A 61313-nucleotide genomic window follows, 5' to 3' on the forward strand; every position below is an offset into this window, starting at 1 on the left:
AAAGTGGTGAAGGAGGTGGATGGCAGGCTTGCCTTCTTCTGTCAGGGGAGTGATATAAAACTGTCATTAGGCCACCTTTGGGGTATTGTGTGCCGTTTTGATCACCACATAAGGAGGGTGTGGAGGCTTTGGAGAGATTGAAAACAGGTTTACCAGGATGTTGTCGGATTGGGAGAGGTTGGAACATCTTGGGTTGTTGTCACTAGAAAGTCAGTGGCTGCGGGGTGAACCAAGAGGCACAGAGTGAATAATCTGACTCTTTTTCCAAGGTGGAAACGACAAATTCTAGAGGCCGTAGGTTTAAGGGGAGAGGGGGGACGTTTAAAGGAAATGAAAACCAAAACAACTGCAGATGCTGTAAACCAAAAACAAAATAAACATTTTGTGAAAAGTTCAGCAGGTCTACCAGCATCTGTGAAGAGAAATCAGCGATAACGTTTCTGAGGAAGTGTGACCAGACCCGAAACATCAACTGATTTTTCTTCACAGATGCTGCATGACCTGCTGAGCATTTCCAACAATGTCTGTGCAGGTTTAAAGGAAGTTATGTCGGGCAAGTTTCTTCTCCAGGAGGTGGTCAGTGACTAGAATGTACTTGCCTGAGAGTTGGTAAAAGCAGAAACAATCACAATTTTTAAGAGGCATTTGGGCAGACACATAAGCAGGCATGGGTTGGCAGGGATATGGACCATTTACAGGCAGATGGAATTAGTTTGGAATGGTATCATGATCCGTACAGACATAGTGGGCCGATTATCCCAGTGCTGTCCTGTTCTGTTTTCCGGGGCGTGTAGAATGTGTCGAGCAAGAGATAATATTTTGAGTGGAATATGTCTCTTCATTAGAACACATAGTAAGTTGATGCATTTTGAGAGAAGCAGTGTAGAAAGGGAATATATATTTGATTGGAACAGACACAGGGAGCAGGACAGCAGGATGGGGGACAAAGTGTACAAATCATTAAAGGAGAGAGAACATAAAGTGTTTGAGTAAACGTATAGGATACTGGGCTTCATTAATAGAGGGAAAGATAACAAACTCATGGAATAGTTGCTGACCATTGACAAAGCTCTAGTTAGGTCACAGTCAATCATTGCATCCAATTCTGGTCACCAGATTCCTGGTCAGAATGGGGAATTTAAAATACCACAGAGGGGCCAGTTCCATACTTTGCTTTCTTTCAGTATGCATTGGCGACTCAAGGGTTAAACATTCTCCTGCCAAAAGCCTTACTGCTGCATTGTAACAGTACGAGGCCTGTACTCTTACAATACAGACAGAACACCTCAGTAGGGGGAGGCAGACTGTACCTTCAAAATAGAACGCATTGCAGCCACACATGGGGATTGCCCCGTAACCCCAGACAGAGGAATTTGCCCTATCCAGACAAGACTGAGAGCCCTGGGCACAACCCTGTTAAACTGCCTCCCGCTCCCATTGTCTTACCACCCCTCCATATTAGCATAGGTAAGTGAATCCCCCATTTACTGAAGGAAGAACCCTTCTGCCTTAATCTCTTCCCATCAACACATAATCATGAACAATACGATAATCAGTTTCTGTAATCCATTCACACTTTATCACAGGACATCGCCATTCATCAAGCATTGTAAGGTCATAATTACCTACTTTAAACTATGTAATGACAATCGCCCATTTGACTGATATGTCTTTGTCTAATTCCTATTAAATATACTGTCTCTGAGGGTAAGGCAGAGATTCATGAAGAACAGTCTCTGCAAGGAGACACTCGGCTACTTTAGAGACATTTTGAAACTCCCGCCAGCTGTCCAATAATAAAACTACTGCTGTTGTGCAGAAAACTTGTCTCATCTGGATTTGTGGAACAAATTAGACATCAATATTGAATGATATGAGTGATCTTCAGAGTGTGGAGTACAGACTTACTGGTGTGGTTCACTGAAGAAGAAAATGCACTCAGTGAATTGATTTGAAGAAATTTGTATTTTCTTTGAATTAAACAAGTTGAATATATTTTTGATAGAGCTATATAAGATTATAACACACCTAGATATAGCAGACAAAAAATATCTGTATTCAATAGGTGATGGCACAAGAATTAAGATCAGATGTAAAGTTTTGATACAGCGGGAGATGAGCAAGTGCTTCTGCTGACTGTATTGGCTGGAAATATGCAGAACATGCTGCCTATTATGGTAGTGCAAGCAGAGAAGATGAATGATTGATAAAACAATTAGATCAGATCCGAGGGAAATAAAATTGCAGAGTTTGGGGGACGTATGGGGAATGAGAATATTGAATTCTGCTACAGAGCACCAGCTTGGATTTGATGGGCCTCTCTCTGTGCTATAATGCATTTTATGTGGACTTGCTTAACTTGCTCTGGTCACCGATTAAATTGTCATTGAGGTAAATCTGCTCAGTGTTCCTACTCAGTCTAACACAGGCTGTCCTTCCTCAGCAGGAGATAAAGTTTTACTGCCTTATACTGGGTTCTGGGAGGGGGGGGAAGGGAGGGGGGGTGGGTGGGGTGCGTAATGGTGTGTATAACAGTCTGCCAGCACTTATCTGAAATCAAAACACTAGTGCAGCCACACTAGGGACAGACTCTGGAAATGTGGGGAATGCCAGAAGGGAATTCCTTACCCATTCCCACCTGGAAACGGGCCAAACCAGTCAGACAGGGGAGAAGCTGTTCACCTGCTGTGTGTGTGTGTGTGTGTGTGTTGTGTGTGTGTGTGTGTGGGGGGGATGAGGGTAAGGGATTCACTCAGGCAGCCATCCTGCTGAGACACCAATGAATTTACTCATAAACACAACTTGAAGGACTTTTTTTTCTCTTTTCACACCAAGTAATGAACAATGGTATTGGCAGTCCTTCAAGTTATTTTGCGTATAGAGAACTTAGCTTTGGGAATGTTCACAGCATTGTGGAACATGTACACATTCACACTGGGTAGAGACTTTTATTTTCCTTTATTCATTCACAGGATGAGGGTATCGCTGGCCCGGCAGCATTTCCTGCCCATCCCTAATTGCCCAGAGGGCAGGTATGAATCAACCTCATTGCTGTTTATATTGATATTAATCAACACGAATGTCAGACTAAATTAATTATCATCAAACTCAAATCCATTTGGTATTCATATATTTACAATCAGTGTTCAATTCACCAAATGTAGCTGAAGAAAATAATCTTCAAGTAATTCTAACAGAGAAGATACCTGAATACTTGTTCAGCAAATTAAAGCCTGTTGTGTTTAGATAGTAATAATTTTAAAAAAGTAACTTGAGAATAACGAAAGAAGTTGATTGTTGGGTAACTGATAATCTTGTTTTAATCTGAAGTTAATTTAGGATTAGTTAACAAATGGTAGGGAATCCCAGCCCCATGGAGTGCACATCCAGTTCCATGTGGGAAAACCAGAACACTTCTTGTATCAGCGACAACCACAAGAACACGGAGGTGACACTGGAAATGTCAGGAACACAAGTTAATCCATGATTAAGGTACTGCACTCACTCCGAGTCCCCACGTTGATGTGTTCTCACCAGAGAGGGTACAGAGGAGATTGATCAGAATGTTTCCATGATTGGAGAATGTCTGCTCTGAGGAAAGGTTGGATAAGTCGGGGAAGTTTTCAGAGGAGGATGAGCTGAGATTTAATTGAAGTGATAAGATGCTGAGGAATCCAGATCGAGTGAATAGGAAGGAGCTATTCATTAACAGAGAGGTCAGAAACTGGAGGTTTTAGATTGAAACTAATTCTCAGAAAGAAGGGGAGTGGATGGTGGGGGGCACGAACTCACTGATGGGCTTGTAAAGGCAGTAGCCAGCATCACATTAGAATAAAAGGACATGAATGTAACTGAAACGCTGGAACATGCAGGGCTATGGACTAAAGTCTGCAGAATGGGATCATTGCGATTTATTTGACACTTCTCCAGAATATTAAACTCAAGTAAATTTGTCAGTAAATTACAGCACAGATTGAGGCCACTTTGTCCATCCTGTATGTGTTGGCTGTAATAGAACGATCCAGGTTTTACAGCGTTCTGTACTCACCAATGACAGCAACAATTTCAGACTGTGTACTCTGCCCTCTATGTGATTATGATCTGTTTTTTCAATGTATTTCTTTGGCAGCTGCTCACCTTGCTTCCTTGTTTCTTTCCCAGCCCTAACTCCATTCCCCGTGGCCTTGAGGGATTACATTTCTGCTGCTTAATCTCTCCGGTCTTCCCCCAAGTGACAGACTGTCCTTTTGTCCTTGTCTCACCCCCACCTTGCTCACAACCTGTTACATTTCTGATGGTTCCCAGACCTCTGTAACTTTCACTGCGCCCCCTGGGTCAATGGCATGAGTTTTGAATCCTCTTCCTCATGAGATAATCAGAAATCTTTCCGGTTGCAGTTGCCCCCAGATTTTATTTTGGAAAAAAAAGAGCATTTGTGTCAGAGTCAAGTGTTTGTGAGCCTTCATCCACAATCCTGAGCACTTAGACATAATATGTGACCCTCCCACAGATGTGCAGATTTGCTGGATTGGCCATGCTAACACGGCCTGTAGTGTGTAGGTTAGGTGGGTTGGGCTAACCATGGAAAATGTGGGGTTATGGAGGTAGGGTCATTGCAGACTCGATGGACCGAATAGTTTCTTTGTGCGCCTCAGGGATTCTGTGATTCTAACTAGTTGTGATTATCGACACGTTTTCCTCATGCCAGGTTCATTCAGCTCAGGTACACACACTGCCTTTGTGTTTCTGTTGGTTCTCACTCAATCCTTTCCTTCTGTTTTACAGCAATTTCACACTGTATGTGAGGATGAGAATGAATTTGTCAATACAAATACTCCAACCGAAACCCGCACAGGTCAGGACCTGTTTCTGCTGCTGATGTCGCTCACAGGGAACAGGAAAATAAAGGTTCAGTCATACATCGTACAAGGACACAGAGGTTACAATCACCAGGAACGGGTACACAGCTTAAACCTCTTTTCTCAAGAAATAAAGGACGCTGGAGAGACTGCCTGGTACAAGTAGGAAGCTTTGTGTCTGTATTTTCAGAGATTTGAGGTTGAAATCATTGGATTTGATTCATGTTTCATTGCCCCAGGTCATCAAAGGTGCGATCTAAATGTGCAGCTTTCTTTCTGTCTTTTTGTCTGAGTTAACAATCTGAACCATCTCCTGGGCAGTTAGAATGGATGACAAATGCTGCCCCAGCAAGTGATGCCGTGATCCCATGAACAAACAAAACAATCCAATCGCTGTGGTTAGTTGTGAACTCGCTGGTGTTATTGGAATGTTTATGGGGTAAAGGGAGAAGAATGGCATTCAGTGAGGTGTTCCTTTGGAGAGCTGATCAGCCAATCAGCCTCCTTTTGTACAGTAACAATTCTGTGAATAATTAATTCTGAGCCCTCTAAGGAAATATCAGGGCAGGGTTTGTAAAGAGGTCAGATTGAATGAGTGTCTCGGTGAACACAAGTGAGACACAGGTACAGAGAGGCTTTGGGATGGATTAAATTAAATTTTATACATTTGCACCGTCATCAACATTACAGCAGTGAAAAATGGGAGTGATCGAGAGATTGGAATTAGAGCAGCAAATAAATCTTCAACATTTATGTAGCTAAAGGGGATGCTGGGTAAAGATACTGTAGTTAGTGCTTATTGTATTCCAGGCACACCCGCCTAGGAGCACATCCTTCTTGTATCTATCCTGTCGAGCTCTTGACGATTTTGTTCATTTGAAGTGTTTCATGTTTAGATACTTCAGAGAAGACAGCTTCAAGCTCCTCAATCTCTCCTACCAGGACAATGCTGCTGTTAGAATTCAATTCACTGGGGCATGTAACTGGCTGCTTCATGGACTGGAACTGGCAATTGAGACTGAAAGGTAACTGAGTGGTGAGCACTGCTGCCACACAGCGTCAGGGACCCAGGTTTTATTTCAGCCATATGCGACTGTGTGGAGTTTACACGTTCTCACCATGTCTGCGTGGGTTTCCTAGGGTGCTCGAGCATCCTCCCACAGTCCAAAGATGTATAGGTTAGGTGTATTGCCTATGCTAAATTGCCGACAGTGTCCATGTATGTGCCGGTTAGGCTATTAGCCATGGGAAATGCAGGGTTACAGGGACAGGGTGGGTCTGAATGGGATGCTCATCATAGGCTGGTGTGGACTCGATGGATGAATACCCTGTTTCTGCACGTTAGGGAATCTATTCTATTCTCATGAAGAAGAATGTACTTGTCTCAATGTGCTGTGAACCTGTGGAATTCCCTATTCAAAATATGGTGGATGCCAGGACAATGAGCAGATTTAATGAAGAGATACAGATGTTGAATTTGCAATGAGATGAAGGGTGAGAGAGAGCAGGCGGGAAAACCCAGCTGAGACCGAGGTGAGCTCAATCATCACCGTATTAAATGGTGGGGCTGGTTCGAAGGGCTGCATTGCCTCTCCTGTGCCCAGTGCTCATCTTCTTACGGTAATAACTGGAAAGCTGCATCCAAAACTCACCACATTCACCAAAGGAGATTTTGGAAAAAGCAGGCTAGTCAGGTGGATTAGCATTCCAAACTTAGATAGTGAGGAAGCGTGTAGGAGATATGATTTTGCAATTTTAAACTGAGGGGAGACAGTGATTTATGGTTTTAGACTGTGAGGACATTCACACCGTCCAGAATACTCTGTTGTGAACATCCATCCTATACTTTAATAGGACAATGTAACACAAAACACCCAGGAAACTTCGCCTCACCTCGTAATCTGATAAAAGACTTCTGATAAATCTGGTTGAACTTAGAACACAGCTGGAAAGCTGGAAGATTAAATCCAATCCCAAGATCCAGTGCTTAAACAAAGGAGACTACAATAGGATGAGGCAGGAGTTGGCTAATGTAGACTGGAAGCAAAGACTTTACCGTGGGAAAGTTGACGGACAACGGGGGAATTTTTCGAAGTGCTCAGCAAAAGTATATATCAGTGAAAAGGAAGGACTGTAGGAAAAAGGAGTAATCTGCCATGAGTGGCTCAGGAAATAAGGAAGTCTATCAAATTGTAATAGAAGGCATACAAATTGGCAAAGACTACGGAGAAACTAGGAGATTAGAGAAACTTTAAAGATCAACAGAAAGCTAGATGGGATTGGGGGAGAAAAGTGATGAGTAACTGTCCCCAGGGCCGGAATAGCAGTTTACACTGCTAGAGGGGAACCTGTTGTGTGGGGAACATATGGTCTCTGTAATTGTTGAAGCACTTAACTGTTACCATAGAGATAATCCTGATCAAGTTACAAATCACAGCACACTCCAAAAGCTTGTACTTCCAAATAAACCTGTTGGACTATAACCTAGTGTTGTGTGATTTAGAAGTTTGTCCACCCCACCCCAACACCGGCTCCTCCATATCAGAATCCTGATAGACAGCCCCACTGAAACTGAAGTGCCTGTCAGATACTTGAGGGAGCCGCAGGGGTGTATGTTTTAACCACAAAGTGCGAAACTGAACTAGACTTTCTAACTGACCGTTGCCATGGAGATAATACTGAGAGAGACTCTCTATTCAAAGTCCCAAACCACAAAAGGTATAAAGAATGGGAGCTTTACATCGGACAGGCGGGGAGTTACCTGATGCTGCTTGGAGGTGTTCTGCATGTACACTATCCAGGTAACTGCCATATCTCATCAATAAAGACTCAAAGAAGACCTCTCAGAGTTCTGTACCAAGTTATTCTTATCCAGCAGGGTTTAGGAATGAGTACACCGCAGTCAGTCTTCACAGTGGAGGATACGAAGAACATGCCAGTAATTGATAAGGAGACTGAGGAAGGTGAGGACCATGAAACAACGATTATCACCAAAGCATTAGAGCTGGGCAAGCTAATGGAGCTAAAGCTAGATAAGTCTCTTTGCCCTGATGGAATACATCCCAGGGTGCTACCAGAGATAGCCGGAGAAATAGTAAATATACTTGGAGTCAGGGTCCTGCAGCAGAGACAGGCCCTTTGGTGCAACTGGCCCATGCCGACCAGAATGTCCATCCACACTAACCCCATTTCCCTGCACTTGGCCCACCTGCTTCTGAACCTTTCCTATCCATGTATTTGTCCAAATGTCTTTTACCTGTTGTTAATGTACCCGCCTCAACCACTTCCACTGGCAGCTCATTCCATATACATACCACCCTCTGGGTAAAACAGTTGCCCCTCAACTTCTCTTTTATTCTTTCCCCTCTAACCTTCAACTGATGCCCTCCAGTCCTTGATTCCCTGGGAAAAAGACTGAATGCATTCACCTTATCCATGCCCCTCATGGTCTTACACACTTCTAGAACAGTACCCACTCAGTTTCCTCTGCTCTAAACAAAACAATCCTCGCTTGTCCAACCTCTCCCTATAACTCAGACCCCTGAGCCCTGACAACATCCTTTAAAATTGTTCTGCACTTTTTACAGTTTAATAACTGAAACCTACACTGCATTCATCATATTTCCAGTGTTTCCCCACGGCGCTGGAACCAACGTGACAACGCCAATGGATTACAGTCCATGATCGAGAATGAACTCCTTTACAACAATCCCATTTTCATAGTATTTCCCATGGTGCAGGTATCCTTGTGTCTTTCTGGTTGCATGGTTAATTAAAGACTTGTCCTTCTACAAAGCAAAGCTGTGGCTTAATTTTTCCTGGGAAACATGCCATGATTTTTCAGACTTCTAAAAACAAATGAACTCTTTCTCCACAGTCACCACCCTAACATGGACTTGGCTGTGTCTCAGTAGTTTTTCCAGTCACACTGAGATTTGGAATATTCGCCCACGGACAGAATACACACCTTTCCTTCCACAGGAAAAGGCCAATGAATATTCAGATTGGCACGGATCAAGTAACTATCAGATCTGAACATGAAGTTCAATTTGAATTTCTCATCCACAAATCCACCCTTTCAGTACCCTACAACTGAGAAAACAACTCACCATATTAATACAGGATGGATCTTTATAAGATAATTATAGTATTAAATTGTAGTTTCATGTTTCCCAAAGTTTTAACTCTCAATCTAACAATTTCTTTCTTCTGTGAACTGAATTCCAAAACAACCTCCTCACTCCTTTCCTCCACACCTGGTTCTCACACTCTCTCTCCTCTCTTTGAATTCAGTTTCCTAGCTCTTGTCTGCGGACTAAGAACCAAACCAATGAGTCTGATTCTGAGTCCACCGGGGGGGGGGGGGGGGGGGGGGTGAGGGGAGTTGTTGGTGAATCCTCTGATGACAACCACCCTGCATACACTGCTTCCTGCACACTCTGGCCAAAACCCGTCTTACTAAAATGAACCAAATTAGAACTCAAATTGCAGGTCCATCCTTGTCACTTTCCACAAAAACCCTGAATCTTCACAAAAAAAGAGTTCTGATAACTTTCTGCAAAATGCTGCACCACTGATAGTCTGATCACATGGCAGGGTACCAGGAAAGGGGCCATTCCCCTGGGTCCTGCTCCCAGAGGGAGGAAGATGCCAATGACAGATTAATCCCTCACACCCACAGCCTCCTTCCCAGGCACTGACCCGTACTGTGCATATTCCCACAATTGGCCAGCACTGTGCCCATACACTGGTCTCCCCTCCTACAGCACGTGCTCCCGATCATACAGGAGTCCGGGTGATTGAGAGCAGCTGCTGCCCAATATATCAGAATCCCTACAGTATGGAAACTGGCCCTTCGGCCAAACAAGTCCATACCGACCCTCCAAACAGTAACTTGCACAGGCCCATTCCCCTACCCTATATTTACCCCTGACTAATGTAACTAATATTATGGGCAATTTAAAATGGCCAATTCACCTGTCCTGCACATCTTTGGGATTGTGGGCAGAAACCGGAGCACCCGGAGGAAACCCGCTTAGACACGGGGAGAATGCACAAATTACAGGTTTGGCTGGAATCAAAACCGGGTACCTGGTGCTGTGAGGCAGCAGTGCTAATCATTGAGCCGTCTCTATGGACGGGAAGGGGCGGAGCTGGAGAACTGGGGTAATGGGATTGTAAACAATGAATGAATGTGGAGGACACGGGGGGATGGACAGGTCAGTGAGGGACAGGAGCAGTGCAGCAGCAGGAGGGGATCCTGGACAAACTGAGCAATGGGAGAGTCTGACAGGAGAGAAACTACAGGAAGGTTCTGTTTGGAGGCTGAGGCAGGGACAGCTGGGAGACAGTATGGCCTGGTGGCTTGGGCAGGTTTTCTAATCAGCCTCTTCAAAGATGCTGTTCCTCAACTCTGAGCCCGATCCTCCTGGTCCAGAGGTAAGGACACTGCCACCATTTCCTGGTGGGCAAGGGATACGGGGACCACCTTTCAAAAAGGAACTCAATTGTGTTGGTGACATTAACAAGACTCAATACACAGTCACTGACAAAATGCTGGCATACTTGAACTTCATCCCGAATATTAACACCTATAACTGGGCAACGCAGACCCCAATGTACAGAGTTAAATCCTGGATATTAATAACAGCTTTGTGCATGGGAAATCATGTCTCATGAATCTGACTCAGTTTTTTTGAAAAAGTAACACAGAGGATTGCTGAGGTCAGAGCATGGACATGATCTACATGGACTTCAGTAAGGCGTTCGACACGGTTCCTCACTGGAGACTGGTCAGCAAGGTTAGATCGTATGGAGTACAGAACTGGCCCAAAAGTAGAACGCAGAGGGTGCTTTTCAGGCTGGAGGCCTGTGACCAGTGGAGTGTCACAAGGATCGGTGCTGGATCCACTACTTTTCGCCATTTATATCCATGATTTGGATGAGAACATAAGTATTGTAAGTAAGTTTGCGGATGACACCAAAATGGGAGGTGTGGTAGACAGGGAAAAAGATTACCTCAGAGTGCAAGGGGATCTAGATCAGATGGGTGATGGGCTGAGGAGTTCAGTTTAGAAAAATGTGAGGTGCTGCATTTTGGAAAAGCAAACTTTAGCAGTCCTTTACAGTTAATAGTAAGTTCCTGGGGAGTGCTGCTAAACAAAGAGCCCTTGGGAGTGCAGGTTCATAGTTCCTTGACAGTAGAGTAGCAAGTAAATTGAATAGTGAAGGCGGCGGTTGGCCGGCTTGTCTTTATTGGTCAGAGCATTGAGTATAGGGGTTGGGAGGTCATATTGCGGCTGTACTGGACATTGATTCGGCAACTTTTGCAATATTCCATCGAATTCTGTTCTCCTTCCTATCATGTTTAAGAACATCCATCTGAAAGAGGTCAGAAAAGAAGTATAGCATGTTGCCAGGGTTGGATAGGCTGTTTTCTCTGGAGCTTCAGAGGCTAGACAGTGATCTAAAAGAGATTTTAAAAATCAGGCCGGGCATGGATAGGGTAAATAGACAAGATATTTTCCCTCCAGTGGGGGAGTACAGAACTAGGGGTTTGGGAGGGAGGGTAGGCAGACAGGGAGCGGGTGGATTGACAGGGGTGGGACAGCAATGGGTAGGGAAAGAGAGGGGGGATAGAGAGGGGTGGCACAGAAACAGGTGGGGACAGAAAGTAGGATTAGAGAGGAGGGGAACAGAGGGGGCGACTGATGGTGGGGGGGGAAGAGACCCGGTGGGCGACTGACAGGAGGGGGCAACCGACGGGGGGGGGGTGCGACCGACAGGGTGGGGGGCGCGACCGACAGGAGAGGGGCAACCCACTGCAGGGGGCAAACGACAGAGAGGAGGGACAGACCGAGGGGGCGACAGATGGGGGATCAGACCGACAGAGGGGAGGACGACCCATGAGGGGGTGGGGCGACGACAAAGAGGGGGGGAACAGACAGAGCGGGGGGGAGGGGAGACGGGGAGGAAGATGGAGAGTTATTTTATAGATCTACAACTCAACCCTGTTTGTGTTTTGTCCTCCTCACCTTAATTCCCTCTGAAGGGCTCAGAACAACTGCATAGTTCCTGGAAAGTTTCAGGGAGATCAGGTGCTGAACATGGAATTTGGGACACTAACATTGAATGGAATGTGCTGGTCAATAAATGGACTCTGGTTCGACTCCACTGTCTGTGTGGTGTTTGCACATTCTCCCTGTGTGTCTGCGTGGGCTTCCTCTGGGTGCTCTTAATTTCCTCCCACAAATCCAAAGCCATGCAGGTTAGGTGGATTAGCTTTGGGTAATGGTAGGTTACAGAGTTAGGGTGGAATGCTGTTCCGATGGTTGGTATGGTCTCATGGGGCGAAAGGCCTGCTTCCACACTGCAGGGATTCTGTCACTGAGTATAGGGGTTAGGAGGTCACGTTGTGGCTGAGTAGGGCATTGGTCAGGCCAGTGTTAGAATACTGCATTCAATTGTAGTCTCCCTGATTTCAGAAAGATGTTACCAGTATATGACTCAACCTCTTAATGGCAAGTTCTTGGGAAGTATTGACAAACAAACAGACCGTGCAGTGTAGGTTAATAGTTCCTTGAAAGTGTAGTTGAAGGTAGACAGGTCGGTGAAGGTGGTGTGCGGTATGCTAGCTGTTATTGGGCAGTGCATTGGGTACAGGAGCTGGGAGATCATGTTTCGGTTGTACAGTTTATTGGCTTGGCCACTTTTGGAATGCCCGCTGCTTTCAATTCCAGTCTCCCTGCGATAGGAAAGATGTTGGGAAACTTGAAAGAGTTCAGAAAAGATTTACAAGGGTGTTGCCAGATTGGAACATTTGAACCATAGGGAGAGTGTGAATAAGCTGAGGCTATTTCCCTGCAGCACTGGACACGTTAGGTGGCTTTAATCAAACTTTATCAAATTATGAGGATCAATGATAGGGTGACTAGTCATGGTTTCTTTTTTCCCAGGGTAGGGGAGACCAAACGAAAACGTAAATCTTTTTTCCCAAGGTGGAAATGACAAATTCTAGAGCCACACATTTAAGAGAGGGAGCAAGTTTAAAGGAGATGAAAACCGGAACAACTGCAGATGTTGTAAACCAGGAAGAGAAACAGAAGCTTCTGGAAACGCTCAGCAGGTCTAGCAGCATCTGTGAAGAGAAATCAGCGATAACGTTTCTGAGGGTGACCAGACCTGAAACTTTAACTGATTTTTTTCACAGATGCTGCATGACCTGCTGAGCATTTCCAAAAACATCTGTGCAAGTTTAAAGGGAGTTGTGTCAGACAAGTGTCTTGTGCAGAAGGTGGTCAGTGACTAGAATGTATTCTCTTGGGAGATGGGAAAAGCAGAAACAATCACAGTTTAAGAGGCATTCGGACAGACACATAAGCAGGCATAGGTTATCAGGGATATGGATCATGTTACAAGCAGATGGAATTAGTTTGGGATGGCATTATGATCTGCACAGACACGATGGGCTGATTACTCTGGTGCTGTAACTGTTATGTTTTCCAGGGGTTAGAATGTTTTTTGAAGTAACAAAAATGATTGATGAGGGCAGACTGGTCGACATGATCAACGTGGACTTTAGTAAGGCATTCGGCAAGCTTTCTCATGGAGACTGGTTAGCAAGGTTAGGTCTCATGGAATAAAGCAGAAACCAGCTATTTGAGTACAGAACTGGCTCAAAAGTAGAAGACAGAGAGTGGTGGCGGAGGGATGCTTTTCAGACAGGAGGCCTGTGGAGTGTCACAAGGATTGGTGCTGTATCTATTATTTTCCGTCATTTATATCAATGATTTGAATGTAAACACAGGAGGTATTAGTAATTTTGCAGATGACGCCAAAATTGGAGGTTTAGTGGACAGCGAAAAAGATGACCAAGGCTGCAATGTTTCCTGCAGGTGTCACCGCTTCAGATGCTGCCCGACCTGCTGGGGATCTCCAGCACTTCTTGGGTTTGTTGCAGATTCCCACCATTTTGCTGAAGCACTGGAGACAGAGCTGTACAGCTCCAGATTTTGTCGACTCTGATTCCTGGGATGTCAGGACTGATGGATGAAGAGGGACTCAATCCTCGTTTAATCCTCCTTTCCTTTGGTTTTCGGAGCCGCTGACTACATCACTAATATTCTACCTCCCACTCTCTGTCCTGAATCTGACCCATCTAACCTGACACTTTAGCTCCCACCCCCCTGCCAGACTAGTTAATACCTCACCAATGGAACTGGCAATAGCGCCCCACCCCCCCCTCCCCAGGAGATTTGACCCAGCTCTGCCCAGGGGTAACCGGTCAGGCTGGTACAGTTCCCACCTAACCCAGAAACGCTCCCAATGCCTGAAGAATCTAAACCCTTCCATGGTACACCATTTCTCCAGCCACACATCCAGCTGATCTACCCTCTTATTCCTGCTCTCACTAGCACATGGCACTGGGAGCAAGTCTGACATCATTTCATTTCAGGAGCTGCATTATAATGTGTCCCTGCTCTCCCAATATCCAGCTTTCAAACACTCATCCCTTTGTTTCATGCTGTCGTTGGTATTGATGTGTTCTCCAACCACGGGCTGTTTACCCTCCAGCTCCAGAATGTCCTGTAGCTGCACCATGATATCGCGGATCCTATCACCAGGGAGATAACATACCATCCTGGATTCATGGCTGTGGCCATAGAAGTGCCTGTCTGTATTACTGACTATTGAATCCCCTGTCACTCTCTTTCTTCCCGTTCTGGGCAGCAGAGCTATCTACGGTGTCATGAACCTGGCTGTTGCTGATTGCCTCTGAGACCAACACATACGCACACACCCACACGAATCCCAAGCGGTATACAGTATCTGTTTGGGAAGGGAATAACCACTGGGAACTCCTGCACTTCCTTCCTGAGCCTTTTACTTGATCTGATGGTCCCCCATTCCCTTTCTGCCTGTGTAACCCTCACCTGCAGTGTGACTAACTCACTGAACATGCTGTCCATAACATTCTCAGTATTGCAGATGCTCCACAGTGAGTCCACTCACAGCTCCAGGTCTGAAAAGCAGTTTCCCAGTAGCTGCTGATGGGCACATTTCCTGCACACATAGCCCGTCAGGGACACTGGAAACATCCCTAATTTTCCCACATTGTACAAGAGGAGCACACCATGGGTCTGAGGTCTCCGGTCACACAGGCTCTCTAGATTCAGCTAGTTACTCCCATTTAGAGAATTTAAATGAGCGAGCAATCTTCCTACCCTTCAAACATTGTAATCAAAATCCCGTATTCTTTACTTAAGTTGATACGTTATACCTTAAAAACTGTTACAAAATTTCCACAGGTATCGCTTACAAACTGGCTGTTACCTTTGGGACCATGTGAATTTCTGAATGGGCTGAAACAAAACGGAGTTTCAGCTTCACCTTCTCCCTGTCCCACCTCGCTCTGTTTACACCCAACTCCAAAATACTCATTGAGCCAAGCAGCCCTCACAGTGCAGCCCTGTCATTTTCATTGTCTGCTCACCCCTACACTGCCCTCAGCCTCCTGTACTGTTCCAATACATCTCAATGGGAGCTCAGGAAAAGAATCTCATCTTTCAATTCAATCCTTTGTAGCCCCAGAGTCAACATGGACCTCAGCAGTTTCTGGGTGAACAAACAGTTGTTAGAATCTGGAACATTCCACCTAAAACGGTACTGGAATTTGTGTTTATAAGGAGCTGCAGGGAATTGAAAATAAGGAGTTTACAGGTTAGCATCATGAAGTGGGTGATTGGGACTAAATCTGACAGTCCCGACAAAGAGACGAAGTGCAATCTGGACAAATCTGTGCTCCCTCTCAGACAAAAACAGACCGAGCTTCCAGTTGCCTGCCACTTTAACACACGAGCCTGTTCCCTGGCCAACATCTGTCTCATTCTTAATGCAGTGTTCCAGGGAAGCTTGATGCAGAACACTCCAGAACATACCAAATGGCCCTGTATTTCAAGGACAGCAATTTCCCCTCCCATGTGGTCAACAATACCCTTCAGTGTATCTCCACCACTTCCTGCACCTCTGCTCTTGAACCCCACCCCTCCAACCGCAGCAAGGATAGAACCCCCAAGTCCTCGCTTTTCAGCCAGATACAACACATCATCCTCTGCCATTTCCACCACCGACAATCAGACCCCACCAACAGAAATATCTTTCCCTCCACACCCCTTTCAGCATTCCTCAGAGACCATTCCCTGTGACTTCCGCATTAGATCCATGCTCCCCACCAACCCATCCTCCACTCCCAACACCTTTGCCTGCCATTGCAAGAGGTGTGAAACCTGTGCCCACACCTTCCCTCACCTCCATCCAAGACACCAGAGGTCCCTTCCACATCCAGCAGAGATTTTCCTGTACATTGAATAACCTCATCTATTGTGTTCATTGCTCTCTACAATGGGGAGACAGGACGCCAACTTGCAGAATGTTTCAGGGAACCTTTCTGGGAGACGTGCACCAATCAATCCCACTGTCCTGTGGTCAACCATTTCTACAACCCACCCTCTCACTCTGCCAAGGACATGCATGTCCTGGGCCACCTCCACCACAAAATCCTAGCTACATGACTCCTGGAGCAAGAATACCTCATCTTCTACCTTGGGACCCTTTAAGTACAGAATCAATGTTTCATCATTTCCCCTCCCCCCACCATATCCCAGATCCAGCCCTCCAACTCAGCACCACCCTCTTGAACAGTCCCACCTGTCCATCTTCCTTCTTAATTACCCACTCCACCCTCTCACCATTACCCTCCACCAGCATCTTCCTATCGCCTTCCCAACTACCTTCTCGCCAGCCCCACACACACATCCTATTGTCTGTCAACCCTCTTCCCCACTCAGAATCCTGCTGAAGGGCTCAGGCCCAATATGTCAATTCTCCTGCTCCTTGGATACTGTCTGACCGGCTGTACTTCTCCTGCGCCAAACTTTAACGTAAGCTGGAAGAACAAACCTCATTTTGTACTTGGGGGACCCTTCAGGCCTCTGACCTTAAAACTGAATTCATTAATTTTAGGTCCTAAGTCTCCCACGTCCTTGCGCCCTAGTGCCCCACCCCACACACCAGGCCTTGTTATTACATAGCCTGCCATTACACATTACCTATGGTTAGTCACTAACAGTCTCCATTAACATCTATTCACTCTCCCCCAGCCAGATCATTATTCATTCCTTTGTCCAATTGCTGCTATATCTCTTTTTGGACTATATCACCACCTATCATTTACTCCTTAACCCCTACCTTCTGCATATAAACTGACATTTTTTCTCAGTGACATCAGTTCTGAGGAAGGGTCAGCGGATCCAAAATGTTAACTCTGATTTCTCTTCACAGATGCTGCCAGACCTGCTGAGCTTTTCCAGTACCTTCTGGTTGTTGTTTCTGATTTAAGCATCCACAGTTCTTTTGGTTTTCATTTACTGGGAGTTCCTAATTAAGGTCTAGCAGCCTACATCATGAGTTTATAAACCCTCCCAGTCCACACTAACTCCATTTCTCTCCCACTCCCTTCACACTCACTGGGTCTCTTCCCAACCCCTGCCCAGTGACACTGCACCTGCACAGCTCATGGTCACATGCTGGCCTGTTGGCAACACCCCTCATTCACTCCCATTGGCTGGAGGATTACATCTAGTCTCCTATTGTTCTGAAGCTGCCGTCAATCAGCCAGGCCCCATTGTGACATGAGTGGTGGGATCCTCCCAGGAGTGTGGGAGGCTGAGGGGTAACCTCATAGAGAGGTTTATAAAATCATGGGAGGCATTGATGAGATAAATAGACAAGGTCTTTTCCCTGGGGTGGGGGAGTCCAGAACTAGAGAGCATAGGTTTAAGGTGAGAGGGGAAAGATATAAAAGGGACCCAAGAGACTACTTTTTTCATGTAGAGGTGGTGCGTGTATGGAAGCTACTGTCAGGGGAAGTGGTGGCAGCTAGTACAGTTATACCATTTGAAAGGCATCTGGATGTGTATGAATAGGAAGGGTGTAGAGGCATATGAGCCAACTGCTGCCATATCGTACTAGATTAGGATAGGATATCTGGTCGGCACGGACGAGTTCGACTGAAGGGTCTGTTTCCGTGCTGTATATGTCTGTGGCTCTGCCCTGGGATGAGCTTCATCATTCACAGTGAATGGGGCAGTATCACAGAGCACAGGGGTTGGGGGCTATTCAGCCCATTGCGGCTATACTCTCTCCCTCTGGACATGCTGCCAATCTGCCCTTCCTCCCCTCCCATTTACCCGTAGCACTCCAAATTTATCCTCAAATAGTTAAATTCCGAGATGTACAGCACAGAAACAGACCATTCAATCCAACTCATCCATGCCACCCATTTATCCCAAATTAATCTTGTCCCATTTGCCAGCACTTTGCCCATATCCTTCTAAACCTTTCTTAATCATGTACCCAGTCAGATGCCTTTCAAATGTTGTAATTGTACCAGCCTCCACACTTCCTCTGGCAGCTCATTCCATATTCAGCTTGAAAACATTGCCCCTAAGATCCCTTTAAAATCTCTTGCCTCACACCTTAGGCTTGTGCCCTCTAGTTTTGTACTCACTTAACCTTGGGAAAAGACCCTGGTTGTTCACCCTATCCATGTCCTTCACGATTTTATGTACCTCGAAGGTCATCTCTCAGCATCCGATGCTCCAGGGAAAACAGCCCCAGCCTATTCAGCCTCTCCCTATAGCTCAAATCCTCAACCCTGGCAACACTTTTGCACATCTTTTCAGAATCCTTTCATGTTCTGTAATATCACTCCTACAGCAGGGAGACCAGGACTGAAAGCAGAATTCCAGATGTGGCTGAATCAATGTCTTGTAGAGCTGCAAAACAATGTCCCAACTCCAATACTCAATGCACTCACCAAGTACACCAAACGCCTCATTCACTACCCTGCCTATCCATGATTCCACTTTCAAAGAACTATCAACCTGCACGACAAGGTCTCTTTGTTCAACAACACTCCCCAGGACCTTCCCATTAAATGTATAAGTCCTGCCCTGATTTGTTTTTTCAAAATGCAGCACCTCACATTTATCTGAATTCACTCCACCTGCCACTCCCCAGCCCATTTGATTGAAGTCCCATTGTACTCTGAGGTAACCTTCTTCCCGATCCACTTCCTCCAGATCCAATTTGGTGTCTATGTAAAGTCACGAACCATAGGAATCATTGATATAAATGATGAAAAGCAGTGAACCCTGCACCGATCCTTACACCATATTGCTCATCACAGGCTTCCAGTCCGAAAGGCAACCCTTCACCACTACCCTCTGTCTCCAACCTTACAGCCAATTTTATATCCAAATAGCTAGTTCTTCCACCTTGAATGTCTTTCTGAAGTCCAAGTTAGTGATTTCCATACACAAAGCCATGCTGACTGTCCCTAATCATTTCTTACCTTTCCAATTACATCTAAATCCTATCCCTGAGAAGCCCTTCCAACAACTTACCTGACTCCAGGCTCACCAGTGTATTGTTCCCTGACTTTTCCTCATCACCTTTCTCAAATAATGGCGCCAGTCTTCCAACACCTCGGTGATACAAATATCTCAGCGAGGGACCCAACTATCACTTCCCTAGCTTCCCACAAAGTTCTGGGATTCACCTGATCATGTATCAGGGATTTATCAATCTTGATGCATTATACAAGTTCCAGTGCCTCATAACTTATATGGACACTTGTCAAGTTATCCCTATTTATTTCTCCAAACTCTCTCACTTCCATATCCTCCTTCAGTAAAAGCGGACATGAAATACGCAGATAGTATCTCTCCTGCCTCCTGCAGATCCATAGACAATTTTGTTGATCTTTGAGGGTCCCTATTCTCTGCCTGGTTACTCTTTTGTCCTTAGTGTATTTCTAGAATCTCTTTGGATTTTCCCCAAACCCATTTCACAAAGCTCTCTCGTCCCCTTTTTGCCCTCTTAGTTTCCCTCGAGTATACTTCTACTGCCCCTATATACCTCTAGGTATTCACACAAACCCAGCTGTCTGGATTTGCCATATCCCTCCTTCATTTTCTTGACCAGAGCCACAATTCCTCTTGACAGCAGCATTCCTTACACCTCCCAGCCTCGGCCTTAACAGGAACATACTGTCTATATACTCATTGTCGCAGGCCTATGGGGGCAATGGCAGATGAAGACAGAGAAACAATCAATCATTCTCAGTAAAGAGGCAGTGCTGGGAAAGATACCAGCCGAAAGGTAGATGGGTCTCCTGGCCGTGATGGAATGCATCCCCGGGGACTGTAAGGAATGGCAGTGGGTAAATAGCAAATACACTCGTGATAATTCACTAAAATTTGCTGACTCTGGGACGGTTCTAACAGATTGGAAAGCTGCAAATGTGATGCCAATATTTTAAAATGGACGTGTTAGCATAACTTCTGTAGTGGGGGAAATGTCTGATCTCTCAAGAAAGAAATAGTGAGCTATGTGGATAGAAATTGTCTCATCGAGCAGACACAGCATGGATTCATGAAAAGTGGACGACACTAAGATGAGTGGTAGAGCAATGTGTGCAGAGGCCACTGTCAGTCTGCACAGGGATACAGAGAGGTTAATTGAGTGGTTATGGGTCTGGCAGATGGAGGACAATGTTGGGATATGTGAGGTCATCCATTTGGGTCGGACTAACAACAAACTGGATGATGAAATGGTGAAAACATGCAGCAGGCTGCTGTACAGAGGGAGCTGGGTGTCCTTGTGCATGAATCACAGGAAGCTGGTTTGCAGGTACAGCAGGTAATTAAGGCAGTGAAGGGAATATTGTCCTTCATTGCTAGAGGGATGGTTATGCTGCAGCTGTACAGGGGGCTGGGGAGGCCACACCTGGAGTACTGTGTACAGGTTTTCGTCCCCTACTTCAGGAAGGATGTAATGGCGCTGGAGGGGGTGCAGAGCAGGGTCACTAGTTTGAGTCTGGAGTTGAAAGGGTTGCCTTCTGAGCAGAGATTGCCAAAACTGGCATGATCCTCATTGGAATTTAGAATAATGGGAGATTGTATAGGAAAAATATAAAATTATGAAAGGAGTAGATAAGATAGAAGCAGGGAGGTCATTTCCACTGTGGACTGGACAAACTATGGTGCATAGCGACAAAATAAGGGGGTATCAGATTTAGGACTGAGTTCAGGAGAAACTTCTTCAGCTAAAGGGTTGTGAATCTGTGGAATTCCCAGCTGATTGAAACAGTTGAGACTTTCATCTTGAATGTCTTTAGGTCAAAATGTAGATTTACGAACAGGAAAGGAATTAAAGGTTATGGGAGAGAGCAGTAAAGTGGAGCTGAGATCAGCCCTGATCTTATTGAATGGCAGAGCAGGCTGGAGGGGCCAGATGGCCTCCTCCTGCTCCTATTCCTTATGTTACGTTCCCACTTTTCAGCCGTCCCTTTACCTGGGAATAGCAAAGAAGTATTGAAAGATTTTATCTTGTTCAATCACAATGCACCTTTATCCAATTTAGAACAGCAACTTTTAGATCTGGTCTATTCTTTTTTGGAACTATTTTAAAACTATTATAATTATCAGAGAATCCAGACAGTGGGGAAGCAGGTCATTCAGCCCATCACATCCGCACTGACCCTCAGAGACTCCCACCCTACCCATGTAATGCTGCCTTTCCCATGGATAATCCACCCAACCTGCACATCCCTGAACACTGTGGGTAATTCAGCCTGGATAATCCACCTAACCTGCACATCCCTGAACACTGTGGGTAATTCAGCCTGGATAATCCACCCAACCTGCACATCCCTGAACACTGTGGGTAATTCAGCCTGGATAATCCACCTAACCTGCACATCTTTACATAGTGGGAGGAAACCAGAGCAATCAGATGAAACACACGCAGATATTAACAATAAGGTGATCAATCCTTTCTTATTTCCCAGTTCCGTCCAAATAATTTCACTGAACTTACTCCCATGAATATCGTCCCCAAGCACAACTCTAATGCTATCCCTAACCAAAAACACCACTCGTCCTCCTCTCTTGTCCCCCTTTCTATCCTTCCTATAGCATCTATACCCTGGAACATACAGCTGCCAGTCACATCCATCCCTGAGTCATATTTCTATAATACCGATGATATCCCAGTCCCACGTTCAAACCATAACCTGAGCTCATCTGCCTTCCCTGTCAGGCCTCTTGCATTGAAGTAAATGCAGTGTAACTGCTCGGTTCTACCGCGTTCTGCCTTGACTGTTTGATTTCTGAACTGTACCAGCCTCAGACTTACCTCCTTTCTCACTATCTCTTTAGGTTTACCCCACTCCCTCACTGGTTTAATGCCTCCCGAGTAGTACTAGCAAATCTCCCTGCCTGGATATTAGTCACCTTCCAATTCAGGGACAATCCATCCTTCTTATTCAAGTCACTTCTACTCCAGAGGAGAATTCAATGACCAAAAGATGTGAATCCTTCTGCCCTACACCAGATCTTTAGCCAATCATTCATCTCCTCCATCCTGCTATTCCTACTCTCACTAGCATGTAGCATTGGGAGTAATTCAGATATTACGACCGAGTATCTACTTTTTTATATTCCAGGCTAATTTGCTATCTTCTCTCATCAGGACCTATCTTTTTCTCTTCCTGTGTCATTGGTACCAATGTCCAATGACCTCCCACTGGTTATTCTACCCTTTAAAGAATATTCTGCCACCAATCTTTTCTGAACCTTTCAAGTTCCACAACATCCTTCTGATAGGTGGAAAACAGAATTGCACTCAATATTGTAAGAGTGGCCAAACCAATGTCCTGTACAGCCACAACATGACCGCTCAACTCCTGTACTCACTGCTCGGACCAATAATGTAAATCATACCAATCACCTTCACTATCCTATCCACCTGCGACTCTACTTTCAAGGAATTAGGAACCTGCACTGTAAGGAAACTTTGCTCAGTAACACTCCCTCGGACCTGACCATTAAGTCTATCAGTCCTGCTAGGCTTTGCTTTTCCAAAAAGCAGCACCTCACATTTATCTAAATTAAACTCCATCTGCCACGCCTCAGCCCATTTCCCCATCTGATCAAGATCCCATTGAAACCTGAGGTACCCTTCTTCACTGCCCACTACACCTCCAATTTTGGTGTCACCTGGAAACTTACTAACAATCCCTCCTATGTTCACATCCAAATCATTTATGTAAATGATGAGAAGTAGTGGACCCAGCACCGACCCTTGTGGCACTCCAGTGGTCACAGTCCTCCAGTCCGAAAAACAACCTTCTACCACCACCCTCTGTCTTCTACCTTTGAGGCAGTTCTATATTCCAAATGGCTAGTTCTCCTGGTATGGTGAGATCTCATCTTGCTAACTAGTCTTCCATGGCGAACCTTGTCGAACGCCTTACTGAAGTCCATATAGATCCCATCTACCGCTCTGCCCTCAAAAATCCACTTTCTTACTTCTTCATAAAACAGCTCAGTCAAGTAAGTGACATGATTTCCCGCACACAAAGCCATGCTGACTATCCCTAATCAGTCCTTGCTTTTCCAAATACATGCAAATCCAGTCCCTCAGGGTTCCCTCCAACAACTTGTCTGGCACCAACATCAGGCTCACAGGTCTGTAGTTCCCGGGCTTGTCCAAACCGCCTTCATTAAACAGTATCATCATATTAACCAACCCCCAGTCTTCTGGCACCTCAGCTGTGACTATCGCTGATATAAAAATCTCAGCAAGGGGCCCAGCAATCACTTCCCTAGCTTCCTACAGAATTTTAGGACACACCTGATGAAATCCTGGGCATTTATCCACCTTTCTGCGTTCCAAGACATCCAGTACCACCTTCGCTGTAATATGGACATTTTTCAAGGTGTCACCATCGATTTCCAACATTCTATATCTTCCATATCCTTCTCCACAGTAAATGCTGATGCAAAATACTTGTTTAGTATCCCCTCCCCACCCCATCGCCTGCAGATCCACACACAGGCTGCCTTGCTGATCCTTGAGGAGCCCTATTCTGTCTCTAGTAACCCATTTGCTCTTAATGTATTTATAAAAACCCTTTGGATTGTCCTCACCCTATTGGCCAATACTGTGTCCTGTCCCCTTTTTGCCTTACTGATTTTCCTCTTAAGTATACTTCTATTGCCTTTATACTAGAAGGATGTTCTGGATTGGAATAAATGCCAAATATTTCATCTTGATAAAAGGGCAGGACTTAACACTGATTAAAAGTCGGGCCTTGCATAGTGATATAGAACAAAGAGACCTCGGGGTTCAGATCTTTGCAGTTTATGTCACATGTAGACAGGGTTGTTCAGAAGATGTATAGCACACTTGCCTTCATTGCTCACACCTTTGAGTATAGGAGTTGGGACATTACATTGAGGTTGTACAGGATGTTGGTGAGGCCTCTTCTGGAATACTGTGCTCAGTTCAGGTTGTGCTGTTATAGGACAGATGTTATTAAGTCGGAGCGGGTTCAGAAGAGATTTACCAGGATGTTGATGGGAATGGATGCTTTCGGCTATAAGGAGAGGCTAGGTAGGCTGGGACTTCTTTCACTGGGGTGTAGGAGGCGGAGGGGTGACCTTATTGGAGGTTTATAAAATCCTGAAGAGTATAGGTAATGTGAACAGCAGGTGCCCTTTCCAGGAGGGGGCGCGATTCAAGAGTGGGTGAGAAAAGGAAGACCCTAAAAAGACGTTCCGGATTTTACTTTTTGTTTTTGTACAGAGAGTGATTCACATGTGGAATAAACTAGCAGAGGACGTGGTAGCTGTGAATACAATTACAATTTAAGGGTGGCACAGTGGCTCAATGGTTAGCACTGCTGCCAGGGACACAGGTTCAATTCCTGCATTGGGTGGCTGTCCATGCGGAGTTTGGATATGCTTCCCCATGTCAGCGTGAGTTCCTTCAGGTGCGCCCGTTTCTTCCCACAAGCCACAGATGTACAGGGTAGGTGAACTGGCAGTCCTCAATTGCCCATAGTGTTCAGGGATGATTGGGTTTAGTGAATTAGTAAGGGGTAAATGTAGAGTAAAACGGTAGGGGAATGGGATTCTAAGAGGAAAAAGCATTTGGACCTGTATATCGATAGGGAATGCTTGGATGGATTTGGACTAAGTGGAGGTAGATGCGATTAGTTCAGTTCGAATTTATGGTTGACACGGACTGGTTGGAACACAGGGTGTGTGTCAGTGCTGTATAACGTTCTGACTCTATCGCTCGTTGTCTCTGTAAATTCCTCTATGCTCGGAACTCTCCGTCAATGCCACCTCATCCAGTCTTACAACTCTTCCTTATCTCGATAATTCCTCTCCAGCCTCAAAACTCAAAAAAGTCTATCAGAAATATCTCTATCTCTGTAACATCCTCAATCCTCAGAATCCTCTCCAACTTTCATCTCCTCCAGCTTCATTACTCTCCCTATCTCTAATCCCCTCCAGTCTCTCAAAGCTCTGCTATATGTGCCTTTTTTATTTCCAGCCTTCAGGATTCCCAATGTTTATTTCTCACTTGATGACGGCCCTTTCCGATTCTGTGCTGAGCTTCTGAATTCTTCCTTAAACCTCTCAATCTCCTTTTCCTCCCAAAACATCGGCCAATCATCTGTCATCTACTCTAGTATCACCCTTTCTGACCCGAAGTCCAATGGAGCCTGTCATATTCCTATAATAAACATCTCAGCGGTCTACAGAACAGAAAAAGGCTCTGGTAGCACATCGGGTCTGTGACAAAGAAAACTACCACCTACCTGTCCTCATCTATTTTCCAATAATTGTGGAAAAGTCTCATCTATCATGGCATTGCAAGTGCACACTAAATACATCTCAAATGCTACCGGGATTTCTGTGTCTCCCACCCTTACAGACAGTGAGGTTCAATGCAACTGTTGCTCGATGATGACATCGCCCACAGGAACACAGAGCAGCTGGGTCTGTGCAAACCAGAGATCCCCCACACATTGGGAAGGATGGCAGAGTCCCTGAGAGGGGGCACAGGAGATTTACCAGGATGGTTCAAGGAATGGGGGATTTTAGTTGCAGAGACATGGGTGCTGTTAATAAATATCAAGAATATCCATCTACAATAGATGGACTCTTGTTCTCAACCTCTCCCCTTGCCTGGGCTGTGGTAACCTTCAGGTTAAACCCACCACCAGACATTTCTCCCTAATGAGAGAGCAGCCCTATGGTCTGGTCAGACAATGCTGCCTTTCCCTTTTACACAGCGATGCCACTGTACCCTGGGGATGGGGAGAGGGAACGCTGAAGGTGGGGGATGGGACACCACTCAGGCACAGTGCTTTGTCCTGGAGGATGTTCACTTTAATATTGTTGGTGTCTGCACTGATGCAGGCAAGTGGAGAATGTTCCAACACAATCCTGATGTGTGCCTTATAGGGAGCAAACAGACATTGGGGAATCAGGGGTTTGGGGAAACAGGTTGTTCTCCTTGTAGCAGAGGAAATTGCGGGTGCACTGTGACAGAGGGGTTTACAGATTTAGAATAATCCACCTTACACTCATGAGTTCATCAGAAAAGGATTACAGGACACATATTGAAGACTTGGGGGAGATCTACTGAGAGTGTGGGGTGATTCAAAAGAGGACATTTATGCAGCAAATGGGAATGAGCTGGAATACAATACTCACACACAATGTGAATATCCAGCTCCTGATGAATTGAGTAATTTTGTCACAGTTTGGCGTTACAATTACTGAGATTACCATCTGAATGTCCACCTGTAATACACGTTTATAAAACTGTCACTGTCAGTTCATTTAAGAAACTCTCACCACCCCCTCCTCCTGGCCCAGGATGACTGGACACATTACCCCTTGTGGGGGTCAGCAGTTAGTTCAGGGGGAAATCTGTATGGGTTTCTGTGAGTTTCCACACTGGGTCTTCATGTGACTGAACAGGGCAGATCTTTGACACATGGGACACAATGTTTCAAGAGTCAGTGCGATGTGGAGAGCAGGATGTGCTTCCTTTTCTTTCCTTCCGTGCTACCGCTGTGCCTCATCAATTAGACAGGGGGGGTGAAAGGCTCATGCAGCTCGATGGGCAAGTTGTCTCCATTCTGACCCATGAGCAGCAAGCTCCTCCCAGTCATTCCAAAGAGTCTCTCTGAAAGGGTAACAACTGCTTCCCACTGCCCAGTGCTCCCAGGAAATGTTTAGAAGAATGAGCGGGGAAATCTCTGAGAAAAGGCAGAACGGTAAAGTTCCAAAAGGATTATAAACAGTTTACAGAGAGGGATTCATTGGAGAAGTGGGCAACAAGTTAGCAAATGGAGCATAATTTGGGAAATTGTGAAGTTGCTCATTTTGGAGGAGATAATAAAAGAACAGAGTGCTATGTAAATGGTGGAAACTGTCGAAAGCTGCACCACAAAGGGACCAGGGGTAATTGCGTAGGAAACACAGTTATAACAGGGAATCAGGATGGGGAATGGAACGTTGTTTCTTATTACAAGGAGTTTTCAGTGTAAGTGTTTGGAGTATATACCTGAGAGTAACTTTACAAAGTGCGAGTGAGACCACATCTGGAGTAATGACAGAAGTTTTGGTCCCTTTATTTAAGGGAATACATAATGACATCCGAGGCATTTCAGAAAAGATTAACTGGGATGATCCCTGGCTTGTAGGGATTATCTTTTAAGAAAAGGCTGAAAATGTTGGGACTCTACTCACTGGATTTGGGAAGAATGAGAGGTGATCTCATTGTAACATGCAGGATTCTTAAGGAGTTTGACAGGGTAAATACTGAGAGGATGTTTCCCATCATGAGGGATCTGGAATCAGATACTCGGATAGTCACGGAATCAAGGGTTCTGTTTTAGATTCGTCAAGTTTAAGGCAACATCAACACGGGTCAGGGGTTTCAGTAGCAATGGAGCTGGGGTGAAGGGGGGGGGAAGCAACGTTTTAGAGATTGGAATTCCTGGTGTTTGTGATTGTGTAGATACCTGATCAGAAGGTCACCTTGGGGTTACAGATATGAGAGCAATATTGTGAAGAGTGTAGTTCTGCCTCAGACAGTTCCCAGGGAGAGGGGGGGCTCAGCAGTAAGGGAAAGGAATTTGTAATAGCAACTGAAGGCAATGGGTTTAACCATTTCAATGTTCCATTGCAGGAAATTGCAGCCAATCGCGTAGTGGGAGTGTGATGAGCAGTTTGATAACTGAGTAATGGAGAGGGATGATGGGGAGGGAGAGCTAGGCATTGTCAGTGTACATGTGAACCCTCAGACGGTGCTTTTGGACGATGTCACCTCCTGACAGTATGTGGGTGAGAAACAGGAGGGACCAAGAATCGATCCTTGAGGGACACCACATACAAGGAATTTAGAAAGGAATGGGAGAGTGGGGATGAAGTAGGTTTTTCCAACAACGGTGAGGTCAAAATATTACTTCGTAGCAGAATGGGAGAGAAGGACATAACCAGAAAAGACAGACAGACAGAACAAGGAACAATACCTGTGATTTGGTGAGGGGAGGGAGGTGGGGGTGATGTGGAGGAAGAGCCCAACTCCAAAAACACACTTTCTTCATTGGTGACATCACCCAACTCCACCCTAGTCTCAGCTCATTTACTGAATGCAGGGATGGACGAGTATTTATCTCCAGACTTAATTATCCAAACACTCTTGGCCAGCCTCCCACATTCAACTTACATGTAATCTCAAGAGTATCTTAAACCCTCCTGCCCAAGTGCTCACTTGTACCAAAACTAGTTGATCCATCAAAAGGCTCCTATTTACAGGCAACAATTTAAAATTCTCACCCTGTGAACATCCCTGTCTCCCTGCACCACACACCCTGCAAGACCTTGACAACTCATTTGTATTTATTCATTGCTTCACCTGTCTGGCTGTTTCTACTGTTGCCAAGGCAACACTGTCTGGAATTCCCACCTGAACCCTCTCAGACCTGCTTTCCTCTTTTAAGGTGTTCTCGAAAACCTGGTCATTTGGCAATGCTTTTGATCACTTGACCTAGTATCTCAATCTGTGGCCTTATGCCAGAATTTTTCAATAGTATTTCTGTGAAATTATAACCATGATTAAAAAAACAAACTGTTGCTGATTTGCACATACATTGTCAACTCTTCAATATTGCTGAGTGAATAATCTATAACAGCACTTACCCAACCACATTGTGGGAGCACCTTCACCACATGAACTGCAGCTGGACAGGGAAATCAAACATCACCCTCTCCACAGGCAATGGGGCTTTGGCACTGATCACTGGGATCTGTGGAGGGAGAAACACAGTTGCTATTTCAGGGAGTGCAAAATGCATTATAAGGAGGGAAAATGGTGCAGAATTTGGGATTTTCAAATTTGTGATTCACAATGTGCACTAAGTTCTGTAAAACCTCTCATCCCATACCATGAAAATGTCCTTCTCTTTCTGGTCTATGTCTTTCCTTTCCCCTGCCCTGCACCTTCACACATTTCCAATGCCTTGGCCACAACAACACTGTGCTGTCAGTGAAGTTTATCACGTGGTTGAGTATTGTCCCGCCCCTCATTCACTCCGATTGGTTGAAGGACCAACTGGCACATCCTGGTCCTCCAGCCTCGTTCCCCCGACTCTTATTGGTCCTGCGCTGACATCAATAATCCGAGGCCCATTGTGGGCTGGAGCATGCTCAGTGCTTCCTGTTTTTGCTGCTGTTCATCAGGTATGAGAGAGAGAGAGGGCTCATCCCTGTTTCTCCTGATGTCAGACAATAACAACAACTACCTGCATTGTATGGAGCCTTTCACATTGACAAATCTAAAATGCTTGACGAATGACGGAAACGTTGATTAAAGATAACAATTTTAGATACATCTTTAAGGCAGAGAGAGGGAGTTAGGGAGGATATTCCAAAGGTTTGTGTCCTCGGCAGCTCCAATCGTGGAGTGATATAGGTGGGCAACAGCTTACAATGGAGACAGTTAGTGGCTAACCATAGGTTAACAACCTCATGTCGTAGCCCCCTACCCCACACACCAGGCCTTGTTCTCACAGCGTGCCATTACACACTACCTATGGTTAACCACTAACAGTCTCCATTAACAGCTAGTCACCCCCCCCAGTCAGATCATTATCCTTTATCCAACTGTTCTTCTCACTCTATCCCTACCTATCCTTTACTCCTTTTATCTTCCCCCTACATTAACTTCTGCACATAAACTGACTGTTTTTCCTCAGTAACATCTGTCCTGAGGAAGGGACACAGGGTCTGAAACTTTAACTCTGATTTCTCGTCACAGATGCTGCCAGACCTGCTGAGCTTTTCCAGAATCTCCTGGTTGTTGTTTCTGATTTACAGCATCTGCAGTTCTTTTGGTTTTAATTTACCGGGAGTTTGTAATTCAGGTCCTACAGCCTCTGTCCCAGTCTCTGCTGTCTCTCCCACCCCCACCCAGTGACACTGCACCTGCACAGCTCATAGACAGGTGTTGTCTTGCTGGCTACACCCCTCATTCACTCCCATTGGCTGCAGGACCACACAGACTCTCCTCCTATTGGTCTGGAGCTGACATCAATCAAGCCGGCGCCGATTGAGGGGCGAGTGGTTGGCTCCTCCCTCTCCCTGCCCTGAGATGAGCTTCATCATTCACAGTGAATGGGGCAGTATCACAGTGTACAGGGGCTGGGGGCTATTCAGCCCATTGGGGCTGGACTCTCTCCCTCTGGAGATGCTACAAATCTGTCCCAAGTCTCCTCCCATGTGCCCACAGCCCCCCAAATCTTTCCTTAAAAAGTAAAATTCCAAGTCTGTTTCAGAATACCTGCTGAATCTGCGTCGTTCAGACTGTTCCAGATGCTCAGAACTTACTGAGTAAAATAGTGTTCACATTTTCACCTTGTATTATTTGCCAATTACTTGAAAGTAGTTACTAAAAATTGTGAAAGTGTTAACAATTCCTCTCTCTCACTCTCTCTGCAAATTCAAGACCTTGGAACCAAATCTGCACCAGGTCGAAATCACTGCTTCACCTTCTCAGCTCCAAGGATAATTATCTGTGCTTCGGCTAGCTCTCCACAAAATAGAGGAATGCATCTTAATTTATTAAGGTCAAAGAAACAGACCTTCAGTCAAATTCGTCCGGGCCAACAAGGAATCCTAAACTAATGGATTCCCATTTACCATCTATTGGCCTGTATCCATTAAAAACCCTTCCTATTCATGTACCCAATTGGAAGCCATTTAAATGTTGTGATTTTATCAGCCTCCACTATTTCATCTGATAGCCCTTCCCATACACACACCACACTCAGCTTGAAAACATTGCCATTTAGATCCCTTTTAAATCTTTGCCCTCTCAACTTAAACCCATGTGCTCTAGTTTTGGACCCACCTAACCTGAGGAAATAGGACCCCGGCTGTTCACCTCATCCACGCCCCTCATGATTTTATAAATCTCCATGAAGTCCCCTCTCAGTCTTTGACTCTCCAGAGAAAATAGCCCCAGCCTATTCAGCCCCTCCCTGTAGCCCGATCCTCCAATCCTGGCAATGTTTTTGTAAATCTTGTCCAAACATTTTCAAGTTTCACAACATCCTTCCCAGAACAGGGAAATTCAAACTGAAAACAGAATTCCAGAAGTGGCTTAATCAACATCCTGTCCAGCCACAATATGACGTTCCAGCTTCTGTATTCAATGCATTGACCAATAACGGAGAGCGTTAATGGAGTCCCATTTGCCAGCAGTTCACCCTCATCCCTCCAAAACCTCCCTCTTCATGTACCCAGTCAGACGCCTTTTAAATTCTGCAATTGTACTAGCCTCCACCCCTTCCTCTGGCAGTTCATTCCATACATGCAATGCCCTCAACATGAACAAGATTCCCCTTAAATCCGTTTTAACTCTTTTTCCCTCTCACCTTAAGCCTGTACCCTCTCGTTCTGGACCCACCGAACTTGGGAAAAAGTCCCTGACTGCTCACCTTATCCATGCCCTTCATGATTTTATAAGGACACCTCTCAGCCTCCAACTCTCCAGGGAAAATAGTCCCAGCCTATTCAGCCTTTCCCAATAGCTCAAACCGTCCAACCCCAGGAAAGTCCTTGCAAATGCTTTCTGAACCCTTTCAAGTTTCTCAACATTATTCCAAGAACAGGGAGATTGGAACTGAAAACAGAATTCCAGAAGGGCCTTCATCAGTGCCCTGTCCAGCCACAATATGACATCACAACAGCTGCATTCAATGCTTTGACCAATAACGGGGAGCGTACCAAATGCTGCATTCACTCCCCTGCCGACCTGTGACTCTAATTCCAAGGAACTATGAACCTGCACTCCAAGGTCTCTTTGTTCAGCAATGTTCCCCAGGACTTTACCATTAATCAGTCCTGCCCTGATTTGCCTTTCCAAAATACAACAGCTCACATTTATCTAAATTGAACTCCGTCTGCTATTCCTTGCTCCAATGGCCCATCTGACCGAGATCCTGCTGTATTTTGAACTAACCTTCTTCACTGTCCACTACACCTCCAATTTTGGTGTCTTCTGTAAACCTACTGACCATACCTTATATATTCACATCCAAGTCATTTATTTAAGGGCTCAATATCCAGCCTTGCAGCACATTGTTGCTCACAGGCCTCCAGTCCGCAAAGCAACCCTCCATCATCCTCTGTCTCCTACCTTCAAGGCAGTTTTGTAATGGCTTGCTCTCTCTGCATTCCATGTGATCTAACCCTGCTAACCAGTCTGCTTTGTGGAACCTTGTTGAATGTCCATATAACCAGCATTCACTGCCTGGCTGAATCAATTTTGTCAGTTCAAAACGCTCACTCAAGTTAGTGAGACACAATTGTGCATGTATAAAGCCACATTGACTCTCCCTGATAATTTCTTACCTTTCCCAAGAGATGGATTTCCTGTCCGGCTGTGCCTTCCTTGTTCAGTCCACACCCTCCCACCAACCCACACTCCACACCCTTGACCATCCCTTACCGCCATGGGAGGTGTAAAAGATGCGGCCACACCTCCCTCTGACCTCTGTCCAAGACCCCAAAATGATCTTTTCACATCAGGCAGAGATTTGCCTGCACATCCCAAAACCTCATATACTGCATCTACTCACTATGGGAAATTTAACGTGGTTCATCCAACTAACCTACACATCTTTGGACAGTGGGAGCAAATTGGAACACCCGAAGGAAATCCTCACAGACACTGGGGAGAATGTGCCAACTCCAACACAGACAGTCGCCCGAGGCTGGAATCAAACCCAGGTCCCTGGTGCTGAGGAAGCAGCACTAACCACTGAGCCACAATACTGTGGGATCTTCGGTGCTGATGTGCTGCCCCACTGATACCTCAGTCACTCACCCTGCCTCATTTCCTAAGAGGCAGCGATGACGGAGTGAAATTATCGCGAGACAGTTAATTCAGAGACCCAGATAACGTTCTGCGGACAAAGGTTTGAATCCCATCACGGCAGATTTTGGAACGTAAATTCAATAAATATCTGGAAAAAACTAATCTAGTGACAACAGGAATCCATTGTCAATTGTTGGAAAAACCCATGTGGTTCACTCATGACCTTTAGGGAAGGAAAATGCCATCCTTACCTGGTCTGGTCTGCATGGGACTCCAGACCTACAGCAACGTGGTTGACTCTTAACTGCCCTCTGGGTAAACGCAGCAATAAATGCTGGCCGAGCCAGTGACAGCCTCATCCTGTGAATGAATAAAGAAAACAGGTCAGGTTTTGTTCCTTCTCTAGTAGGTACATCCTACAAACTGAATCAGAAATGTTCTCGTACACAATGAACAAATACCCTTCCATCCAAACCCTTAACACTACAGCACTCCGAGGCTATGTTGGTAAAGTTAAAACCCCTGATCATTGCAACGATATTATTCTTACAGATAACTGAGGTCTCCTGGTAAAATTTTGTCTCAATTCCCTGCTGACTATTGGGAGAGAGTCTATAATACAATCCCAGTAAGATGGTCATCCCTTTCTTATTTCTCAGTACCAACCAAATAACTTGCCTGGATGTACTCCCAGGAATATCCTCCCGAAGCCCAACTATAATGTTATTCATAATCAAAAACACCTCTCCCCCTGCTCAGTTGGTCCCTTTCCATCCTTGCTATAGCATCTATACCCAGGAACATTAAGCTGCTAGTCCTATCCATCCCTGAGTGATGCCTCAGTAATTGCTGTAATATCCCAGTGCCATGTTCAAAACCATACCCTGAGCCCACCTGCCTGACCTGTCAGGTCTCTTGCACTGAAATAAATGCAGTGCAACTGGTCCGTCGCACCTCATTCTGTGACTTGCTCTTGCCTGCCTTGACAGTCTGACCAGTGAACAGTACCAGCCTCAGACTCACCTCTTTTCTCTCTATCTCTTTAGGATTACCCCGACTCCCTCACTGGTTTAATGCCTCCCAAGTGGCACTAGCAAATCTCCCTGCTCGTCAGGACCCCATGCTTTCCCCTTCCTATGCAACTGGTACCAATGTACAATGTCCTCCCAATGGTTAATATCCCTTTTGAGAATATTCTGCTCCCTCTGTGAGACATCCTTGACACTGGCACCAGGGCAGCACCACCCCATTCTGATCTCTCACTGTCAGCTGCAGAAACGGCAGACTGTGCCCCTGACTAGAGAGTCCCATATCACCATCGATCGTGTGGAACTGGATATACCTCACATTATGTTCGAAGCCAGTCTCACTACCAGTAACTTGGCTGCCAGTGCTACATTCCCCTGAAAGTCTATTACCACCTACATTTTCCAAAACAGTATCCTTGTCTGAGATGGGGATAACCACAGGAGACTCCTGCAGTACCTACCTACCCCTCCTAGCTTTCCTGGAGGTAACCCATCTACCTGACTGTATCTGCAGTATCCAGCATTCCTGAGACTGCCACCTATCACACCCCCGGCTCCTTTGAATTCCTCACTGCCTTTAATCACTCCTCCACCAATCCATGTGATCCAATAGGATTTGCAATCACACTTCCTGCAGACATAATCATCGGGATCATTGAAACTCTAGCACGCCACTCTACAACAGGCCATCTCTCTGCCTTAACAACCTACAGACCCAGACAAAGGCACAGTCTTACTGCTCGAAAAATACTGCCCGAGAATAACTTAATGCTTACGTTTTATATCTTAAACATTTAATCAAGAGACCGTAAGACATTAAAAAGAAATTCTCACCTGACTCACGATTGTAGATTTAATAAAATAAAACAGACTAAGATTGATGTTTGAAGAGACTGAAACTCACTGAGCTGATCCCCGGCTCTGAGTACTTCCAAGGGTGAGGTCTCTCTGAGGGCAGCTGTGAAATGTCTCTGTTTCTCTTCTAAGCCCACTCCATTAACTTCACAGCAAGTCAGCTCAGAGAGGTCACTGCTTGGTTTTATTCAATGGGGGTTGCCCTTGCTGCCCAGACCAGTATTTATTGGCCCCCTTTACTTGTCTTGGAGAAAGTGGTGGTTAACCGCCTCCCTGAAATGCTGCAGTCCATGTACACCACAGTGATGTTTGGACAACAATCCCCCTCTGGCCCCACAACTCTCCCTGTCTCTGTAATCCCCCTCCGCCTTCAGAAATTACATTTCCGTGGCATCAGATTTTTATTTAGATTCATTTTTGTTTAATAAACTTCCCCCCACCCCACCAAAAAAAAGTGAAATATTTCGCCCCCAAACAAATCTGTTGATTGACCTTTTGGAGACGCCGACACATGGACGTTGCAGTATTTTATCTCAAATTGTACACGTAGAATGACAGAACATTCTTTTAAACATTGCTAAAAAGGTAGGCAATGGCTTTATGGTATTCCTGCCAGGTGAGTGACATGTGCAATGCTCCGAGGATTAGAGTTAGAATCCCAACATGGCTGATGGTGGCATCGGAATCCAATACAATCTAGAGTGAAAAGGCAAATGATGACCACGAAACTATTGTCGATTGTTAGAAAACCCATCTGGTTCACTAATGTCCTGTAGGGAAGGAAACTGTCATCCTCACCTGGTCTGGCCTACATGTGACTCCAGACCCACAGCAATGTGGTTAACACTCAACTGCCCTCAGGAAAACTACTTTAAAAACTGTTAACAAATACTCCGCAGGTATCACTTAAAAACTGGCTGTTCCCATTGGGACCATGTTAATTTCTGAACGGCCTGAACTAAAACTGAGTTTCAGCTTCACCTGCTCCCTTTCTCCCCTCGCTCTGTTTACACCCAACTCCAGAACACTCATTGAGCCAAGCAGCCCTCACAGTGCAGCCCTGTCATTGTCATTGTCTGCTCACACCTACACTGCCCTCAGCCTCCTGTCCTGTTCCAATGCATCTCAATGGGAGCTCAGGGACAGCACCTCATCTTTCAATTCAGCCCTTTGTAACCCCAGAGTCAACATGGACCGCAGCAGTTTCTGAATGAACAAACAGTTGTCAGAATCTGAAACATTCCACCTGAAAAGGTACTGGAATTTGAGTCCAAAAGGACTTTTAATGGGAACTTTGCAGGAAATTGAAAATATGAAGTTTACAGGTTAACATCATGAAGTGGGTGATTGGGTCTAATCTGAGAGTTCTTACAAAGAGATGAGGTATTATTTGGATAAATTTGCAGGGCCCAGAACAGAGCACACATCCAAAGGGTGATCCAACCACGATTTTGTACATCGTTCTGCTTTACAAAAGCATTGGAGATATTTTTCCACAAATAGAACAAACCTTTCTTCTTCCACAGTTAAATGCCAATGATATTCAGATCCTGATGAATCCATTGACTGTAAAAACTTGCTTTTTAGATCCCAACTTCAATTATTCTGATTTAATATCCTATGAAGTGAATTCACAAAACAAAACTCAGTCAGTACAGGAAGAATATAAAGACATACTTTTTTCTTGGTATGTGCTTGATGTGTAAATGCCTCTCTTTAAATGGTACACACCCGCCCCATCCTAGGAAGAGGACATGTCCATGCCCCTCACTGTACCTTGCCCCCAATAAAGATGGCGGCCATATCCCAGGACCTATCACCACCTGAGGGCCGCAGCCATTTTCCCATCTGCTGCAAACTCGGGAAAGAGTTTCTAATTCAGATTAACGACCCGCACAGAGTGAAACTAAAACTTCCCAGTCAAAGGTGACTCATTATCTCCCTTTCCCCGAGGCCACTCTCCCCTTCCCTGTTTGCCTCTCCCATATTCACCAACGGCCGAGTCACGTGGCTCTGCACAGGCGGAGTTCCTGGTGACGTGTCATCGCACTGGCCACGCCCCTCATTCACTCCCATTGTTTGAATGACCAGCTGGTTCCACTTGGTCCACCATTCCCACCACCTTTTCCTACTGGTTCGAAGCTGCCATCAATCAGCTGGACCCCATTGTGAGGTCAGTGGTGGGATCCTCCCCCTGCCTGAATCAAACCCGGAAGGCGGATGGATGGTGTCAATCAGGAACAACAAGCAGGAGGTGCTGGGAAAGCTCAGCAGGTCTGGCAGCATCTGGGAACAGGAATCTGTCCAGTGGCCCTTCCTCAGAACCGATGGGAGCTGGGAAAATTAGGATCCTGACAGCGTGGAAACAGGCCATTCGGCCCTAAAAGTCCACAGCGTCCCTCCGAAGGGTATCCCACCCAGACCCATTCCCCTACCCTATTACTGTATATTCCTCCTGACTAATGCACCTAACCTACACATCCCTGAGCATTATGGGAAATTTAGCTTGGCCAATTCAACTAACCTGCAGATCTTTGTAGTGCAGGAGTTAGGGGTTAAAGAGTAAATAATGAGCAGGGACAGAACCCAAAGAGAGACCAGTACATTTGGAAAGACAAAGGAGTGGATTATGAGCAGGCTGGGATGGTGCATAGCTGTTAATGGAGGGGACAGGAACCGGTGTCTGGCAGCATTTCAGTGGTGGTAATGGAAATGGCAGACGACGATCTACGTTTTGCTGCAAAAACAGACCCCGAGCTTCCAGCTGCCTGCCACTTTAACACACGAGCCTGTTCCCTGGCCAACATCTCTGTCTCATGCTTACTGCAGTGTTCCAGTAAAGCCTGAACATAACAAATGGCCCCGTATTTCAAGGACTGCAATTTTCTCTCCCACGTTGTTAATACCATTGAAAGTGTCTCCTCCACTTCCGGCATCTCTGCCTTTGAAACCCACACCTCCAACTGCAAGGATAGAACCCTCCCTAAGTCCTTACCTTCCACCCAGATACAACACATCATCCTCTGCCATTTCCACCACTTACAATCAGACCCCACCACCAGACTCTTAAGGAGTTTGACAGGATAAATCGTGAGAGGATGTTTCCCATCATGGGGGAGTCTGAAACCAGATTCTGCGCCAGTCACGGAATCAAGAGTTCCGCTTCAGATTCATCAAGTTTAAGGCGACACCAACGCGGGTAAGGGGTTTCAGTAGCAATGGAGCTGGGGTGAGGAGGAGACAAACAACGTTTCAGAGATTGGAATTCCTGGGTGTTAGTGATTGTGTAGATGCCTGATCAGAAGGTCAGCTTGGGGTTACAGATATGAGAGCAATATTACGAAGAGTGTAGTTCTGCCTCAGAGTTCCCAGGGAGAGGGAGGGGCTCAGCAGTAAGGGAAAGGAATTTGTAAGGCAACGGGTTTAACCATTACAATGTTTCATTGGAGGAAACTGCAGCTAATTGAGCAGTGGGAATGTGGTCAGCAGTTTGATAACTGAGTAACAGTGGAGTAATGGAGAGGGATGATGGGGAGGGAGAGCTCTGCAACAATTAAGGACTGAGCTGGTCCGGTCCTAAAGGACATAGCTGCTCAACTGAGTCTGCAGCAGGTTGTAAGGGAACCAACAAGAGGGAAAAACATACTTGATCTCATTGTTATGAATTGACCAGCTGCAGATACATCTGCCCATGACAGTATCGGTAAGAGCGACCATCACACACTCCTTTTGGAGACAACGTCTTGCCTTAAAGTTAAGAAAAATCTCCATTGTGTTGAGTGGCACTATCACTATTCTAAATGGGATAGAATTTGAAGAGATGTTAGATCTTAAACTGGGTACCTCTGAGGCACTGTGGGACATCAACAGCAGCAGAACTGTACTCCAGCACAATCTGTAATCTCATGGGTTTGTACATCCCGCTCTCACCCATCACAATGGACAGGAAAGGAGGGCATGCCATGAGCAGCACCAGGCATACCTAAAAACAAAGTGCCAACCTGGTGAAGCTACCAAGCAGGACTATCTGCATTTCAAACAGCATCAGCAGCAAGCAATAGAGTGAAGTGATTCTACATCCAATGGATCAGATCAGAGCTCTGCAGTTCTGCCACACCCAGTTGTGAACGGTGATGGACAATTAAACAACTCACTGGAGGAAGCATCACAGATATTCCCACCCTTACTGATGGACGGGCCTCACATATACAAGCACCAGATACGACAACAGCATTTGCTCCATAACTTGCCACCCACCAAGCCAAGTACCGCTTCAGCACTGGCATCGAACAACAATGTAGAACAGGCATGTTCAACACAAAAACTCAGGGCAATCCAATCCAGGAAATTTCCCTCTATGAGTCCACACTGGATCAGCAGTAAAGTGATGCAAGATGTCATCAACAGGGCTACCAAGCAGCAGCTGCTCAGCGACACTCATTTTAGGCTCCACCAGGGCCACTCAGCTCCCGATTGTGTTACCGCCTGATTCACAACCTGACAACCAGCTGAATGCCAGAGGTGAGGTGAGGGGGACAGCCCAGTCCCACTCCAACACCACTATTTCTAGCTGATTCTACCCTCATCTCAGCTCATATACTCTCATCCACCTTGTGTTATCTCCAGGCTTCAGTAGCTAAACACACTCCTGGCCAGCTTCCCACATTCGACCTCCCTGTCATCTCAAGAAAAACTAAATGTCTGCTACCCTAGTACTCCTTTGTACCAAAACTTGTTGAACCTTCAAAAAGCTCCTATTCATAATCAACAACATAGAGCCACAGAGATGTACAGCATGGAAACAGACCCTTCAGTCTAACCTGTCCATGCCGACCAGATATCCTAACCCAATCTAGTCTCACCTGCCAGCATCCGGCCCACATCCCTCAATTTAAAATTCTCACCCTTGGTGTAATTCCTGGTTGTGACCATCCCTAGCTCGCTGTATCTCACACCCTTTGAGACCTCGACAATCCATTCTGTTCGAGACTCCCAATGAGCTGTTAATTCATTACCTCACCTGGGTGGCTGCTTTTACAGTTGCCAAAGCAACAAGGTCTGAAAATTGCAGCCAAAACCTCACAGGTCTGCTTTCCTCCTTTAAGACATTCCTCAAAATCTGCTTATTTGGCAATGCTTTTGGTCAGCTGACCTAATATCATCCTTCTCTGGCCTGATGTCTAAAGTTCCCAATAATATTTTTGTGAAATTATAAGCATGATAATAAAACTACAAACTGTTCTTGATTTGGACATTATCTTCAAATCATCACTGTTGCTGTAATGCATAATCTGTAACATCTCTTACCCAACCACATTGTGGGAGCACCTTCACCACACAAACTGCAGCTGTACAAGAAAGTCAAACATCACCCTCTCCCCAGGCAACAGGGCTTTGGCATTAATCACTGGGATCTGTGGAAGGAGAAATACACATGATGTTTCAGGGAGTGCAAAACGGATTACAGGGAAAGAAAATGGTGCAGAATTTGAGAGTCAGAAATGGAAGGAAAATACACTTGCTTATTGGAAAAAGGAATTCTTGACTGTCAAAGATTTTCCAGAAAAATATTAATAAGCAGCACATGGTCAGGGGCTGGGCGGCAGTGAAAAGTTAACTTACCAAAATATCTGTAAAAGTTATAGTAAAATACTAAACAGACCAAAGATACACCCATTGTTCGAGACTGAGGAAGCTAGATATTAACAAAGTGGTCATGAGGGAGCCCAGTGTAAGTTTTTATGATCTCACAGTCATAGAGATGTATAGCACCGAGACAGACCCTTCGGTCTAACTCACCCATGCCAACCAGGTATCTAAACCTAATCTATTCCCATTTGCCAGCATTTGGCCCATATCCCTGTAAATGCTTCCTAATCATATCATGTGTCTTTTTAGATGCCTTTGACATGTTTTAGTTGTACGAGTCTCCACCACTTCTTCTGGCAGCTCATTCCATCCACTGCATGAAAGAATTGTCCTTTAGACCCCTTCGAAATTTTATCCGTTCACCCTAAAGTAATGCCCACTTCATCTGGACACCACCACTCCGGGGAAAACACCTGGTTCATTTACTCTATCCATGCCCCTCATGATTATATAAACCTTTTGGGCGGCACGGTGGCACAGTGGTTAGCACTGCTGCCTCACAGCACCAGAGACCTGGGTTCAATTCCCGACTCAGGCGACTGACTGTGTGGAGTTTGCACGTTCTCCCCGTGTCTGCGTGGGTTTCCTCCGGGTGCTCCGTTTTCCTCCCACAGTCACAAAGATGTGCGGGTCAGGTGAATTGGCCATGCTAAATTGCCCGTAGTGTTAGGTAAGGGGTAAATGTAAGAGTATGGGTGGGTTGCGCTTCGGCGGGTCGGTGTGGACTTGTTGGGCCGAAGGGCCTGTTTCCACACTGTAAGTCTAATCTAATAACATCACCGCTCAGACTATGGTACTCCAGGGAAAACAGCCCAGCCTTTTATGTCTCACCCTGTAGCTCAAATCCTCCAACCCTAACAACATCCTTGTAAGTCTTTTTTGAAACCTTTCAAGTTTCACAGCACCCTTCTGATAGGAGGTAGGCTAGAATTCCACACACTATTCCAAACGTGGCCTAACAAATGTCCTGTACAGCAACATGACCTCCCACATCCTATACTCAATGCTCGAACCAATAAAGGAAAATATACTGAACACCTTCTTCATCATCCTATCTGCCTGCAGCTTGACTTGCAAGGACTATGAACCTGCAGTCCAAGGTCTCTTTGTTCCGCAAACATCTCCAGGGCCTTGCCATTCAGTGTATAAGTCCTGCCCTGATTTGCTTTTCCAAAATGCAGCACCTCACATTAATCTAAATTATATCCCATCTGATCAATATCTCATTGTAATCTGAGGTAGCCTTCTTCATTATCCACAATACCTCCAATTTTGTATTACCTGCAAACTCATTTACGATATCAAATCATTTAAATGAATAATGAAACAAATCCAGAAATAAACATCCATTTCTCTGAGTTTGAATGTGCTCTGTGTAAATCCTGCCCAATGACTCAGTACCAGAGAAAGGCTGCACATGCGCCTGGCTGCACCTTGCCCCCTACAAAGCTGGTGGCTCCACACGTGGCCAGTGAATTCTTGCCCCGAATAAAGATGGCGGCGCGCACCCATGCCTGCAGCCACACTGAGGCAATTCCCTGTTTACTGAAAACACGAGACTGGGACGTTCATATTTGTGTTTTCCGATGTGCACGTTTTGTTTGTAAAACTTCTCCGCTCACACAGAATCTCTCCCACCTCCTGCGGTTCCACAGACAGCCTTGATGTTTGCAGGTACCTATTCTCTGCCTGGTTACTCATTTGTCCTTCGTGTATTTGTACAATCACTTTGGATTCTCCTTAAACCCATTTCCTAAAGCTATCTCGTGTCCCCTTTTTGCCCTCCTGGTTTACCTCGAGTATACTCCACCTGCCCCTATACTCCTCTAGGGATTCACACAAACACAGCTCTCTGTACCTGCCATATGCCTCCTTCATTTTCTTGTCCAGGTCCTCAATTTCTCTCGACAGGCAGCATTCCCTACACCTCCCAGCCTTGGCCTTAACAGGAACATACTGTCTATATACTCTCATTGTCACAGGCCTATGGAGGCAATGGCAAATGAGGACAGAGAAGCAATCATTCTCAGTAAAGAGGCAATGTTGGGAAAGATAACAGCCTCAAGGTAGCTGGGTCTCCTGGCCCTGATGGAATGCATTCGAGGGACTAAAGTAGATGGGGGGAAGAATAACAAACTCGTGATAATTCACTAAAATTTGTTGGATTCTGGGATGGTTTTGACAGACTGGAAGCTGCAAATTGGTGCCACTCTTTTTCAAAAAGGACCTGTTAGCTTAACTTCTGCAGTGGAGAAAATGCTTGAATCTCTCAAGGAAGTAGTGGTGAGATATCTGGGTAGAAATTGTCTCATTTCGCAGACACAGCATGGATTCATGAAAGGCAGGTCACTTTTAATGGATTTACTGGAATTATTTGAGGATACAATGAGCGCGTTGGACAAGGGGGAACCGGTGGATGTGGTGTACCTGGATTTCCAGAAGGTATTCGATACGTTGCCACACAAAAGGCTGCTGTATAAGGTAAAGATGCACAGCATTATGGGTAATTATCATTGATACAGGATCGGTTCACCAACATAATAAATAATGGGGATAAACGGGTGTTTGGATTAGTGTTGACACTACAACTGTTTGCAATTTACACAAATGTTTTGGAATTGAGGACCAAGTGTACGGTGTCAGAGTTCACATTTGATACAAAGACGAGTAAAGCAATGTCTGCAGAGTCCATTGTAAGTCTGCACAGGGATACAGATCAAATAAGTGAGTGGGTAAGGATCTGGCAGATGGAGTTCAATGTTGGGAAACGTGAGGTCATCCATTTGGGTCGGACTAACAGCAAACTGGATGATGAAATGGTGAAATATTGCAGCAGGCTGCTGTGCAGAGGGAGCTGGGTGTCCTTGTGCATGAATCACAGGAAGCTGGTTTGCAGGTACAGCAGGTAATTAAGGCAGTGAAGGGAATATTGTCCTTCATTGCCAGAGGGATGGTTATGCTGCAGCTGTACAGGGGGCTGGGGAGGCCACACCTGGAGTACTGTGTACAGGTTTGATCCCCTTACATTAGCAAGGATGTACTGGCACTAGAGGGAGTGCAGAGGAGGGTCACTAGTTTGAGTTGGGAGTTGAGAGGGTTGGTGTATGTGGAGAGATTGAGAAAACATGTTCTATACTCATTGTAATTTAGAAGAATGGGACGTTGGATAGGAAACAAATAAAATTATGAGGGGAGGAGATAAGACAGAAGCAGGGAGGCTATTTCCAATGGGGACGGGTCCAACTCCAGAGCCTCAAAATAAGGGGGAGCAGATTTAGGACTGAGATCAGGAGGAGCTTCTTCAGCTAAAGGGTTGTGAATCTGTGGCGTTCCCTGCTGACTGCAGCATTTGAATGCCTTTCAGGCAAAATGTAGATTTGTGAACAGGAAAGGAATTAAGGGTTATGGTGGGAGATCGGGAACGTGGAGCTGAGGCCATGAAAAGATCAGCCCTGATCTTATTGAATGGTAGAGCAGGCTGGAGGGGCCAGGTGAAAGTTCTTGCCTCTTGCCATCAAAATCAGCCTTTGTCCAATTCAGAACCTTAACATGTATATCTGGTCTATTATTTTCTGTAACTATTTTAAAACTAGTAGAATTATCAGAGAATCCCAACAGTGTGGAAGCAGGTCATTCAGCCCATCACACTGATACTGACCCTGAGAGCCTCCTCACCTCCCCCAGTAACATTGCATTTTCGAGGGCCACACAACCTACACATGCCTGAACATTACGGACAATTCAGCCTGGACAATCCACCCAACCTGCACATCGCTGAACACTGTGGACAATTCAGCCTGGATAATCCAACCTATCCTGCACATCTTTGGACTGTGGGAGGAAACCAGAGAACCCAGACAAAATCCATGCAGAATACCCCAATAAGGTGGTCATCCCTTTCTTATTTCCCAGTTCCAACGAACTAACTTCAATGGGCGTACTCCCAGCAATATCTTCCCTAAGCAAAAACATAATGCTATCCTGAATCAAAAATGCTACTCCCCCTCCTCTCTTGTCCCCCTTTCTATTCTTCCTATAGCATCTATACCCTGGAACATTAAGCTGCCAGTCCTATTCATCCCTGAGTGCTACCTCTGTAGTTGCTATAATATCCCAGTGCCATGTTCAAAACCATACCCTGAGCTCATCTGCCTTCCCTGTCAGGCCTCTTCTATTGAAGTAAATGCAGTGCAACTGCTCAGTCCGACTTCATTCTGTGCCTTGCCCTTGCCTGCCTTGACTATTTGACTTCTGAACTGTACCAGTCTCAGACATACTCTTTCCTCACTATCTTATTGGGTTTACACCCACTCCCTCACTGGTTTAATGCCTCCCGAGTATCACTAATATCTCCCTGTCTGGATGTTAACACCTTCCAATTCAGGTACAATCCATCCTTCTTATGCAGGTCAACTCTACTCCAGAGGAGATCACAATGATCCAAAAAAAATGTGAATCCTTTTCCCCTGCACCAGCTCCTTAGCCACTCATCCAGCATCTCCTCCTCCTCTGTAATATGGACATTTTTCAAGATGTCACCATTTATTTCCCCACATTCTATATCTCCCATGTAATTCTTCACAGTAAACACTGATGCAAAACACTGGTTTCCTATCTCGCCCATCGCCTGCAGCTCCACACAATGGCTGTCTTGCTGATCTTGGAGGGTCTCTATTTTCTCCCTAGTTAGCCTTTTTTTCTTCATGTATTTATAGAAGCCCTTCGGATTATTCTTAAACCTATTCGCCAAAGCTATCTCACGTCCCTTTTTTGCCTCCTGATTTCCCTCTTAATTATACCCCTACTGCCTTTATACGCAAATTTTTTGGATTGGAATAAATGCAAAATATAACAACCTGACAAAACAGACGAGGGCAGGACTTACTCTCAATAAAAGTCGGGCCTTGAGTAGCGATATGGGAACAGAGAGTCCGAGGGCTTCACGTCTTTGAAGTTTGTGTGACATGTAGACAGGGTGGTTAATAAGGTGCTAAGCACACTTACCTTTATTGTTCAGACCTTGGAGTACAGGAGTTGGGACGTTATGTTGGGGATGTACAAAATGTTGGGGAGGCCTCTTCTGGAATACTCTGTCCAGTTCTGGTTGTGGTGTTATAGGAAGGAGATTATTAAATTGGAGCAGGTTCAGAAGAGATTTACCAGCATGTTGCCATGAATGGAGGGATTGTGTTCTAAGGAGAGGCTGGATAGGCTGGGAATTTTTTCACTGGCGTGCACGAGGTTGAGGCGTGAGCTTATTCGAGGTTTATAAAATTAGAAAGAGTGTAGACAGGGTGAATAGCCGGGGGAGAGGGGATTCAAAACTCGGGTGCATTCATTTTGAGAAGAAATGAGAAAGATTTGAGAAAATACATGAAGGTTTTAATAAAAAAGATACACGTGTGGAATGAACTTCCAGAGGAAGTGGTAGCTGTGAGTACAATTACAATATTGAAAAGACATTCAGATAAGTACATAAATAGGAAATATTTGGATGGATGTGGTCCAAGCGGAGGCAGGTACAATTAGTTCAGTTTGGAATTATGGTCGGCATGGACTGGTTGGACCACAGGGCCTGTTTCCTTGCTGTATAACATTATGACTCTAATCCTCACGATCCCTAAATTCCTCCATCCTCAACTCGCCTGATCAATGTCACCTAAACTATCCTCACAACTCTTCCTTATTTATATAATTCCTCACAAGCCACAGAACGCTCCCTATCTCACGTCCTCCAGTTTCTCAAATCTCTGCGATATGTGCCTTTCTTTAGTTCCAACCTTGAGGATGCCCTCATTCACTCCGATTGGTTGGAGGACAAACTCGTACGACCTGGTCCTCCAGTACTGCCCTCTGCCCCTATTGGCCTGCGCTGACATCACTCACCTCACAATGGGCCCCGGATGATTGGTGGGCTCCTCCCTCTCTCTGCTCTGGGATGAGCTTCATCATTCACAGTGAATGGGACAGTATCACAGAGCACAGGGGCTGGGGGCTATTCAGCCCATTGGGGCTGTACTCTCTCCCTCTAGAAATGCTGCAAATCTGTCCCAATTCCCTTCCCATTTGCCCATAGCACCCCAAATCTTCCCTTAAAAAGTAAAATTCCAAATCTGTTTATGAATAATTGCTGAGTCTGTCCAGCTGCCGTTCAGACTATTCCAGAAGCTCAGAACTTACTGAAGAACATAATGTTCACATATTCACTTATTATTTGCCAATTACCTGAAAATAGTTACTAAAATTGTGACATTGTTAACAATTCCCCTCTCTCTGCAAATCAAATATCTTAGAAACAAATTTGCCGCTGATCAAAATCACTGCTTAACCTTCTCAGCTCCAAGAACAATTATCTGTGCTTCTGCTAGCTCTCCACAAAAGAGGAACACATCTTATTTTCATTTATTAGTGTCACAGAGATGTACAGCACAGAAACAGACCTTTGGTCCAATTTGTCCATGCCAACTAGGAATCCTCAACAACTGGAGCCCCATTTGCCAGCGATTGGTCCGTATCACTTGAAACCCTTCCTGTCCATGTACCCAATCAGATGCCTTTCAAATGTTGTAATTGTATCAGCCTCCACTACTTCATCTGGCAGCTCATTCCACACACACACCACACACAGCTTGAAAACTTTGCCCCTTAGATCCGTTTTAAATCTTTGCCCTCTCAACTTAAGCCCATGCGATTGTTTTGAACTCACCTAACTGGGGGGAAAAGACCCTGGCTGTTCACCGTATCCATGCCCCTCATGATTTTATAAATCCCCATGAAGTCACCTCTCAGTCTTTGACTCTCCAGGGAAATTAACCCTGGCCTATTCAGCCTCTCCCTATAGCCCAAATCCTCCAATCCTAGCAAAGTCTTTGTAAGTCTTGTCTGAACTCTTTCAAGATTCACAACATCCTTCCCAGAACAGGGGATTTCGAACTTAAAACATAATTCCTGAAATGGCTTAATCAATGTCCTGTCCAGCCACAATTTGACATCCCAGCTTCTGTACTCAATGCATTGACCAATCAATATAAGCATACCAAACCCCACCTTCACTAGCCTGCCTATCTATGACTCTACTTACAAGAAACAATGAACCTGCATTCCATGATCTCTATGTTCAGCAACATTCCCAAGGACTTTACCATTAAGTGTATAAGTCCTGCCCTGATTTGCCTTTCCAAAATCCAACAGCTTACATTTGTCTAAATTAAACCCAGTCTGCCATTCCTCGCCCCAATGGCCCATCTGGTCAAGATCCTGTTGTATCCTGAACTAACCTTCTTCATTGTCCACTACACCTCCAATTTTGGTGTCTTCTGTAAACCTACTGACCATATCTCATATTCACATCCAAGTCAAATATTTAAGGACCCAATATCCATTCCTGCAACACGCTGCTGCTCACAGGCCTCCAGTCCACAAATCAACCCTCTGCCTCCTACCTTCAAGCCAGTTTTGTATCAAAATGGCTCGTTCTCTCAACATTTCATGTTATCTAACCTTGCCAACCAGTCTGCTTTGTGGAACATCGTTCAGTGTCCATATGGACAACATTCACAATCTGCCTTCATCAATCATCTTTGTCACATCTTCAAAAAAAACTCAATCAAGTTAGAGAGAGAATTTCCCACACACAAAGCCATGCTATCTATCCCTAACCATTCCTCGTCTTTCCAAATACATGTAAATTTTGTCCCTCAGAATCCATTCCAACAACTTGCCTGCCACTGACTTCAGGCTCACTGATTTCTTGTTCCCTGGCCTTTCCTTACCACCTTTTTAAATAATGGCACATGTCTTCCAGCACCTCACCTGTCACCAAAGACAATATAAATATCTCAGGGAGGGGCACTGCTATCACATTCCTAGCTTTCCACAAATGTCTGGGATACACCTTAACAGGTCCCAGAGATTTATCCACCTCGATATGATTCAACACATCCAGTACTACCTCCTCTGTAATATGGTCAGGAGGCGGGCAGCAGTGGACAATTCATTTACTGAAAGGTCTGTGAACATAATAGTAAAATACTAAACAGAGCAAAAATACACTCAGAGACTGAGGAAGCTAGATAGTGAACAAGTGGACATCAAGGTGCTCAGAGGCGAATCGGAGCAGTTTTATGATCCCACAGTCAGAGATGTCTAGCACCGAAACAGACTCTTCAGTACAACCCATCTATGCCAACCAAATATTCGAACCTAATCTATTCCCATTTGCCAGCACTTGGCCGGCATCCCTCTGAACCCTTCCTATTCAACTGCCTTTGAAATGTTACAATTTTTGTTGCCCTTTAGGTCCCTGTTGAATTTTCCCCTCTCACCCTTAACCTATATCCTCTAGTTCTGGGCTCCACCACCCCAGGGTAAACACCTTGTCTATTTACGCTATCCATGCCCCTCACGATTATATAAATCTCTTCAAAATTACACCTCAGCCTATGACACTCCAGGGAAAATGGCCCCAGTCCCTATTATGCCTCTCCCTGCAACTCAAATCCTCCAACCCTGGCAACATCCTTGAAAATCAATTCTCAAACCTTTCAAGTTTCAGTGCCTCCTTCTGATAATAGGGAGACCAGAATTGCACACAATATTCCAAAAGTGGCCTAACCAATGTCCTGTCCAGCTCCTGTACTCAACGCTCTGACCAACAAAAGGAAGCATACCAAATGCCTTCTTCACTGTCTTATCGACCTGTGACTCTACTTTCAAGGACTGTGAACCTGCATTCCAAGGTCTCTTTGTTCAGCAAGACTCTCCAAGACCTTACAATTCAGTGTGTGAGTCCTGCTCGGATTTGCTTTTCTAAAATGCAGCACCTCACATTTATCTAAATTAAACCCTATCTGCCAATCCCCAGCCCATTGGCCCATCTGATCAATATCCCATTGTATTCTGAGACAACCTTTATCACTGACCACAATACCAACAATTTTGGTGTCACCAGCAATCTTACTAACGGTACCGCCTCTATTCACATCCAAATCATTTAAACGAATGACGAAACAAATCCAGAGAAAAAATATCCATTTCCCTGGGTGTGAATGTGCTCTGTGTAAATCCTGCCCCATGACTCTCTATCAGGGAGAGGTGCACATTACCCCTCTGAACTTTGCCCCCTACAAAGATGGCGGCTGCACGTGTCCAGTGATTCGTTGCCCCGAATAAAGATGGCGGCACTGACTCGAGTCAATCGCGAAATGAGGCATTTTCCGGTTTACTGCAAAAACGAGACTGTAAATTTCAAATTTGTCTTTTCCGATGTGCACCAAATGTTCGCAAAACCTCTCAGCGTAGACCGTCACCGTTTCCCTCCCGCTTGCTGCTGTTTATTTCTTTCCTTACCGACAGCTCTCCGCCCGCACAGCCGCGCTGTCCGCGAGGATGATCACGTGGTATAATCAAGTCCCGCCTCTCATTCACTCTGATTGGTCGGAGGGCCAACCGCCTCGCCAGGTCCTCCAGCCCCGCCCCTGTACTTCCATTGGTCCACCGCTGACATCAATCATCTTGTGACCATTGTTGGCTGGAGCATGCGCACTGCTTCCTGGTTTTTGTTGCTCTGCATAAGTTACAAGAGTGAGGGACAAAGTTAAAAACACACAACCACCTGATGAAGCAGCAGCAGCGCTAGTGCTTCCAAATAAACCTGTTGGACTATAACCTGGTGTTCTGGGAATTTTAATTTTGTCCATCCTAATCCAACATCAGCACCTCCATGTCACGAGTGAGTGAGGAATGTGTTATAAGTGATTTCTGTCTAGGCTTTCTGAATCTCCGGAGAATAGTTCCTGACACTTGGCTAACTATTCTAACTCTAGGGATCTGATTCAGAACAACCGGGTCCTGCCTCCGAACTCTGCCAACCGCGGACTGTCCTTTAACCCTTGTGTCAAGGGAGACTGTCCACAAGGTTAAGTTCAAAAAGGCGAACTCCAAGTTGACTGGTATCAGCCCTTATCCCCACCGGCTGTCACTTTTCCCGTGGCAATTCGAAATACTGCGAGACACACACAGACAGAGCAACAGATGTTTATTCAATCTTCGAAGATTGGGCGAGTTCCAAAAAGGACTTCGGAAATCGCAACGGGAGATTTTACAGCACTAATACTTATACATTATTTTTCCATTCAAATACATTGGTGATAATTTCATTGGTTTAAACATCTCACGCTATGGATTTTTCTTACATTAAAAATCATTAATGACAATTCCATTGGTTAAAGCATTTCACGCTTTTCTCTGCCAATTTCTTTAATTAAAATGTTATATTATTTTACAATTTCTGCTACTAGTTATAACATTTATTGATGTCATGAAAAGAGCTTTCATTGTATATTGCCCTCTGTGTCTAACTGAAGCATTCCTTGGTTTCTTGCCCAAGGTTACCATGTTCCTGGCATAACAGAGGTGACTTCTAGTTCATGCTTCATTATGGCCTAGTCGATCATTAGTTTCATAATTTAGTTTTTATTCATTAAACCTCAGTTTTAGTACAGTGAGTGTGTGTGTAGGTGTGTGAGTCAGTGTGTGTGTGTATGTATGTGTGTGAGAGTGTGTGTATGTGTGTGTGTATGTGTGTGTGTGTGAGAGTGAGTGTATGTGAGTGTGAGTGAGTGTGTGTGTGTGTGTGAGTGAGTGTATGTGAGTGTGTGTAGGTGTGTGTATGTGTGTGTGTATGTGTGTGTATGTGTGTGTGTGTGAGTGAGTGTATGTGAGTGTGAATGAGTGTGTGTGTGCGTGTGTGAGTGAGTGTATGTGAGTGTGTGTGTGTGTATAGGTGTGTGTATGTGTGTGTGTAGGTGTGTGTATGTGTGTGTGTAGGTGTGTGTATGTGTGTGTGAGTGAGTGTGTGTGTATGTGTGTGGGATATGTGTGAGTGTGTGTGTGTGAATGCATGAAACTGCAGAAATTACATTAACCATATCAATTGTATAACATAAGAACTAGGAACAGGAGAAGAAAATCCTGCCCTTTGAGCTTGCTCTGCCATTCAATAAGATCATGGCTGATCACTTCGTGGACACAGAACCATTTACCCATGTTCTCACCGTATTCTTTAATTAATTATTTCTGTTTTGAAAAAAAGCTACCTTAGCTTTAAAAACGTTTACTGTACAAACATCAACTACTTCCCTGGGCAATGAATTCCATTGAGGTTAAGAAGTTCCTTTCCAATTCAGTCCTAAATTTGCTGCCTCTAATCTTGAGGTGATGCCATCTTGTCCTAGATTCACCTGCCAGTGGAAACATCCTCTCTACTTCTATTTTATCCATTTCATTCATTATTTTATATGTTTCCATTCTTCTGAATTCCAATGAATATAATCCCAATCTACTCCGTCTCTGTTAAGCCAACCCCCTCAACTCTGGAATCAACCTAGTTAATCTCCTCTGCACCCCCTCTCGTGCCAGTACATCCTTTCCCAACTAAGGAGATAACAACTACATGGAGTACTCCAGGTGTGGCCTCACCAGCACCCAATACAGCTGGAACATAACATCTGCTTTTAAGCACAATCCCTTCAGCATAGAAGGACAAAATTGCATTTGCCTTCAGAATTGATTGTTATACCTGGTGACCAACCTCACGCAGTAGGATACTCAGGTGCCTCTGCTTAGCAAAAATGCAACTTTTTAAAATTCAATTAATAATCTCTTTTTAATGTTACTCCAACCAAACAGTATGACATTACATTTATGAACATTATATTCCATATGACCGACCATTGCCCACTCACTCAATGTATCTATGTTCCTCTGCAAAGTTCCACAGTCCTGCGCACACTTTGTCCTGCTACTCATCATCGTGTCATAAGCAAACTTTAACACCCTAAATGTGGTCCCCAACTCCAAATCATCTGTATCAATTCTAAATAATCGCAGTCCCAACACTGATCCCTGAGGCACACAACTAGTCACTGATTGCCAGCCAGGATAATATGCATTTATCCCCACACTTTGCTTCCTGTTAGTCAACCAATCTTCTATCCATGCTAATACTATACCCCTAATGCCATATACCTTTATATTATGCAACAGCCTCTTGCACAGCACCTTTTTGAAGGCCTTTTGGAAATCCAGGTACACTGCATCCACTGGGTCCACATTGTCCAACTTGCTTGAAATGTCTTCATAGAATTCCAAAAGATTTTTCAAGCATGACCTGCCCTTCATGAACCCATGCTGTACCTGTCCAATGGGACAATTTCTATCAAGTCCCTGCTATTTCTTCCTTGATACTAGATCAAAGCATCATTCCCACTATAGAGAAGAAGCTGTCTGGGGTATAATTACCCATCTTTTGTCCACCTCCTTTTTAAAACAGTGGCGTCACTTTTGCTGCTTTCCAAACTGCTGAGACTGCCATGAAGTCCAGTGAATTTTGGAAAATTACTGTCAGTGCATTTGCTATTTCTCCTGGGATACATTCTGTCAGGGAAAAGAGAATTTTCTATTATTAGCTCAATTACCTCCAACAGTCCAAAACTAGGTGTTCTGTAATAATGATAGCTTCCATATCCTCACCTACCTTTGTGTCTTTGTTAATTACTGGCAAGATATTAGTATCCTCCACTGTGATGTCCCGGAACTAAATGCTCCTTCTCTTTTTCCAAAAGACCAACGTTTACTTTTGCCACTCTTTTCTCATTATTTATGTTTATAGAAACATTTGCTATCTGTCTTTATAGTCTGTGCTAGTTTATTTTTCTCATGTTCGAGCTTACATTTCTTTATAGCTCTTCTGTGGCTTTCTGTTGACCTTTAAAGTTTTCCCAGTTCTAGTTTCATGCTGGTTTTGGCCACTTTGTATGCCTTTCAATTTGATCACTTTCCTTAGATACCCATCGTAGAGAACACCTTTTCTTACAGTCCTTCCATTTCACTGGAATATACCTTTGCTGAGGACTTTGGAAAATGTCTTTGAAAATCTTCCACTGCTCATCAACTGTCCCACCATAAAATCTTTGTTTCCAGTCTACGTTATCAAGGTTCTCCCTCATTCTATTGTAGTTCCTCATGTCCAAGCACAGGACCCAGGTATTAGGTTTTATCTTCACACTCTCCATATGTATTAAATTCAACCATACAGTGATCACTTCTTCCGAGAGGATCCCTAACTCTGAGGTCACTAATTATTCCTGTCTCATTGCAGAGGGTCAGATCTTGGATAGCTTGCTCCCTTGTAGATCCATTTCATACTGTTCAAGTAAAATATCACAGATACACTTAATGAACTCCTCATAGCTACCCTGACTAAGTTGGTTTGACCAAAATACATGTACATTAAAATCACCCATGATAATAAGCGTACCATTTTTACAGGCATTAGTTATTTCTTTGTTTATTGCCCATCCCAATATGATGTTATTACTTGGTGGCCTATACACTGCACCTATCAGTGACTTTCTTGGTAGAATTTTGAATGCATCATTCCTGTTTCTCCTAATTTATGGCAAAAACAACAACTACTCATATTGTATGGAATCTTTCACAATGGCAAATCTCCTAAGGTACTTCATGGATGATCAAAACATTGATTAAGCAGAATGATTTCCAAAAAAATCTTAAAGGAGGATAGAATAGGTTAGGGAGACGATTTGACAGACTTCTGCCCTTGACACTTCCAATTGTGGAGTGATGCAGATGGGGCAGGTTGGAAAGGGAACATGCAAAGGGGAAATGGAGGAGTGCAGGCAGTGTATAAGGTCTTAAGGACAGAGGAGGTTCCAGACTGAGTCTGTCTGTGATAGACAGTATGGCTGCCTCATGGAGTTTGAAGCTCTGCAATGGGTGCATGCAAGTCATGTTAGTCGAGGATAGTATAACGGTGGCTGAGATAGCTTTTCATGAGGACTCGTCTCCTGAGGTAGTGTGGGCTGAGGTTAGAAACAGAAGGGGAGAGGTGACACTGCTTGGAGTTTTTTTATAGGCCTCCACAGAGTTCTAGGGAAGTGGAAGAGAGGATTAGCAAAATTATTCTGGGTAAGAGCAAAAGTCCCAGGGTGGTCATTGTCTATAAACCTCAGGCACATGCGCAGTTTGGTTTCCATGCAGAGCATGCGCAGTGTCACATTGATCAGGACAGAGAGAGACATGGAGCTGCTTTCTCCGGCAGCGGCTGCGATCGGCTTCAGAGAGCGGCGCTCAGAGCCGGGGTGTGGGAGCCTCGCTGGGAGAAAGGAGCGGAGAGAATTCACAAGTCCCAGATACAGGTTAAAAAAAAACCGAAAAAGCCCCTCCAGGCCCGGGGAAGGAGGTGGCGGTCTCTGATCAGGGAAGCGGCCCGGGGTCACGGCCGCCATTTGTTTGAGGGAAGAGGGAACGCGGGCCTCAGGGCCGCCATGTTGAGAAGGTCAAGGTGCAGGAGGGCGGGGCTATCGGGGTCTGTAGAACAATCAGAGGAAAGGGAAGCCCCATTGTTGTTGATGAATTCCATGAACACAGCGTCACTGGGCGGTCCCGCAGGAATCTCCTCTCTCAGTCCCTGCTGTGATGTTTCACCCCAATCACAACCAGCAGCTCTCCTCCTCTCTCAGCTCCCCTTCTGTCCTTCCTGCAGCATCTGTCCTCTGGGGCATTGAGCTGCCTGTCCTGTCCCTCCCTCAGCTGTTGTTCTGTAATCCCTGTGATATCCCAGTCCCATCCTAGATTACTTCACTAAAGACATGACACATTTAATTCACATTCAATCATTTACAATGGTGAGATTTGAACCTGTGTCCAGAGAACATTTGCTGAGTTTCTGGATAAATTGTCTCACAATAATGCCACTAGGCCATCACTTCACCTTCTCACAGGTTGGGCATCCCAGCACAAGTGTTTGATCCTGTACTCTGGTGATATCACTCAGTGTCGCTCCATGGGCATGGATAGGATAAATAGGCAAAGTCTTTTCCCTGGCGCTGGGGAGTCCAGAACTACAGGGCATAGGTTTAGGGTGAGAGGGGAAAGGTATAAAAGAGATCCATTTTCACACAGAGAGTGGTACGTGTATGGAATAAGCTGCCAGATGATGTGGTGGAGGCTGGTACAATTGCAACATTTAAGAGGCATTTGGATGGATATATGAATAGGAAGGTATTGGAGGGATATGGGGCGGGTGCTGGCAGGTGGCACTAGATTGAGTAGGAATATCTGGTCGGCATGGACGGGTTGGACCGAAGGGTCAGTTTCCATGCTGTACACCTCTATGACTCTATGTGGTATCCCTCATTGTGTGGGTCTAATAGCTGTCCCTGTCACCATCTCTTACTCTTGTAGCTACTCCAGATCCTGAGCCAACAGAATTCTCCACTCTAGAGAGATGAGGCAGCACAGGCCAGGATTGGAGACTGGGTTTTTCCAGATCTCTGTGGGCTCAGTGCCATTCTACATGTGTAACCCTCATAGCATCAGTCTAATTTCCCATTCTGCCTATTTCTGTGTCTTCTACAGGTACCCAGGGAGTTCCTGACTCAATAGGCTTGACAACTGCTGGTTGGGAAGATGGTTGGTCAGCCAGAGAGACAAAGGTCAGGGAGGTCGGGAGCCTTCAATAAATTCTGCCACCAGATAAGATCACTCAGCGCACAGAGCAGAGAGCAATGAGAGTGCTCCAAACATCAGCTAACAGGACATGAGATAGATATAATGCTGGAGAGGAGCACAGTACTGACACACCCCAGGCTCAGGTACCACCTTTACTTTAAGTTTTGTTGTATTGGGACAGCATCAGGAGTTCCCAGTTTTTCAATCCAGGCCTGTGCTGTCTTGGTGAACATCAGGACAACAGAGGGGAAAGCAGGCCTCCCATGAGAGGGTGATAATGCTCCCTGAGATCTTTCTGTTCCCTATTCCCTCTCCAACACTGTATCGATGGCTTGTCTTGTGGACCAGTGTCTTCAATCATTCTAACACCAATAACAGTTCCTATCTCTGTCACATCCTTCCCTCTCACCAATTACTTCACATATTTGAAACCTCCAGTCCAGATGACCATCCATATCGCTGTAACTTGCTTCAGTCTCTACAACATGCCTTGTCTCGGTAGTCTCCTCCTCTAATAACTAGAAACATTGGGTCTGTTTCTGTGCGGCATGACCTTTCGGCCGAGGTTTCCTAAATGGAATGAGTCGCGTTTGCCTGTGTTTGGCTCAAATCCCTTCAAGTCAGGCAGCATCCAAGGAACAGGAAATTCAACGTTTCGGGCATAAGTCCTTCATCAGGAATGAAGGGCTTATGCTCAAAACGTCGAATTTCCTGTTCCTTGGATGCTGCCTGACCTGCTGCGCTTTTCCAGCAACACATTTTCAGCTCTGATCTCCAGCATCTGCAGACCTCACTTTCCCTCCAAATCCCTTCAAACCTTCCCCTCTCCATGTACCTGCCCAAGTATCTTTTCCATGTTGTAATTGTACTTGTTTTCACCATTTCCTCTGGAAATCCATTCCGTCTCTGCACTATCCTTTGTGGAAAATGTTGCCCCTCAGCTCCCTCTTTAAATCCTTGCTCTCTCACCCCACGTTTATGCCTCTAGCTTTGGACTCACCTACCCTTGGAAATTCACCTTACTTAGGCCCTACATTGTTTCATAAACCTTTATAAGGTCACCCCGTGGCCGCCTCTGCTCAGGAGAAATATTGACGACAATGTTACCAATGTCTCCAACTCGTGTTCAATGCTCTGACCAATGAAGAAAAGTGTGCCAAATGCTGCTTTTCCCACCCTGTCCCCCTGTGATGTCACTTCCAAGGAACAATGTAACTGCACCCCTTGGTCTCTCTCTGTTCGACAACACTGCCCAAGTCCCTACCATTAACTGCATTAGTCCTCTTGGTTTGACTGAACTAAATTTAACACCTGAATTAAACTCCATCTTTCATTCCTTGATCCATTGGCCCAGTTGATTACCATCCCCTTCGAGAACTATATTCCCTGCCCACTCTTGCACTTATCTTTGTATCCACAAACATTATAACAGGGACTCTTATATTTTAGCTCAAAATGTTGATGTAAATGATGAACAACAGTGGTCCCAGCACCAATCCTCACAGCACATTGCTGGTCAGAGGCCTCCAGTCTAAACAACAACCCTCTCCCACCACCCTCTGTCTCCCACTGTCATCCCATTGTATATCCCATTGCTGGCTAGCTCTCCCTGACCCCTTGTGACCTACCCTTACTAACCAATGTATCATGCTGCACCCTAACCAAGGGTTTGCTGAAGCCAGAAACAACATCTGTTGCTCTGCCTTCATCTATCTTCTTAGTCACATCTTGAACAAACTCCAGTCAAGTTTGTGAGACATGTTTTCCCACGCACAAATCCATGCTGGCTGTCGGTAATCAGTCCATATCTTTCCAAATGCATGTAAGTCCTACCTCGCAAAATGACCTCCAACAACTGACCCACCCTGATGTCTGGTCATCAGTCTGTAGTTCCCTGGCTTCCTCTTGCAGCCTTTCTTAATTAATGACACAACATTATAATCATAGTCAGAGAGCCATACCGCATTGTTTGGTTAATGCTAACTATACTCTAAAACGGATCTCATCCCACCTGCCTGTTCCTGGATCATATCCCTTCAAACCTTTCCTATTCCTGTACTAATCCAAATATCTTTAAACATTGTAATTGTCCCCACATTCATCCCTTCCTTGGGAAGTTCATTCCACACGCATCCCACCCTCTGTGTAACAATGTGTCCCCATGTACTTTTTTTTAAAATGTCTCTCCTCTAAACTTAAGAATGTAGTGCCTTGTCTTGAAACTCCCCTGACCGTGGGAAAAAACAACTCCCATTAACTCTATCTATTCCCCTCATTACTTTATAAACTTATATAAGGTCATCTGTCAACATTCAGGTTTCAATGAAAAAATACCAACCTATCCAGCCTTTCTTTATAACTGATACCCTCCATAACCAGCCACATCCCAGTAAACCTCATCTGAACCCTCTCCAGCTTAATAATATCCTTCCTATAACTGGGCGACCCGAACTGGGCACAGTATTCCAGAAGAGGACCAGAGGATTGAGCAGTGAAAGCAAGTGTGGTAAGCAAGTTTTTTTATTAACCATCCTGTCTCTCCATGTTGCAAACTTCAAAGAATTATGTACCTGAACCCTGAGTTCTACAACACTCCCGAAGGACCTACCATTAATTGTATAAGCCCTGCCCGTGTTTGTTGTACCAAATACATTCCCTCACATTTATTCAGATTGAACTCCATCTACAGTTTTTCAGCCATTCACACATTTCATCAGGATGCCTTTTGTAATCTCAGAAAACCTTCTTCACTGTCCACAATTCCACCTTCCAGTCTACCTGCCTATCACACATGGTACAAATATCTCTGCTAGGGGCCCTACAATGTCTTCACCAGCTTCCCACAATGTCCTGAGCTACATTTGATCAGGTCCTGGGGATTTATTTACCTTTGTGTTTTAAAACTTCCAGCACCTCCTCTTCGATAATGTGGACTCATTTCAAGACATTGGCTCATAGAGATGTACAGCACGGAAACAGATCCTTTGGACCAACTCCTGCATGACGTATCTAGTCACATTTGCCAGAACTTTGCCAATATCCCTCTAAACCCTTCCTATTCATACACCCATCCACATGCCTTTTAAATGTATTTCTATCAGCCTTCACTATTTCCTCGGGCAGCTTATTCCATACACTCTGCAGGAACCAATTGTCCTTTAGCTCCCTTTGAAACGTTCCCCTTGCACTTTAAAGCTATTCCCTGTTGGTTTAGAATCCTCCAGCCCTTGGGAAAAGACCTTGTCGATTGACCCTATCGCTGACCATCATGATTTTAAACACCTTTATCAGGTAACTCCTCAGCCTCCCATGTTCAAGTGAAAACAGCCCCAGCTTATTCAGGCTTTTCCCTGAAGCGCAAACCCTCCAACCCTGGCAACATCCTTGTTCATTTCTTCTGAACCCTTTCATGTTCCATAACATCCTTCCTGTGGCATTGAGACCAGAATTGCGCACAGTGTTCCAATAATAGTCAGGACAAACACTGTTTAGTTCCCTGAGCTCCCCAGTCTTTATCCACAGTAAGGTCCAAAGTGAAATATTTGTTTAGAATCTTGTAATTCCACACATCGTTGGCTTCATTGATCATTAAGGATACCGGTTTTGTCCCTTGCTCTTCATTTGCTCTTAATACACTTGTAGAATCTCTTTCAGTTCTCCTTAACTTTCTCTGCCAAAGCTATCTCATGTTCCCTTTTTGCATTCCTGATTTCCATCCTAAGTGTATTTCTACAGCCCCGATGCTCCTGAGGGGATTCCCTTGAGTCAGCCAGTTATATCTGACATGTGCCCCCTTTTTCCTGACCAGAGCCTCGAAACTCAGCCAGTGTTTCCTAATTCTGTCAGCATCGAGCTGCACACTAACAGGAACATGCTGGTGCTGAATGCTCCTTTTATCTCGGTTTTAAGATATTCCTCCTTGCCAGACTTCCCTTTACCTGCAAATAGCCTCCCCAGATCTACTTTAAAAATTCCTGTCTAATACTATCTTGCTCCATTGTATAACTTGAACTTGTGGACCAGGCCTGTCCTTTTCCATCGCAATTTTCCATCGCAATGACTGGGAGTTTCTGGAACAGGCTTAACAAATTCCTCCCATCCAAATGCTCAACACTGCGGCAGTCCCAGTCCAGGTCTGGAAAGGTTAAAATCTCCGACTGCTACAAACCTAATATTCGAACAGATATCTGAGATCTCCTGACATATTTGCTCCTCCATCTCCCATTGCCTATCGCTGTAGTACGACCGTAGCAAACTGATGACCAATTTCTATTTCTCAGTTCCACCAATATCGCTTAACTGGGCGATCCTGCATGAATACTCCCTCTAGGTACTGCTGGGATTTTTCCCCCCAATCAAAACCACCAGCTCTCCCCCTGTTTTGCCTCCTGTTCTATCCTTCCTGCAGCATCTGTCCCCTGGAACATTGAGCTGCTGGTCCTGTCACTCCCTCAGCTGTGTTTCTGTAATACCTACAACATCCCAGTCCCATGTTCCCATCCATGCTCCGGGTTCATCTGCCTTATCTGTCCGGCCCTTTGCATTGAAATAAATGCAGTTTAATTCATCAATTTTCCCTCATTGCCTGCTATGTTCTTGCCTGCCTTGTCTATTTATATTGCTCTCTTGAACATCAGTACCAACCTCAAATTTCTTTCTGGCCTTACGACTGTTTGGGGTCCCACACACCTGCCAGATGAGTTTAAATCCTCTCGAGCAGCTCCAGCAACTCTCCCCACCAGGATATGGGTCCCCCCTCCTGCTCTCAGTTCAGGTGTCTTCCCCACCCTGTCTGCTTGTGCTGACATATTCAGACATCCAGAGATTTGTCCACCAAGGTCCTGCCCTGTCCTCCCCACCACACTCTCCCCCTTCCCCTCCTCTCGCCCTCCCTTCCCCTCCTCTCTTCTCCCCTTCCTTACCCTCCTCTCGCCCTCCCCTCTCATCCACTCTCTCGCCCTCCCGGCCTCCCCTCCCCTCCCATCTCTCGAACTCCCCTCCCCTCCCTCGTCCTCCCGGCCCAACCCTCACCTCCCCTCTCTCACCTTCACCTCTCTCGCCCTCCACTCCC

At 45.2% G+C, this 61313-nt stretch overlaps 1 long non-coding RNA gene across 1 annotated transcript; it reads right to left on the bottom strand.

Annotated features, from left to right (window-relative positions):
* Window positions 1-26510: 26510 nt before the first annotated feature.
* LOC132813969 (uncharacterized) lies at window positions 26511-36672 on the bottom strand. Its single transcript, XR_009644246.1, has 4 exons — window positions 36570-36672; window positions 33428-33536; window positions 28997-29103; window positions 26511-26587 (listed from the first exon to the last, which is right to left on the bottom strand). It is a non-coding gene; the product is annotated as an uncharacterized LOC132813969 (long non-coding RNA).
* Between the last annotated feature and the right edge of the window lie 24641 nt (window positions 36673-61313).

This window comes from Hemiscyllium ocellatum, unplaced genomic scaffold (assembly GCF_020745735.1).
Source record: "Hemiscyllium ocellatum isolate sHemOce1 unplaced genomic scaffold, sHemOce1.pat.X.cur. scaffold_587_pat_ctg1, whole genome shotgun sequence".
Classification (NCBI taxonomy): domain Eukaryota; kingdom Metazoa; phylum Chordata; class Chondrichthyes; order Orectolobiformes; family Hemiscylliidae; genus Hemiscyllium; species Hemiscyllium ocellatum.